This window comes from Chelonia mydas, chromosome 12 (assembly GCF_015237465.2).
Source record: "Chelonia mydas isolate rCheMyd1 chromosome 12, rCheMyd1.pri.v2, whole genome shotgun sequence".
NCBI lineage: Eukaryota > Metazoa > Chordata > Testudines > Cheloniidae > Chelonia > Chelonia mydas.
Genome location: NC_051252.2, coordinates 6,727,557 through 6,788,504, shown reverse-complemented (window position 1 = coordinate 6,788,504; position 60,948 = coordinate 6,727,557). Strand labels below are relative to the sequence as shown.

At 55.2% G+C, this 60,948-nt stretch overlaps 1 protein-coding gene across 1 annotated transcript; it reads right to left on the bottom strand.

The window, feature by feature from the left end:
• Window positions 1-5,016: 5,016 nt before the first annotated feature.
• On the bottom strand, window positions 5,017-56,194 carry CCDC102A (coiled-coil domain containing 102A). The gene is made up of 10 exons (XM_037878048.2): window positions 55,792-56,194; window positions 54,450-54,572; window positions 32,981-34,008; window positions 27,268-27,485; window positions 25,698-25,806; window positions 24,902-25,018; window positions 20,444-20,653; window positions 18,466-18,636; window positions 16,298-16,401; window positions 5,017-6,426 (listed from the first exon to the last, which is right to left on the bottom strand). The coding sequence occupies exons 3-10, from the start codon at window positions 33,578-33,580 to the stop codon at window positions 6,300-6,302; spliced, it is 1,656 nt and encodes a 551-aa protein (XP_037733976.1). The 5' UTR covers window positions 33,581-34,008; window positions 54,450-54,572; window positions 55,792-56,194; the 3' UTR covers window positions 5,017-6,299.
• Window positions 56,195-60,948: the final 4,754 nt, after the last annotated feature.

Genomic DNA, 60,948 nt, shown 5'->3' with positions numbered 1-60,948 from the left:
TACAGCACTTCTCATCTGTAGAGCTCAAAGCGCTTTACAAAGGAGGTCAGCAGCATTGTCCCCATTTCACAGATGGGGAAACTGAGGCACGTGGCGGTGACTTGACTTGCCCAAAGTCCCCCAATGGATGAGTTGGGAATAGAACCCCGGTCTCCCATGTCCCCGTCCAGTGCTCTATGCACTAAACGACACTGCTGTTACCGCAGCATAGCTGGATGATGACCTTGTTTTGGCCTGGAAAGTTTTTTTCAGGTTGCTTTTTGCCTGTACAGTTCAGGCTTTCGTGTTTTGGATCAAGGCCAGTGCTCAGCACCTGGCAGGACTGGGCCCTTAAAGTTACGTCAGCTCTTCTTGCACTGTCAAACCCATGCGTGTCCCTTCAGAAGTCAGGATGGATCACTAGGCAACCTAACTCAGGTGTCCTGCCATGCCAGCCTTCCAGGGAGAATCATTTCAGACCTCCTGCCTCTGCCATCCAATGACCTTGCCCCAGACGTCTGCAGCTAGCCCAGTTGTTTAGGGCTGCCGAAATTGCTGGGTGCATACCTCTGCCACTACAGTCGGATTTGTTTGGCCATAAAAAAATTAATGTTCCCCACAAATAAAAAAAAAAGGGAGAGGTAATGCTTCTTACACAATCAATTAAAAGCCAGAGAGAAAGGGATTAGCTCATTGAAATATCAATTTTTAATAACATTGCGTCTCTGAGTCCTTCTAAACTTTTCTGCTCTGTCGTGCTCTCTCTAAATATGCGCCCTGCGACACAGACAGGACAGCAACTCTGATGCCAGGTGAAGTCGGGTTTCAGCCAGGACTGGCATTTTCACTAGCACCCCACAGTGAGGGTGATTAACCAAGGGAACAGGTACACTCTCTCTCTCGCTCTCTCTCGAGATGTGCTCAAATCCAGACGGGCTGCCTTTCTGGAAGATATGGGTCAGCCAGACACAAAATATCGGGCTCAGTGCCTCGGTAACGGTGAGATTCTCTGGCCTATGATATACATGGCTCAGCACAACTCCTGCTTTTCAACAGTTGCAAAATTTTCGCCCCAAAAATGAGCTTTTTTTTCAGAATTTTGTGATAAATGTTCCGTATACAGTTCAAAACTTCCCCTTCAACTCGGACGCCCTCTGGATAAATAACTTCTCGGCATCCTCGCCACCCTAATTCTCACCCTCTGTGGCTTTAAAAAGAAAGAGAATGCTTGTGTTGTTTTTTAAAGATTGAGGCGGATTATTCCTAGTCCCCTGAAACCTGGTGTTTAACCAGATTGAGAGTATCTGGATGGAAAACAATCTGAGTGGCTTGGAGTTTACATGCAAGGAAACAACAAAGCAAGGAAGAACATAAGTAAATTCCTATGAGAGAGTGCAGTGTGCCCCTCCTGTGACAATGCTGCACTAGCTATGCCCACAAAATGGCAGCCTCCATCAGAGACCTTGAAATGTCAAGGTGCAGGGCACAGAAAACAAGGTCATAACAATACCTAGCTGTCTACAACACAGATGATAACTCGGGATGGGTAAGAGAGGAGTGTGTGCTTTAAGGGTTAAGACTAGTTGGGCCAATCCTAAAACATAAGTAGCTCAGATCCTAGTTCCCCTTGTACTCCCGTATGGCCAACCCATGCATTCAAAAACCACAAGTCAGCCCCTCAACATCATGAGAGTGACTTAAAATCCCGAATCCCTCCTGTTGGCGTAGGTAGCATCTACACTGAAGCTGGCGGGGTTCAGGCCCAGATGGGGAAGAAGGGAAGGCCACGGGGATGGGGCAGGAGACGTGAGGAGGAGCTGGTGGGGATGGAGGCAGTGTGGCAGCACCCCCCTCTCCCCCGATGGGATGACTGACCCCAGTGATGCTAGAAGAACCCCAGAATGTTTGCCCGTTGCTCTTTGCTTTGGAAGCATCTGAGAGTTCACACCCGTGTCCAAAACCACCTTGATGCCTGCTCTGTCCCCAGGCCCCATGACCAGGCCCTGCTCCTGCAGCAGCCTGCTACTTGCCAGCTCAGCTTCAGCCAGCTGCTCTGGCCGATCCCCACCCCAGAGCCACTCGGCTCCCTTCTAGTCGGGGGTGACCTGGTGGCCCAGTGACCCAGCCCTTTACAAGGGAAGCGGCCTTTGTGCATTCAAGGAAAGGGGAGGGCTGAGCTCTGGCTCCGGCGGAGGGGTGGGGCAAGGTTCACAGTGGTTGAGGGGGCGGATTCATATTTAAACCAAGCTGGGTCAACCTTAGTTAATCGCTACTGTTGTTCACCCAGGTGGTCTGAGAAATACACAGCGCCCCAGCCAGGCACGGTGCCCACCTGCTCGCCCAAGCCGGACTTTCCCTGCTCCACAGGATGGGGAGCAAAGAGATGAATTTGCCTGGACCCCTGGCTTTCTTCCTGTGGGATTTCACGCGCTAGGCCCCGGCTGCTGCTGCAATGAGTGGGGCTGCTCCTCACGCCTCTACCCTCAGCCTCTCCCAGAAGGAGGCGCTGTAGGGAGCCGGGGCTGAGTGCTGATGGGCTGTGGGGAGCTCACGGCTGCGCCAGTCCCAGCAGGTCCTGGGGGGTGAAGTACGATGTAGCCAAGGATTCTGTGGGTCCTCGGCTTGTTCATTCTGCAGCCGTCTCGTTGACCTGCAGCAAGACCCAGCCTCCAGCGTGCACAGACTCCTGACTAATCCAGGGGGCCCTCCCCAGAGTAGCACAAACACCCGCCCGCTCCGAAGCTGTGAGGGCGGAGGCTGGATCTGTCCTCACTCAGCCAAGGACCATGGTGCTGGAATACTTGGGGGGAAGAGGGGGTGGGGCGGATGCACCCGCTGAGGGTTCCCACCCTGGAGGGAAGGAGGACTAGGGAGGGGGCAGAGTTAAGGTTGATGCGGGAATCTGAGTTGTACATTCCTGCTAACAGGCTTCAGAGATGTTAGCGGGTTACAAAGAAGACAGGAACACACTGCTCTCCATGGCCACTGAAGGTAGGACAGCAGGTCAGTGGCCTAACTGGCAGCAAGGGAGATTTCGGCTAGGGATTAGAAAAAGCTTTCTAACTATCGGACAGTTAATAGGATTCCCAGAGCGGGTGGAAGGAATGCCCATCACCAGAGGTTTCTAAGAACAGGTTGGAAAAAACCCCTGTCAGGGATGGCCTCGGGGTGCATCGCTGGTTTTGGCTGGGTACAGGGGGCTGGACGAGCTGACCTCTCCAGTCCCTTCCAGCCTTCACTTTCTACGATTCTCCGAGATCGTGACATGTAGGGATTTCCCCTATTGTTTCAAAAGGGCGATGGAGTCTCAGACTGAACTCTGCCACCCCTTCCCTTAGGAGTAATTCGGCTTCCTCAGACCCACTCACACCCTTCTCCCTAAACAGCGTCTCTCTCCTCCCTTCCTCTGCTCTCCCATCTCCAGGTGACAAGCGGGATTCCTCAGCGCTGAGCTGGCCCTCTGCAAACAGGGGCCGCAGGAAGACCCAAGCGCTGTAATTACCCTGCTTGCACAGACGCTATCTTGTTTTCGGTGCCAATGAGTCTGGAGCAAAATACCCTTGCATTCTGACTATGTCTGCTGTGTGTCTGAGAAGGGCCCGGCTGGGGAGGGGAGTTGCCTGAATGCAGGATGGTGGTGCAGGGGCTTTGAAGATTATGGGCTAGATTAATCCTGGAGGGACTGGGATCAGATTCAGTGGGTTTAGCATGTCCTGGAGGGGAGGGAGAAAACCTGGGGCAACCCGCAAAAGGCAGCTGGAGTAGTCTTTTCTCCAGTTTCAACTTCCCCTTTGAAAACAATCTGGGGGAGAGTTTCAAGGAGCGCCCCCAAACCAGAGCTGCTGCCCCACTCCCAGAGCACCCCCTGCTGGGAGAAGCTGGGAGTTGCCCCGCTCTGGGTGCTCGTGCAGCATTCCCTCCCGGGATTCCTGGAAGCAGCCGACTCTGGAGGAAGTGAGCTCCTTGCCGTTACATCACACTCTGTTATGGGGGAAATAAACCCCAGGCTCCCTATAAAATTGTTATCACAGGCCATTACTGTTTAGGGTTTTTTTTACTAGCGTTTTAGGCCCCAAGCCAAGGCCCTTTTCAGCTGCCCTGCAGGCTCTGGGTGTCATGGGAATGGTGAGAGCAGAAGTTTATTCATGGGCTGATCCAAAGGGAAAACAACATGGTTCCACCAGGGCCTGTTAACAGCGATGTCACCCACCACAAGACACGGCGGGGGGGCCCTCAGCCCTCCAGTCATATCCCTCTAGCATCCCACCCGTACTAAGAGACAGAGGTAGCAAGCCAAGAAGTCTTCTGCCCCACCCAGCCTCTCACTTCAGGGCCAGGCTTTTCAGCAAGTAGCATCAAACAAAGCCACCACCTTGCTCCCCCTCCTACGACTCTGAGATACCAGTCTCTCCTCTCATTCCCCTTCTCTCTTCCCATTCCCCTCTGCCCTCCCGTCAGGACACCGACCCACAGGGCCATGCCCCTCAATTCCTCACCCCTCCCTGGGAGCCACCAGAGGAGTGAAACCTGGCTCCTGCAGCTTCATCTCTCTTCTGCTTATGGCTGGGTTGGTCTTCTGCCTGACCACCCTACTCCCCCGCCCCGACTTATGGAAACTGCCCCAGCTGGGCCTGCTCCTCAATTGAGCCTGACATGCCCATGGGCTCTCAGGCACCCATTAACCCCAGTGTGGGGTTTATACTTCCCACCTATGCAAGCCTCGCCTCTGGGCATCCCAGCATATAACACCTCTAGTCACACACTTGGGTTTCTCATATATTCAGGTGATTACAACCCTCCCCCCGCCAGCGGTCAGACGGTCTGTAAACGTTCCCTGCCCAAGAAGCCACCTGCTTCCTGATCTCCTGTCTCCACCAGCCTCCGTTTCCACACCACCGGCCGGCACAGCAACAGATTGACTGGCCAGGGACAGCCAGCCCAGCCCCAGCAGACGGGGCGCAGTACAGAATAGAGCAGAGCATTAACACCAAAGGGGTTAGGTGGGGGGGAAGGACTGCACCACACCAACCACAGGGATCGCCTGGGCCCATAGCTCTATATTTATAATATAAACCATATACAAATACATACATATATATAAAATCCGTATATAAAATAGAAGGATTTGCTCCTGCGTACTTGGCTCCTGCTGTCAGTGCTCCAGGGGCCGGGCTCATCTGGGTTAGCTAAGCCTTGGATGCTCTCCGGTGTAGTGTTGCAATGTCTGGTTATGCTGTGAGGTGCATGTGTTCATAGAATATCAAGGTTAGAAGGGACCTCAGGAGGTCATCTAGTGTACCCCCCTGCTCAAAGCAGGACCAATCCCCAATTTTTGCCCCAGATCCCTAAATGGCCCCCTCAAGGACTGAACTCTCAACCCTGGGTTTAGCAGGCCAATACTCAAACCACTGAGCTATCCCTCCCCCCAAACAGGGGTGAGGGAGAGGGGCTGTTGGTGGACAGAACACATGGGGAGGAGGCAAGGCCTAGTGCCCGAGGTGCAGGCCTTGGAGGTCCATGATCCTGGGTAAGTCACTGCCCTGCTCTGTGCCTCGGTTTCCCCGTCAGTAAAAGGGAGGTCATTGGTTGCGAGGCTCAGTTCATTCATTTGTGATGCTGAGATGCAAACTGTTCCCAGGTTAGGCTGGAACCGAGGAAGGCATCAGAGATGGGGCCTGTCAGGCGACTGCCATGTGCCAGGAGAGAGCTGGGGAGGGAGGGACTGGGCAGGCCACCTGCAGGGCATGTGCAGGAGGCTGGAATTGCAGAGGGCATTCCGGGCAGGCATGGCGAGACGGGGCGGAAGGGGCAGCGACTGCATTGCGTACCATCCAGTGCACTGGCCTTCACGCCCCCTCAGCTGTTGGCATCATTTATACAGAATTGGCCCCAGTGCCATTGTTCTGCCAGGGCGGCTAATTCAGGCTCCGCAGCCTGGCCCCTCCCCCCTCCTCTCATTATCGTCTGGTAACAGCCACCTGGGGATTTCTCTTCATCCCACTCTTTGGCGCTTTAGCTCCCTGTGTACGAAACCCACTGGGGTAGAACCAATCCTGCCCCCTGGGATGGGCCCTTGGCCACGGGGTTTCCCTCTAGCACCCCCCATGACTGGTGGTGACACAGGCCAGCAGGGCCAGAGGCTCTATCCGCACGCGTCCTTTGCCGGCTCTTGGCTTGTCTGACTGCCGATGCTGAGGCCTGGGACAGGGAGCGTGTGCGGCCCATGGAGCAGGCTCCTGCCGGTATTATCCTCCCCAAGCGTCCAGCCTGCCACTTCCTTCTCCTCCAGCCACAGTCTCATTGGCCCTGCGCGCCAGGCACTAAGGAACCTGGATCTGTAGATCTTCGTCTTCATCCAGGTCACTGGTCCCGTCGTCAGGGTCGTCGGGGCCAAACCGGGAGCTCCGGATCTTCCCAAAGAGCGGCGCGTTCTGCTGTCTGCGGAGCCTGGGCCGAGAAAAACCAGAGCAAAGGCAAACATAGCGGAGAGGGGGACCCAGAGACGCCCGCGAGCTCCCTGCCGCGCTGTGTCTATCTAGCCCCAGATGTACAGACCTCTCTATACACCTATCGCCGCACGTTCCCCTTTCCCTCTCTGTCTGGTTAGGCTCTTGTATGACATCCATCAACATGGCATTGGGGTCCACTCCCCCTGCCCCCAGACCTTTCTATTTTCCCCTCTCCACACCCCTCACGCCTGCCGGGGCCCCAGTGCGAGGCAGGGCCCCAGGGCAACAGCATGTGGCAATCTAAACGCTGCGGGCTCTGCCCTGCCGCTCTAGGGTGGGTGCTGCTGTGTGTAACCTCGTCTGCGCTTTGCTGTTTCTCCCACGCCAGGGTGAAAGCCAGGCACCACGCGGTTGGTGTGGGGCAGACACGGGGCTGACGGGAGAGGCACTGGACAGGCAGGTCCCTTTGGCCTCACCCTAATTATAGACCCAACCTCCCCCAGTCCCACAAAGACCTGCCAGAGCCACCCTTCTACAGACCCGCTCTTGGCCCCACCTTTCCTGGCCAGATTCCCCAGGCAGCCCCGGAATCTGGCAACGGAGTGAAACCTGGGAAGAATCACTGGCACTGGAGGTCAGTGCCCATCCAGAATGGATGCCAAGGCACAGCCCCTGGGGGAAGACCTGGCACTGGATTTCAGTGCCTGCAGTTTGATCCTGCGATCCAGCCCCGGGGGTCCAGGGTCTGCAGATAGCTATGTTACAAACAGCTGGAACCTGGCCATTCCCAGGGAGGGCTGGGCCTGGGAGAAGAACACAGAGCTGTCTTCTCTCTCCGCTAAGTGGGTGTTACCTGCTGATAAAGCCAAATCCGAACAGCCTTTCCCACAATGGCTCCAAGCAACACTTAATGGACTTTTGATTAAAGCAACCAAGTTCACTTAAAGCCTTTTTCAGATCCCGGGTACTTAACAGCAGCACATTATTGTCTGGAGCCATTTATCAGAGGGCAGAGGGGAGGGGAGTGAGGGCTCAAAGCTGTCATGACCTCCGCCTGCCTCCACCCGATTATCATCACCCAGCCTGGGCAGCACAGCGGTGTCACTAAGACCGAAATGGAGCCTGCATTGACACTGCTGGGAAGAAGGGTCTCCCAGCACTTCCCTGATCAACTGGGATGTCTCGTTACAGCTCCCGAGTTGGATCCCTGGACCCCAGCCCCTGCCAGTCCCAGGGGAAGCTCAGATCCAGCTCCCAATTCCACAAGCCCAGGGCCCATCTCTAGGCCACGATTCCGGCTCCTTGGGGGTGGCTTTGCATTTGGCTTTGCATTTGGTTCTGACATTGGTTCGGTAGCACTGCGTGTTAGTTAAAGTTGTACCCAGAGCAGTCAGAGTTTGGCTATTTTCTGAGATTTTTGTTTGTTTGGTAACAAACAAAACCAACCCCCGCAATCACAATGCGTCAACTTCTCAGAGCCTCCAGCTTCGGCTGATTCTAGGGCCAGTTCTCTGCAGGCTCCAGCCCCAGCATAGAGAGCAACTCATATCGCCCCCCACTGGCTGGGGATTGCAGCCGTCTTCTCTCCCTGGTCCTACGCTAGACGGGGAAGTGATATACATTGACTCTCCACCCCCTGTGCTCTCCTAGGCCTGGGGAATCCCTGGCTGGGGAGATCTGGGTGCTTTACACCCCTTTGAGCTGCCTGAGCAGAGCTGATCACAGCAGCATCACATGGCCCATTAATATTAAAAACAGAGACTTTCTGGAGGAGGGGAATCCTTGGATTCCCCCCCAGGCCAGGCGTCAGGGCGAGCCCTGGAACGCTGCTTCAAATCAGGCAGTGAGGCCAGGGGGTCCCTGCTGTTCCTCCCCAGATGCCCTCTCAGCCTCGGGAGCCAGCGACTGAGCCCCATCCCAAACTGGATCTCCCAGGACTGCCCCCTAGAAGTTTCCAATGTGCCCTGGGCAGCAGTACGTGGTCCCCCAAGAGGTTTCTAACCCCTTCCTGGGTGGCAATAAAATATCCCTGCGTGGGCAGCGCCACTTAGGGCGTGTCTTCCTGCGGAGTTAGCCCAGGGGATCGGTGCCTGGGTTAGGCTAGCCCAAGTGTCAGCAGCCACACTGCAGAACCCTGCCTGAGTTACTGGATCCTCACGGGTGCTGCACCCACCCGTGCGTGGCGCTGGGATTTCTGGGGGCACATCCCATGGGTCTTTATGCTGCAATGCGCTGAGCCACTCTGTGAGTCTTTCCCAGTGAACTGTGGGAGAACTTCTCTCCCTTTCAGGGCACACGGGGGGGAATGTAGGAGGGCACTAGAGAACTATCCGCGCTCGAGAGCTTTGCCCTGTGTCCTCACTGCAAAGCAAGTGGGTTACCAGCCCAAGGGACAGTTGAACCCGGGCTCCAGCCTCTATCCCCAGCTGGGCCAGTGAGTCTGGGTTGAAAGCACCATCAAACTCGGGTGAGAGGGTTTTGTGTGAGAATGGGAGAGTGGCTAGGGGCAACGCCAGGTAAGAGTCTGGGTTAACTCTGCAGTGAAGACAACCCTTCGTCACCGCCGTGATGGCACAGGGGATCGAAGGCGGGGAGGGGAGGGGTCGAATGTTCCCCACAAGGCGGCCCAAGGAAGCTAGAGGTTCAAAGGGCTGGAATTATTTCGACAAAGAACCGGTTTTCCCCCGACAAAAATAGGTTTTATCCAAAACTGGCTGTTTTTTGGCAGGGAAATAAATCAGCTCTACTGGGAGAGGCTTCAGAGAAGCATGTGGAGGGCGATGGTGCCTTCTGAACCACCTCAATGCATCCACAGGGGAGAGTAAAGCACACCCTTGACTGAGGGAGTGCGGCAGCTGGAGCGGGGAGGAGGGTAAGGGCCGAGGTCTGTTATTGGAGCGATAGGAGGGAGGCCCAGAGCTGACTGGACATGGAGAACACAGTCTCATTGGGTGGCCTCCCACAGTATGGCCTAGCAGATAGAGCACTGGACTGGGACGTTGGAGATCTGCATGATATCCCAGTTCTGCCAGCAGGATTATATTACTGCTCCGTGCCTCAGTTTCCCCATCTGTAAAATGGGGATAATGCTCCTGACCTCCTTTGTAAAGTGCCTTGAGATCTACTGATGAAAAGCCCTGGGTAAGAGCAAGGGACTGATAGTAGAACAGTGGGTGGGAAGCCCATGACTGCTCTCACTGGTGACTCTCTCCAGGAGACAGGAGCAAGGGGGCCTGTACCCAGCACTGCTCCTCAGAGATGGTTTCAATGCCCACTGAGGTCAAAGGGAGGCTGTCCATTGGCATCAGGGGGCTTTGGATTGGGCCCGTGTTCTCCTTGTCAATGGGAATCTCTTTGTATTCGTATCAACTCACTCTCCGGAGCATTCTCCTTCATCAGCTAAATTTATGAGTCAAATTCCAAGCCCAAGCCCCGAGAACGTGATGGAAGCAGCTCTCCCATCATCCTCCGGGCGAAAAGCACGACTTTGCTGCCTTTTACTGGAAAGCATGAATTATTTAAAGAGGGGGCTGGGGAGGCGGGAAGAGCTGAAGCCTCCATTATTCCTGTATGATTTAATGGAGATGTCCCAGGAAAATAAAATCAGATTAAAAAAAGGCCAAGCTGCCTCTCAGAGGCACTTTGGATGGCGCAGAATCGATTTGTCATGCGTCCATTTCAGTGTTTTATTGCTGGAGGAACGTACCCCCCCCCGCCAAAAAAAAAAAAAAAAACTTTTTAAGAGCAATAAAACCAGAGCATCTTTAAGAGGACAATGCATTTCTCTGGCCCTGTGTCGTCCCCCCACCCCCTTCAGCCCTATCACACACAGCCCTTCAGTCATATCACACACAGCACGCTCTCTCTCTCGCGAGATCCCCTGCTCATCCGGAGCTTGGTTTGTTTTCTGCTGCGTGCTCCTATGCCTTCGTGTGGAATCCTCTCTCCACAGCACAGTCTGGGGGGACTCCAAGGGTCTTTGCATGGAGGGAGGGTGAAGGGTCCAAGAACCTGGGAGCTGGTTGCCTGGCTGGGCACGGGATGAGATGGGTACTGCTAGATGGACCCTTTTAAGCCAGCCTAGTAAGAGTTGCTCTCTAGACCGGAACATCCTTCCGTGCTGCGAGCTAAAGTCGCGGGCTAGTGAAGGTTCTTCTAGCTGTCCCAGGCTTGGCAGATTATAATCAGGTTAAAATAATAATTCTGAGCACTTCCATTGCCTAGTGCAGCCATAGATCTCATCCTGATTTGCACAGCAGGGTCAGTATAATTATCCTCATTCTTCAGACGGGGAAAGATGAACAGAGACTCATGCCTCAAAGAGCAGAGTGGAGCCAATGCCACGATTTTCCACCAGGACCAGCGATTTTGGGGGCCTGACCCGCTATAACGGAGCCTGGCTTCCAGAGGGCAGGTGCTTGGCGCTTTCTGAAAATCATGCTCCTTTAACGTGTCTCACGTTGGGCACCGATAGCTGAAGCACCCAAAAGCACTAGCCACTTCTGTTGATGTTGGCTAAACGCCTTGACTCCTGGCTTCGTGCCCAGGCCCTCACATCACATGTGCTCTCTCCCCAGGTCTGCCTCTGCTGGTTGAACACGGCTCCAGAGCTTGAAAGCTTCACTCCCCACAGGCCCTAAGCAGGGACTTTCTAGGAGCCCCGCAGCCCTCTGGCCTCAGAGGGGTTTGAAATCTGAACCCAGCTCTGAACAACGCACAATCTTCCCCGTGGGCCAAGCCCGAACCCCGGAGCTGAACAGCCCAAAGCCGGGGACACGTTGGATCCATGGTTCTGATTTGGGCCAGTGTAAGGACAGGAGCCATTTGTGAAACCCTCCTCTGGGCCCGATCCTCATTTACATGGCTCGAGTTGCGTAAAGGGGCCTTAGAGTGGGTGCAAATAATAGTTTATTCCCCTTTGAAGGCCCCTTTATGGTGCAAGAATGGGTGAGAATCAGGCCCATCACTTCCACTGAATTACCATCCTCCTGTGCAATTCCCATCGTCCAGTGTCTCGCTCCTGTTACTAATCACAGGCCTTTCCATGCAGAAAGTTAGTGCAGTTTCATGGATCGCTCACCTGGTGGAGCTCATACTACAGGCTGGTCAACACACCTGCTGTGGTCTCCCATTCCCCTGCTCCCCATAAGAGCTAGCCTGACCCCAGCATGGCCTGCCCTCGGCCCTAAGCCTGGGCCAAGAGACAGGCGTAGATGAGTATCAGTGCTCGTCCCTGCCGTGTTCCATCCAGGCGTCAAACTGAGGAAGTACTCCAGGAAAACAGAGACAACCAAGTAAATAATGAATGACTCGCTCGACCCCTGGAAGTGACCCCATGCAGGTTATGGCAACGGGGAAGATTGCTTCTCAGGGAACATGGATCAGCCTCGCTCATTACACTTCCTCCTCGGGCACTGCAGGTCTATCCCAGGAATGCCGGATCAATGGAGGAAGTACCCATGTGCTTTATATCATAATCACTTGCATTTCCGTCAGGCCAAACCCTCTGTTGACTGGTGCCTTCCAAATGCCAGTGATGGGTTAGAGACAACATCCTCCAAAAACACTTCGCGGCCTAAAATCCAAGACCTGCCACTGCAACCCTGCCTCTCCTGGGTGCAAAGATGCAGCTGCTGAAAAGTGCACAGCACCCTACCCAATGGCTCAGGGCAGGAAACGAGGAGCAAACGGACCAACGGAAGCAGTAGGGGAAATTTAGGCTAAATCTAATTCCCCCAAGTGACTTTGGCCAGGACACTGGGGCTAGCAGCTCGGGAATCTCTCTCGAATACTCATTAGCAAGGCCTCATTTTGACATGTTGTCCATAAGACAGCATCTCCAGCAGCAGCCGGGTTCAGAGCATCCCCTTACTGAAGCCCCAGTGCTACTTCCTGTCACACCAGGGTGCTCCTTGGAAGTCTCCCAGCCCATTCGGACCCTGCTGAACTTGTGGGTGCTGATGGGATCACAACCCAGGTGGATACAGTTGTAGACCCCATGGGTAGTTCTAGGGGTTTATGCAAGAGACTCTTTTCTCTCCTTGGCTTGTGCTATTCAATGGAGCTTGCTCCCAAGAGCACAGTGGAGAGTCTGCTCCGGGTGTCCCAGGTGGCGGCTCTTGTGAAGCCAAGAGGAAAGCTAGATCTTGCCTAGAAAACCTGCCTGGTGGAGGGGAGAATTGGCTCCTGCTTCGGAAAACCCTTGTGACAGGATGGCCGTCCCCAGCACCTCCTCCAGCGACGAACAGAGACACCCTTTCCCTTCGGGAAGCTGGTACCAAACTCCAGGCACTGGTAGCTGAGGACTTATTAGTGCCTTTCAGAGAGAAGGGAATCCGGGGGCTGGGAACCAAAGCCAGACTGAATACAACGGGAGCCTCACCTACACTCAGGGGTCAGGCCTGGGGCAGCTGAATCAAGGCTATGCACACAAGGCCTGGTCCCGGACTAGGTGGTGTTGGCTAACACTTCCCTCGGCTGCTACCTGCATTCAGCCCACGGGCGGGGGCAGCAGAGAGAGGGTGCCGGTGTCTGGATTCCAGGACCCAGCCTGTGGGGTTAGACTCAACCTGCTACAGCACCCTGCGGGGCTTGGCAGAGGAACAGCCGCCAGAGACGAGTGGAAGTGTCACACCCATCTTGCTGGCCCCAACTACAGGTCAAATGCTGCTCCTGATGGTGCCGGACACATGCAGCCACGGGGGCAGTGGGGAGCCACAGGGGGATGTGCCTCCCCCCGACCTTTCACTGGCCTGGCCCTCCTCAATACAGCTGCAGGGTTCATGCCTTTTCACCTCGCCAACTCGTCTCATGTGTCTTCACCTCTGCAGCTACCGGAATCCTGAAGCAAGTGAGCAAGGACCCTCCCCTGCATGTGCTTCTCCCCCTCCCCAGCTCACAGCTATAACCTAGCAGCTACCAGGTTACATAAAGTGCAGACCCATCCACATTGTGACCAGGTGTCATCTGGCCTGTGTGAACTGTGCCAGAACCATCTAATGCAGAGGTGGGCAAACTGCGGCCCGCGGGACCCTCCTGCCTGGCCCCTGAGCTCCTTGGACACTCAGATGTGGGTAGGCAGAGGTGAAGCTCAGCCACATGGGACATCATTATTGGGGTCCTCCAGAGATTTGGGCCAAGGTCCCCCAGCAGAGGGAGAGTGGGGAGGGTCCTGTTCCTAGTATAAAAATAGGAAGTCAAATGATTTGTAAAACCCTGGGACAGTCTCTGCAGAGGACAGTGCCGCTGCAGACCCAGCCGCGTGGTCTGACACTGCCAGGGCAGCAGGAAGACGCCGGAAGGTGTGGGTGTTGCTGCCCTTGGCTTTCCAAGCTGCCAGGATTGAGGGAGGCTTCCTCTGGTTTTAGCTTCCAGGCCTTTCTTGAATGAACGTGACAGAGAGAGGGAGAGAGCACTGCCCTTGCAGATCCGTCACTACACACCGGCACTGGCCCCACATTCCCATCATGACCCTCCCCTCTCCTCCCATCAGGAGCTGACAGGCATCCCCTGGGGGGACACTAAATGGATTAGCCCACTTTGGAAAGCAATTTATCACTGGCAGGAGAATTCTCTCCTGCTCCACTTGATAAATAATTCAGGGCAGATTCCGCCCCCATCTACGCACCCTGCCCTTCTTCGGTAAAATCCTCCTCCTTGTCCCCCCACCATTTCCAGCAGACGGGCTCAGACCAGCATTAGTCCAGGGAGATTTGTCCAGAGTCCCAATTAACCCTCCCTTAGCAGCACTTAGTTATAGCGTCTGTGCCCATCTGTGGTCTAGACGCCACCTTAAGTGACTATGGGGAACGTGAAGTAGGTGGGATGAACGCTCCGGCCAAGCAACATGGAAAACAAAGAGGCAGAAGCCCTGGCTTGGCAGCTGTTCTCCTGAGCCTCCATCCCTCCTACATAACACAGTTCAGCTGGGCAAACCTGAGTGCCTCCCAGTTTGGGATTTCTGACAATGCAAATACGGTGACCAGTCGTCCTGCTATTTGGGGGTTTTCTTATATACGCAAATATAACCTGCCCCCCCACCCCACCCCGAAAAAAGTGTGTCCTGATTTTTCACGCTTGCTATCCCAGGTGCAGGATCACAGCCAGCGACTGTGGGGTGAAAGGAAACCCAAACCAACCCTGTTTCTCAGTGGCATCCCTTACGAAAGGGTAGCTGCCGTTCTACTACTGTTTAGCTGCAGTGTGGCACCAATTTAATGGGAGGGGTGATTTTATTCCAGTGTAGTTAAACTGGTGCAAAAGGCGGTGTGGATGCTCTTATTTTGGTTTGGTTTAAATCGATTAGGAACAGAGTTATGCTGAACCGAAATAAGCCCCTCTTAAACTGAAATAAGAGTGTCCACAGAGAGGTTTAACTAACCTGGGGCATATTTGTATGTAAACAGAGCCCTAACTAAACCGGTGCAAGTCTGTGAGTAGACCACCCCAGAGTCTGCCATTTAGACTAATCACTGGGAATCCCAACTCCTGCTCCCTCACCATAGGCCGGTACCCTGGCCTGTCCTCCCTTCCCGCTCATCCTCTCTTCTCCTTCCTTCCTTTCTGCTACTTCCCTTCGTCCACCCACTTCATACCTTTGTGATGCTGGCAAACCAGGTGCCAGCTCATGCCAAGGCCACTAGGTCTCAACTGAACACCGACAAATACACAGCGGGAACCAGTCTGGCTCCTCCGTGGATTAGTATCGTGAAAACAGGTATTAGAATTATAAAACTGTGTTTAGTGATTAGACTTTATGAAATGCTTGTAAACTGCCTCATGTATCAATCTCACTTATAACATCTGTAGCCCACGTGAGAAAGTAATATTTAAGTGTTTGCTCTGTAACTGTAAATCACCAGAGGAGAGAAGCATTACCAGGTGTGAAATACTAGCTTCCAACAGGAGATGTCTTCTGCCCAGCAAAGGAGGCCCATGAACATCAGACCAACTCTTGTGGAACATCAGAGGACAAAAGACTTTGTTGATTCCCCCCCACCCCCACCCCATGAAGATGAGATGAGCAAGTGAATTGCCCCCCACAGCTGAATTTGCAACTCGAAGCAGAAACCGGGGAAGGAACAAAAAGCCCTAACAAGGAAGAACTGTATCTTTCATGCTGCTTGGACTCTGAGGGCAGGGATTACTAAGAATAAGCAAAAGATTCCCTGTGTTTGGCCTGGGTTAGCCCTAAAGGACATATAGAGCTTGCTTATTATAGAAGCTTCTAGTCCTTTTGGAAACTTAAAATTGGAACTCATGTGTGTGTGTGTTTGTGTGTGTGTGTGTATGTTTACTTGCATTAACCTTGGAAATAACTCTCTTATTTCCTTCTCCTAGTTAATAAATCTTTAGATGGTTTATCATAGGATTGGCTACAAGTGTTGTCTTTGGTGTGAGATCTAAGGTGCAGTCAACTTGGGGTAAGTGACTGGCCCTTTGGGACGGGGATCAACCTGAATATTACTGTGATTTTTGGTGCAAGGGACCACCTATCACAAAGACAAGCTGAGCTGGGCAGCCAGACAGACCGGAGTGCCCACGAGGACGGTCGGACTCCATGTTACAGCTGTTACAGTGCTTGAGGAGTTTACACTTGAGAATTAGTTGGTGAACTCTAAGTATAAAATTCAGCCAATTCGGGGTTTGTGCCCTGCTTCCTAACAGTCTGCCGTGAGGTTAGTAACTTCGCTTTTGAGCCACTCCAGGTCAGCTTGACAGCTTCACCTTTCAGTCTTTCCACCCCAGCTTCCAACTTCATCTTGCCCATCTTTATTTCTGTCCTTCCTGTCCTCCCACGTTCCAATCTCTGTCCCTCCTCAGGTCTTATCAACAGGGACTCCGTCCTCCCCAGCCCTGCTTCTCCTCACCTGGACTGCAGGTGCTCCAGCTGCACTTGGAGATTCTCGCTTTGTTCTGTCTGCTCATCCAGGGACCTCTGCAGTTTCCGTGCCTGGTTATGGGCTTCATCAAGCTGCAAGGCGAACAGAAACACAGCTGTCTTCGCCGTGTGCAGTACCCATGGTCCCCAGTCACTGCCACCCACAGGGTTTGTAGGACAGCCCAGTGATCTGAGACGAGAGGATCAGATGTAGGGCATAACTGAACAGGATGGAGGCAGCTCTGCATTTCCTGGATTCTGTGGCTTGGTGTCTGAACGTATATTTCTTTTCTGCCATTCTCTCGTTACTGTTATGGCAGTGCTGACACGAGACGGGCCGTGAGCACAGAGCATCTCTAGGTCACTATACCACGTCAGCAGCAAAGCCAAGCTACCCTCTCACCCCTAGAAGTGGCCGCACCAGGCCAGCACGGCGGTGCGCTGGCTGTTCATTCACAGAACAGGTGCAGTATGGCCAGGGGTACTGGATACTTGCCCCACAATGCCCCACGCCTGGCCTGGAGGGGACTGCTCTGGGGGTGAGCAGGGAATTCATTCTTTATACCAACCCTTGCTAGCAGGAGAGGCAGGTAGCGACATGGACACTGAGTTACTCACTAGGAATTGGGCTGAGCCCCATCAAACTCGTTTCACATAAGGCCATCATCCATCAGATAGTAACTTGCAGTCACTTCCGACCTAGGCAGGAGATGAGCTGGCACCAGAGGTGGGAAAGGCTCTTTACCTCGTTAGCCTATCTCCTGAGCCACTCAGTCCATCACATTAATACTTAATCGCCTTTTCTGGTTCCATCTTAGCACCTTTGAAACGTTGCCAGGGACATGACTAAGTGCTTGGCCTGCCCTTTCAGTAGGCCAGGACCTCCCTGCGGTGTGTTTAGATGTCCCTGATCTTACTTGCAGGGGAGCTGCTGTGACAGTGCTATGGGAATGGGTTCCTCTCACTGGGAAAATGAAATGCTGATAGTTTGAGAGGTTCTGATTGTTGGGCATCTATATCTCTCTCTGTGGGAGGCAGTGTGGCCTAGTGGATAAAGCGCTAGACTGGGATTCAGGAGACCTGGGATTCTATCCCCAGGTCTGCCCCGGGCCTGCTGGGTGATGTTGGGCAAGTCTCTGTGCCTCAGTTTCCCCATCTGTAAAATGGAGATAATGATCCTGACCTTCCTTGTAAAGCGCTTTGAGCACGACTCGTGAAAAGCGCTTGATAACAGCTAGGTGTTAGGCTGCCTACCTGTGGTTTCATAAAACCCTCTCACTGCGGCATCCCAGACATTATGAATTTATGAAGATGACAGGACAAGGAGTAATGGTCTCAAGTTGCAGTGGGGGAGGTTTAGGTTGGATATTAGGAAAAACTTTTTCACTAGGAGGGTGGTGAAACACTGGAATGCGTTACCTAGGGAGGTGGTAGAATCTCCTTCCTTATAAGTTTTTAAGGTCAGGCTTGACAAAGCCCTGGCTGGGATGATTTAATTGGGGATTGGTCCTGCTTTGAGCAGGGGGTTGGACGAGATGACCCGCTGATGTCCCTTCCAACCCTGATATTCTATGATTCTATGATTCTATGAATTTTACCCTCCCAGCCCCTCTGGGCTGTGACCGACTATCAATATCCCCATCACTGGTCGGGGGATGCAAGAAATTAAGTGCCGTGCTCAAGGTGACCCAGGAACCCAGCTCTCCCCCAGGGAAGCGGCGATTCTGCATCTCCAGACTGGCTGCCTTTCTGGAAGAGATGCTTTAGCCATGCACAAGTTGCTGGGCTCCACACAGGGGTAAGCTAAGTGAAACTGAATGGCTTGTGATACACAGGTCTGACGAGACGGTCTTATAGTCCTTCCTTAACCTCTCTGAAACGATGTCTCTCCTGAGTCCCAGCTCAGTGCCTTTGTGCCGTTGCCACGACAGAGTCGCCGCGTGTCAGCAACGGCCTCGCCATATTACCTGGGCTACCGCTCCATTTCCCTCTGCTCAGAGCAAGGAGCCCCCTGCAGCATCTGCTGGTCGATGGTGACATTTCAACGGCTGCCCTCCTCCGATTTTGGGCTGGGTGCTAAAAACCCTCCCCTTGTCCCCGAGGCCAGGGAGTGGACGGGGGTGTGTGTGTGTGTGTGTGTGTGTGTCTCAGACTTGCCTCATCCTCAGCCTGGCCCAACTCCTTCTTCAGCTCCTCCACCCGCAGACGCAGCTTCTTCACCTCCCCCTCGTGCTGCTCCACCCGGCGGTTGGCGTGCGCCAGCTCGGCCGCCTTCTCCTGGCACTGCTTCTTCAGCTTGCTGTGAATGTGCTTCAGGTCGGCCAGCTCCTGGAAGGGCCGTGGGAGGGAGTTAGGGTACGGGCAGGCTGGGGCACAGGTCATCCAGGGTGGGCTAGCCAGCCAGTGTATTAATAATCCGCCCTGCTCTGGCCTCTTTAGCCAAAGAGCTGAAAACACGGAACCAACACTGGTGCCTTAAGGCTCCTATCAGCCCTGCTAGAGGGCCAAGTATCGTCTCCCCTCTTTTACAGATGGGGGGAGAGAGGGGAAGTGACTTACTCAGGGTCACACAGCAGGGAATAGAACCCAGGAGTCCTGAGTCTCAGTCCCCTACCTGAACCACTGCCCCTCCTCCATACTTCCTCTGAAAAACTTATTACCCCAGGGCTCTCCAAGTTGGGGGGCGTGAACAGGTTTCAGCGGGTCGCAAGCACTAGGGAGAGAGGTTATTAGAGAGGGGCAGAGAATCATTAATATAAGGGCTTTCTTTATGGCTAGAGGAGAGGGGCACCCCAAAACTCTGTCTGGAAGAGGCCCAAACCCAACGTTCTCTAGTAAAGGGTACAGATAGGAGTGAGCAGAGCTCCCAACGGTGCTACTGCGGGTGATCGACCTACTACTGCTTTACACTGCCAGAGTTGTCACTGAGGGGTTAGACTGAACCTTCACCTGCATCTCAAACCAAACTCAAACACTGATTTTTGAGATTCCTAAGTTCAGGAGACTTCCCCTCCCACAAGCCCTCGTGTCTCTGCATTTCCCAATTGCTCTCCAGATACCAACATAGCACAAACTCCAGGATTTCCACCCAGCTGAAGCCAGGAAATGCTGATGTCCAGTCCCTTATCTCCACCAGAAAGGTTTGGGAGAATGGTCGTTCCAGGGGAATTGCTAGTGGGGGTCACAGCTACACCTGGACAAAGCCACCTTCGTTCCTTTCCCATCTGCCCACCCACAGGGCTGGAAATATGACTGACTCTCCAGGTGAGGAGGCACCCGATGATGGGTGAACCTCAAACAACAGGGGATTTTGCTTCAGACATGCACCCCGAAAGGTGCATCCAGAGCTTATCTGAGCTGCTGCTTATAAACCTCTCTGGCTGGAAACCTCAGGACTGGATCGTCTTGTATTTCAGCAGCTCCTCTCCAGAGGCAGCCAGGACCAGGCCATGCAGAAACACATGGACCTTGACCACTAATGGGGGAAAGGTTAATGGAGCTGTCTCACACCTCACAGCAGCAAAAGCCAGGGTGGGTTTTTATTTACTTGGATCTAGTTCTTCCATCCCTAAAACCATGTAGGTTTTACATCCAAGGTAGCAGCCTCCTTTCCTCCCTCCCCCAGCAATGACACTGGGTGCCCGAGCCCAAGACGCACGTAAAGCAACGCCCAGAAACCCCCCATGATCACTGTGTCTACACCTAGCCTGACTCTGGGCAGCAACCGGAGGTGTCACGACGTCTCTCACTGGATGCAGGTGACTAGGTTCCTCTGATCCCCTTCCCACCTCTCCCTGTTGTCCTCTTGGTGAGATCCCAAAGAAGCGGAGAAGCCCACAAACACCGTCTGGCCTCCTGAGCTTGACCTAGAACCTGGGCACCCTGCCCTGAGGTCTCTAAGGAGGACACGGAGGTTGGGATGGAGCATGGAGATGGGTTTTAATGGCCAGGAGCCTAGAACCAACTGGGGTGTGACTGGGAGCATTCCTGGCCCCAGATGCTCTTGAATATCAAAGAGCCCAATTCATCCCTGATCAATGGGGTTTCCTGAGGCAGGAATTTCCCCCCAAGGCTTTCCCACCGCGGTCGCTTGCTGGGCCCCCACTGTTACTGACGCTCTGCCCATCAGCCTCACCTTGTTCTTCTCAAAGAGCTCGGCCTGGATGGTTTTGAGGTCAGTGTCCAGCGCGCTGGCCGTCTGCCGGCGCTTCCGGGCCAGCACCTCCTCCAGGTCCTCAATCTGCGCCCGCAGCTTCTTGTTCTCCCGCTCCAGGTTCAGCTTCTCTGTCTCCAGGCGCTCGCGCTTCCCCCACTCCGCCGCGTTCTCCGCTTGCAGCCGCTCCATCTGGGTGAAGGGGTGGGGACACACACGCCATGTCAAACCAGGCGGTCGCCGTGTGTCAGGTACCAAAGGGCATCGTGGGGAGCCCACAGCTATCCCCTGTCTGAGGGTGGTGCCCCCCATGCCACCACGGCTCATCAGCAAGGCTAGAATCCAGGGCCTGCAATGCACTCCTTAGCTGAAGTGGAAGAGGCCTGACTCCCTTGGCTGGTGGCAGTAGTAGACTCTTTTCTCTGTGGGCCAGCCAGTAGAGGGAGATATGCCCACACCTCTTAGTCAGTGGTTAACGTAACATCCCGCATGGAGTAGCGCAACTCCAGCCAGAGCTGGCCTCGGGGAAACTCACCAGGGGTTCCTCATTGAACTGGGTGTATGGGCGAGAGCGAGTAGACCCGGCCGGCTGCTGGTCCCCTGGGTACTGGTGTCAGTACCCAAAGGGTGGGCGGGACTCAAGACATCTCAGTTTGGACACTGACACGGATGAAGGTCCTCGTCTCCACCCTGCTACGCCGCAGCATACAGGGCAGTACCAATCAGAACCAACACCAAAGCAAAGCCCCCTTTCTCCCAGTGCTGGGCCCCTCCATACAGCTCCGCCAGGGGTCCTCACTCCTGACTTGCCTCAATCACTGCGGGTCTAAGCCTCTGCACCCAGCTCTACCAAAGCCCCTCCATGCTGACCCACAGCCCTCTCTGCTAGCCCAGCCCGGTGGCTCCAACGCAGCTCTGCTGATGGATCCAGTCCTGACCTGCAGCTCCCCCTGCTGTTCCAGCCTTGGGCCCGCACATTACTCTGCCAGCACCTGAGTCCTGGCTACACCAACCCCCATGGGGCTGCCAATGCATCTCAGTCTTGACCTGCAGCGCCCCCTGCTGGCCCAGTGCTCTGCCTCTTTCAGGAAGATACGGCCAACTAATCTATTCAGTGGTGGCTTTGTGATGTGCAGACTAGGGTGGGGATCAGCCCCTTTTGTTCCCTAAATTCAGCCAAGCTTCGCACCTCACTGCGCTATGTGTCTCCCTCCCTCAGCTCTGTGCCTTTCTCCACACTCCTCAAATGCCTGGAATCCTTTCTGCCATACGCCAAGCACGCCCTGTCTCTTCCAAGAAACCATCAAAGCATTCAAACCCCACTGGAGAGATCCTGCTCTGAGCAGCTTGCCCTTGTCTCGTCCTGTTGGTGTTCACTGGTGCCTTTACATCATGCAGCCGTTGGGGTGGGGACCTGGGGGGAGGGAGAGCTCAGGGGTTTGAGCATTGGCCTGCTAAACCCAGGGTTGTGAGTTCAATCCTTGAGGGGGCCATTTAGGGATCCGGGGCAAAAATTGGGGATTGGTCCTGCTTTGAGCAGGGGGTTGGACTAGATGACCTTGTGACGTCCCTTCCAACCCTGAGATTCTAATAACGGGCACTGATCTGCTACTGCCCGACACATATAGGAGGCTCTCAAAATGATTGGTAGGAAGAGACCCAAAGCAGAAAGAAAGGATGTCCGAGTGGCTGGGCACCAAGCGGGCACTCAGGTGACCCGAGTTCAAGACCCTGCTCTGCCATAGATTTCTTGCGTCTCTTAGTCTGTCTGTACAATGGGGTAACAGCCCTGCCCTATATTAAATGCCTTGGGGTGCTCAGACAGTGGAGGGCTGTATAAGTATTTGGGCATTTGACTGGTCCCAAAATAATTGATCAATTGAGCAGCCAAACAATGTAAAAAATGGCAGAACGATGATGTATTTTATGCGAGATAAGGCACGTGAAAGGTCATTGAAAAGGTTATGATTTGCTGAATAGGGTTATCCAGTTTGTATGCATGTATCGTTCTGGCATCTGAAGTTAGGAATATTGTCTCTGCATCTATTACAAATGTGTTTACACCTGGGGAACACCCACTAGGCAGAATGCAATCAGTCTAGATGGCTGGCTGGGAAGGGCCATTAGGGACATAGGCGCCGACTTCTACTGGGGCCGGTGGGTGCTCGACCACTGTCTGCCCCCGGCCCCGCCCTGACTCCACTCCTGCCCCGCCCCCTCCCGCCCCCATTCCAACCCCTTCCTCAAAGTCCCCGCTCCAACTCCACCCCCTCCCTGCCCCTATTCCGACTCCTTCCCCAAATCCCCGCCCCCGCCTCTTCCCCGCCTCCTCCCCTGAGCGCGCCACGTTCCCACTCCTCCCCCCTCCCTCCTAGAGCTTGCTACAGCTGTTTGGCAGCGGCAAGCTCCGGCAGGAGCGGGGACGCGGCGCGCTCAGGGGAGGAGGCGGAGGAGGAGGTGATGTGAGGTGGGGCGGAGCGGGGCGAGGAGCTTGGCTGCCGGTGGGTGCAGAGCTCCCACTAATATTTCCCTGTGGGTGCTCCAGCCCCGGAGCACCCAAGGAGTTGGCGCCTATGATTAGGGAGAACAATAGGTCTTAGAAGATGCTAATCTCCCACCAGGAAACCTTCCTGGGGAGCCTTCCCGAGGATGCTCCAAACAGCCTCTGATTCATGGCTGCTATGGCCCTACAGAGACATGTGACCTGGTACTGGACTCCATCATAGAATTTCCACTGAAAGGCATGGGAACTAAAGTAGAGACAAAGGATTCCCGCCATATGCAAAAGCTATTTTAGGCAGGGGAGTAACATCATTGTGGTTCTCCTTCACTGACCCCCTGTCCAAGATGACTGCTGGAAAAACCTGAGAAACAAGGACTGAACTGGAGGAGAAGTGTTGAACCCAGGCTAGAGGGAATTCTAGACTGTGAAAGGAATACCCGGGGTTTTAAGCGCAAGCAAGTGAAGCTTGCCCTCAAGAATCTCTGCAAACTGCCTAAATGAACAATTAGGGTGGGAATTTGCTACTCATATTCAATTTCTTGAGTATGTTAATCTTAGATTGCGTTTTTGTTTTATTTGCTAGGTAATCTGCTTTGATCTGTTTGCTATCCCTTATAATCACTTAACACTGATCTTTTATAGTTAATAAACTTGTTTTTATTTTGTCTAAAACCAGTGTGTGGAAATCATAACTTGGGGCAGAAAGCTGTGTATATCCCTCTCCACACTGAGGGGGTGAATTTCATGAGCTTGTGCTGTCCAGTTCTCTCTGCAGCACAAGACAGTATAATTTTGGGTTTACCTTTCAAAGGGGGGTGTGCACTTGAGTAACTGGGCAGTTCTTTAGCTGAGCCTTCCCATGCAGAGCGGATCTCAGCATCTGTGTGTGTGGCTGCAACTGGTATGTTCCTACCTGCATGTGTGCTGGTAAAGTGCAGTCTGAAGCCTGGAAAAGGGCTTGGCAGGTTTGCCGCCACAGTACAGTGTATAGGGAGCCCAGGCTGGTGGGTCGGGGGGCTCAGTGGTACCCCACTTCCAGGTGGCACCCCGGGGGGAACCCGTCACAGCCGCCTAAGGGATGTGGCTGCCTGTGACAAAGTGCTGGGAATGAGCAACTGAACCAGCACTCTGGCCACTGTTTAACCAATGAGGACCTCGGGAGGGAAAGATTAAGGAGAGGAGTTCCTGATTACCAGATCAAATTGCGGCTAGGTAGCTAGTGAGCTAATTAGCCCCTTAACAAGGAGACTGGATAAAAAGAGCACAGGAAGAAAGTGCAAGTGGGGAGAAGCACAAGAGAGGGAATGGCTAGGAGGGCCTGAAAAAAGGGAGTTCTCTGGGAAGAGACACCTTTTCATCCCCCCCCTTTGGAGAAGGGGTAATAAAGCCAGATAACACTGTGACAGCACTAGTGTGTACAAGGTGGTGGAGTGTGACCCTGTAAATCAGGGGTGGCCAACTGGAGCCTGAGAAGGAGCCAGAATTTACCAATGTACATTGCCAAAGAGCCACAGTAATACATCAGCAGCCCCCCAGCAGCTACCCCCACCCCCACCCCCAGTGTCTCCCACCTGCCAGCAGCGCCGCTGATCAGCACCTAACCCTCCTGCCCACTGCGATCAGCTGTTTTGTGGTGTGGAGGAGGCTTGCGGGGGTGGGGATCTTAACCACTGAGGAGCCGCACGTGGCTTCGGAACCACAGATTGGCCACCCCTGGTGTACACAGACGACACAGTGGTATCTGCATGAGGAAAGATCTCAGAGCGCTCTGTGCAGAGCCAAGAAGACGGGAGCCACGGGTACCCCGTCACAATGCCCAATTCTCATTCATCTTCCTGCAAACTGGGCTTCCAGAGATCTTCCGGCCGGAAGCTTTGAAAATCTCAGCCATATCTGGGAGAGGCTGCATTCCTCCCGCACACCCCGCTCGCTCTCACCTCCGTGCGCAGCTCCGCCAGCTTCTTGTCCATGCTTGAGCGAGCCCCCAGCTCGTCCTCCAGGTCCTCCGAAATCCGCCCTAGTTCATCCTGGTGGAGCTCCTTCAGGATGTTTAGCTGTGGGGAGACAGACACAGAGCGGTCACCACAGCCCCCGGGCTGTGAACCAAGCTGGCACCAAGTCGTGGGCTCACACAGAGCAGGAAACAGGAAGCAGCTTGGGACTGATTTAGACCCTGAAGGGGGCAAGGGGTTAGTTGTACCCAAGGGCATTCAAATCCACTTCTCAACGGGACCCACCTGTGATGCGACAACCCGTGCTGGCAACCCTCCCTCTCCCGCACGTCTGCCATGGCCTTGCGCAAATAGCGTATGCTGGTCATTGGCACCTCAGACTGGGCTCAGAGTCACTGCACATGGCAGCAAGGAACGTCCACTGCACTAACCCCGTCTGTCCTGCCCCGTGCCTTGCAGCTCAGACACGATGGGCATGGCTGGCTACATGCCTGGCCAGATTGATGGTGAGAATTCACTAGAGTAGAGCATCCGTGCAGCACGAGGAGGTTTTCCTGGAGCAGGGGCTCCCCCTAGTGGATATCAAGTACTAACGGTCGCAGGGCACGCAAGACGGAATGAAGGGTGTGATGGAAACAGCCCCCCCCCACCTCGCAGCCCACGCTGAGTTTTCGGCCACGTCGACTGGGCAGGCCTGTGTGCGATCGCTACACACGAGCGCCCTTCGGGGCGTAAGGGGCCCCCCGCTCCTCTCCAGGGTCACAGAGCCGAGCTCGCCCACCTGCTTCAGCACTTCCTGCTTGTTTTTGTTCAGCTCCTCGTACTTGATCTTCCACTGGCTGAGCTCGCCCTCCAGCTTCTCGATGTTCTTGCTGAGCGACAGCTTGTCCCTGGAAGAGACAACAGGGAGCGGGCTCTAGCAGGGCTGAGGCAAGGACAGGCTCCAGCCGCGGGAGTGTCCAGTCCATTCCTGGAGGGGAGGGGAGGCATCTTTTGGAGGACACCTTAAAACCACGGCTCTGGCCTCTGGTGGCCACGAAAGGCTGCGCTTGCCACCACGGGGTGATTCCACTGCTGCTCAGTGACTTGGGGGGGAGAGACTATTTTCTCCCACAGGCCCCAGAAAGCTTCCAGCTACATGGGCTGAGTGCTGGAGAAATCCTTTGGCCCTTAAAGCGTTCAGGTAAGATCCTCAGCTGGCATAAATCAGCCAAACTCCATTGACTTCAGTGGAGCTAGGTGGCTTGAGAGCAGCTGAGGACTTGTGTTCTGAAATGAGCTGGGGCATCGGACAGGTGGGAGGGCCATGAGGACGAGTGACCGGGTGGGGGGAGGGGCCGGGGGGGTTAAGCAGAGAGGAGTGAGCAGGGGGCGGGGTCTTGGAAGGAAGAGGTGGGGCGGGAGCAAGGCTTCGGGGGAAGAGATGACATGGGGCGGGGCCTCGTGGGGAAGGGAAAGCGTGGGGGCGTGGCCTCATGGGGAAGGGAAGGGACAGGTGCATGGGTGGGACCTCGTGGGGAAGGGAAGGGGCAGTGCGGTGGTGGGGCCTCGTGGGGAAGGGAAGGGGCAGTGTGGTGGTGGGGCCTCGTGGAGAAGGGAAGGGACGGTGCGTGGGCGGGACCTCGGGGAGAAGGGAAGGGACGGTGCGTGGGTGGGACCTCGGGGAGAAGGGAAGGGGCAGTGCGGTGGTGGGGCCTCGTGGGGAAGGGAAGGGGCAGTGCGGTGGTGGGGCCTCGTGGGGAAGGGAAGGGGCAGTGCCGTGGTGGGGCCTCGTGGAGAAGGGAAGGGACGGTGCGTGGGCGGGACCTCGGGGAGAAGGGAAGGGACGGCGCGGTGGTGGGACTTCGGGTGAAGGGAAGGGGTGGCGCGGGGGCAGGACCTTGGGGAGAAAGGGTGGCAGGCAGGGCCACGGTTCTGGCGCTGGTGACCACCCCACTTTTAGGGAGCTTCCACCGCTCTCATACTGAATGCACTGCAGTCCAGGTGACGGGGTTAATATTTTTCCCAGACGCCTGCTTCGATGCTGGGTTTGGTTTGCACAAACCTGCCCTTTGGGTTGACCCATGTGGATTCACACCCTTTGCGTTTTGGGTGCAAATGGCTGCCCCAGTTCAAAGCAAGACTCTGGAAAGCACCAAGCGTCCCCTGATCTCAGGCTGAGACCATGGACTGGGCAGCCGGGCCACGTGGGGATGGTTTGAAGCTGGACTCAGATCCTCTCAAGAGGTTCACAAACTGTAGGGAACCTGAGGCAGGTTCCAAGTCCAGCGCTTAGCTGCCAAGGCTAAATATGAGCCCCCCCGGCCTGCCCTGGGTGAGCGGGCAGGAAGTGATGTAAGAGGAGCACTCACTCCCGCTCCTTGAGCAACACTTTCTGGGACTCATCCAGCCTCAGCTTCAGTGCAGTCACTTTGGTGGCATCTTCCTCGATGACGCTCATGTCCTCCCAGAGCAGCCGGTTCCTCTCCGGGCGGGTGAAGGACGTCCGGATGCTGACTGAGCTCCGCTGGTCCCAGCACTCGGGCCCGTCCTGTTTGCTCTTCAGGAGGTTTTCCATCAGCTCGAACTCCTGGAACGACGCGGAGGGAGAAGGAGGATCGTCAACAGCACGACCACGCTCCCGAGCCATTCGGGTTTTCAAACATCCAGGATAGATCCTGCGATAGACGCAGCCACCCAGGCACTTCCTTCCCACCTCCCCAATAGTCTGTCTCCTCGGGCCACCTTAGCCCAGCTCCTACCGGTCTGGCCCTGGCAAGCCCCTTTTCTGAAAGAATTGGCCTACCAAGGTCCTTGCTCAACTGGGTCAATGCCTCCTGCAGTGTAGGAAACCCAAGGCCAAAGGAATATGGCCACCAGGCTGCAGGGGGACATGTGGGCTGTGCTAATACCAGGGGTATAAATAGTGCTTTGGGGGCCAGATCCTCAGCAGGTGGAAATGGGGGCAGCTCCACTGAAGTCAGCTGAGCGACATCAGTTTACACCAGCTGAGGATCTGGCTCCATTTCTTCAAAGCACCAGTGATAGCATGAATCCTCCCAACCACCCCGGCCAGGTAAGTCCCATCCCTGGTTTACAGCTGGGGCCCAGAGATGTCACCTCTGGGACTTACCCAAGGCCAATGAGGGAGTCAAGTGTCCAAGGAGGGGGTCAGCACTCAGGAGTTCCAGCTCCTACTCCTACACTCCAGCAACTGGGCCACACCACGGGTAGGTGAGGATACACTTTCATCCTTGCCTGCTATACGTAGTGGCCTATAACCCTTTCCCCCCCACCTCCCCCCAATGTCTTTTGGGCTGACATTTTGTCATGCTTCCCCTGCCCCGAGATGGACTTCTTTTCTTCTTAGAAAGATTAAAAAAATAGTTTTTTAAGTATCTGACCATGAAACATGAGAGTTCTTCAGCAATCAAGAAACATCTCAGAAGCATTTTCTGTGCTCGGGTAACCCACAAGGTTTGGAACGAATACTTCAGACGTGGCATGCATATAGCCTTCAGCTAAGGGGCAAAGGCCTGGTCTACGCACAAAGCTGTCCCGAGATACCCAAGGGGTGATTTTATATGTTGTTAAAACGGGGCAGCTGTGTGTGTGGACACGCCGATGTCAGCTTGAACCTTCTGGCTTCTATTGGTTTATCACGGGAACAAACTCCACAGGGTGCGTTTAAGAGAGCAGGCTGGGTCGGATGTGGAGCTGCTCAGTAATAAATTACGAATATCTCGTACGATACGATACGTACGATACGAATACGATAGTTGCCAATCTCAAGGGAACAAAACCCAGGAGTCAGATCCCCCCGAATCCTGAGATTGGCCCCACAAATCATTAGACTTTTATATTATCATCAAACCATGTTTCTTCAGGCTGTCTTTTGACTGTTTAATTCCCCTCTACTCCGCCGGCTACGTGTGTCAGCTAATATCAGACTGAGAAGTCAACGCACAATTCACACCTCTCCCTGCCTGCTCACTTACCCTCTCCTCACCCGAGCTAGGGGAACTGCCATCCGTTTCCTATTACTGTCCTGACTCCCCCATGGCTTGTCCCCTTCCCCAGACCCAGCAGCACCAACTCCCTGTCTCCCCCTCTCTCCTGCCCCCCATGTTTCTCCTCTGCCCAGATCCCAAGTTGAGACATCCCAAGGCAGCGGGAGCCAGGGACGTGCTATGATGGGGACCAGGCCCCTGGGTCCAACAGCAGCTTTTCCCCCCATGCCCTCCTCGACTGCCTCCTGCTGCCCCAGGACCCTCTCTCTGCTTTGGGGTCATGCACGAAGACTGGGCTCAGCTGCAGGGCAGGTCTGTGTCCTCAGCCCCGAGCCCTGAAAATCAGAGGAGCTTCTTGTGCCTTCACAACAGCTCCCGCTGCAGGGCACCAAACTCTCAACATTTATTTTTTGAGCACTTGTAATCCTGGAACACTGTCTTCCCCTGGCTGCTCGAAGGGACGCCCCTTCCCCACTGCTCCCCCCAGCCTGGGGGAGTGGCCATCTTATCTCCTCCGTCTCCCACCCCAATCCTCCGCAACCCCCCCAACCTCCCTTCTGCCCCCCACATCCTTCTCAGCCTTCCTCCTTGCCTTCCCACCCCACCCCCTGCCTCCCCCGCTTCCCTGCACCCCGAGCCTCCCTCCTGGCCCTACATTCCCCTGTCCCCAGCCTCAGAAGGGACAGTTTATGATCATCTAGTCTGAGGTCTTGTACCAGCTTCTCCTCGCAAGCCGCCCCTATTCTAAAGTCCCCCTTGAATCTCGCCTCAACCCATCTTAATAATGGCATCGGAAGGGCCCCAGGCTGCAGGCACCATCCATTCCTTTCCTGGGGGCATGATAGACACCCAAGCAGCTCTGGCAGCCACTCCGCTGGCCTCCAGCCCTGCACACTCTATGGAGCACCCCTGCTCTTTGAGCTCACAGCCCCAGCGCCTGGGAAACCCGAATGGAACGTGCCCAAACACGGGCATTTCTTTAACGACGCCAGCCCCGCCTAAGCCCGTCTGCAGTGCTTTTTGTCAGTAGAGCTCCAAGTGCTTTACAAAGGAGGTTAGTTTCATTATCCCCATTTTACAGCTGGGAAAACTGGGGCACAGGAAGGGGAAATGACTTGCCCGAAGTGGCCAAGCAGAGAGTAGAACCCTGGTCTCCTGAGTCCCAGCCCAGTGCTCTAACCCCTAGGGCTAGTAGTTTTCAAAAAAAATTTCTGGCGACCCAGTTGAAGAAAATTGTTGATGCCCGCGACCCAATGGAGCTGGGGCAGGGGGTCAGGGTGCGGAAGGGGTCAGGGCTCTGGGCTGGGCGTGCAGGCTCTGGGGTGGGGCTGGGGATGAGGGGTTTCGGGTGCAGGAAAGGGCTCTGGATTTGAGGGGAGAGTCTCAGGTCTGGGGCAGGGGATTGGGGCACAGGGTTGGGGGCACGGGGTTACCTCTGGCGGCTCCCAGTCAGTGGCGCAGCTGGGGAGCAGAGGCAGGCTTCCCACCTGTCCTGGCACCGCGGACTGCTCTGTGCCCTGGAAGCGGCCAGCAGCAGGTCCGGCTCCTAGGCGGAGGCACGCAAGCAGCTCTGTGCGGCTCTCGCCCGCAGGCACTGCATCCGCCCACCTCCCAGCTCCTAGGAGTGCAGAGCCGGTGCTCAGGGCGGGGGCAGCGCGCGGAGCCCTCTGGCCCCACCACCTAGGAGCCAGATCTGCTGCTGGCCACTTCCAGGGCGCAGCGCGGTGTCAGAACAGGCAGGGACTAGCCTGCCTTCGCCGGGCAGCACCCCCGCCGGGACTTTTAACGGCCCGGTCGGTGTTGCTGCCCAGAGCCGCCGTGACCCAGTGCCTTCCATTCTGTGACCCAGTTCTGGGTCACGACCCGCAATTTGAAAACCACTGCACTAGGCCACGTTGCCTAAAATGCATTTTTTTGGATCCTGCACTGTTTGACTGTACAGAGTCCAATCAACGTATTGGCTTCACACTGTTTGAACATAAGGAAATTAAATGCAAAAACCTACGTTAACCACACGTCACGCTTGCGATTTTACATACCCAGGTGTCGGGCGATTCTAAGTTACGGTCGCCACACCCTTTGCATTTCTTGTCACATCACTCAGATCCAGAAAGGCATTCAAATGAACACCTCACCCCATACAGAATTGGAGGGGGAACGCCGGGGCAAGTTACAGTTGCTGTGGGAACTGTATCGTTGAATGTTGATTTTTGCGGCTGTGCAATCATCAGCTCAACGATCCATTCAAACAGGCCTTTGCGTCTAATTCACAGCACCCTGCAAGTGCATCTCTTTTGATCCAGGCCATCTGGCCCTTTGAAGAGGGACAATCCCTATTAATTTTCTTGAGCAAAATATCTATTATTTTTCACTCTGCTCCTGCAGGAAACAATCCCAACTGAGTGCATTTCAGGGGAGTGGTAATGACTTTGTTTTTTACCCCGGATACCACTATGAATAGCTTCCAAACGTTGGCAGATGAAACCCGGCAACCCACGCATTCATGGCAGGGGACAGCAACTGGAGATTTGCCATCCGGTATCAGTATCACACCCCGAGGCTCCAGCACAAAAGAGGAGACAGCAATCTGACAAGCAGGACACACAGCTGGACAGCTGACCTGATCCATTTTTGTAGATCCCTCCCTGGTCTCTGGAGGAGGAAGGAACCGGGGTGGGCGGGGAGGCGGGGGGGGGGTGGTGTCTGGTAGACTAAGCAGGATGGTGGGATTAATCTAAACTCAAAGCAAGGGAGCATGCTGAGCTGTCCTGCCCCTAACTGGCCACGTGCTCTCTGTCTGCCCAAGGGTGGAAGAGAAGAACAGCCAGGATCTGTTTTGCAGAGGCACAAAACTCCAGCCTGGGGTTTCTCCTCTGGCTGCCCTTCCAGATCTCAAGACACTGTGGCCGTTTGTGTCAGCCTCCAGCTTGGAGTGGCCTCCCTTATGGGCCAGTGGGTTATGTGGATGAAGGGGGATAGTTTGGATCAGATGTCTGCCCCCCCCCACCCCTGGGGACTGGCTCAGCGATACAGCCCCTGGCAGAAGGAAAACCCGGACTGGAGTTCTTGCTCATTTCGGAAGGGACTCGGGGCACAGCATTGCCTCTGGGAGAACTTCATTTCTACCCCCACCTGGAATGGGGTTTATGTTTCAGGGCTGAGACAGCATGGTGCCAGGTGCTATGGAAAATGCTAGGTACACCTGCCGTGGTGCAGACGAACCTGGAGCAGGCTCTGGGTAAAACCACTAGGAGACCTAGCCCAACACAGATTTCCTCGCCACGTGTGAGTGGACTCAGGTTAATCCCCAGCCAGCGAGGATCCTGAATTTGGTCTCTCTGGCCAGCTGGATAGAGAGGAGAATCTCAGGTGGGTCTTCTTAGCATAGATGTGGGGCACAGACACCAAACCACCGGCTCCTCTAGCAGGGACAGGGCTGGTCCCTGATGACCACAATGCAAATACATTTGCTCCTCAACTGGAAATGTTACAGCTTGTAAAATCCCTGCTGGTCCCACCCCAGAGCCCCCCAGCTAGCCAGGGAGGAGAGGGTCCTAGCACAGGGCTGAGCAAGGGGGAGACTGGGAGGGGAAACAGGGGACAGAACCACCAGGGCGCGCATGAGTCTAGCCTGCTTTGAAAACAAACATGCCCGGTTCTGAGAGCGAACGTCACTCTGAAGGCCTGTGGAAGCTGTTTTGGGGGCGGGGGGTTAGTAGCCAAGGAGAAGGGGCTGGTTAACTAACTGGTGATGCTGTGTTCCACACCCCCATCGCTGGCAAGGCAAAGCTTGTACACGGCTCTGTCCACAGATCTCAGGGTGCTTTACCCACAGGCTGATCATACAGACCCTCCTAGTCACAGATGGGGAAACTGAGGCACAGAGTATGGCACGGACTTGTCCAAGACCACCCAGCTGGCCAGGGCCTGAGCCCACAACAGAGCTCTGGTTCCCAGTCCAGTGCCTTGTCCACTGGATCATGCCGGGTCAACCTGCGAGCACATCCATTTGCACATGAAGGTGCCCTGCATGCGTTGGGGGGTGATGGAAACCTGTTCCCTTCTCCCCCCTCACCTTGTTTTTACTCAGCTTATCGGAGCCCACATCCCGCACGGGTTCCTGTTCCTGGGAGCCCTCGTTCTCCTTCTCTGAGGCCACCCTGTTGTCCAGCTCCTTCTCCCGCTCCTCCTCGCCCTCCCCTTTCAGCCGCGCCACCTCCTTGCCGAGCTGCTCGTTCTCGTTCAGCACCTCCTGCCGCTCCCGCTTGAGGCTGGTCAGCTCCTTGGTCAGGGTCTCCAGCTTCTGCCGCAGCTGGCGCACCTCCTCCCGGGCCTTGTTGCGCTCCGCCCGCACCTTGCTCCACTTCTCCCGCCAGTTGGCGGTGCAGTCCGACCACCAGCGCATGGTCTTCTCCATCTGGGCCGCCCGGGCCCGCGCCTCCTCCAGCTCCCGCAGCCGGAGCTCCTCCCGGCTCTCCCAGTCCCCATCCAGACACACGGCGCCCAGCAGGGGGAGCTGGGGCGGCCCCGGCGAGGGCGTGCCACTCTTCGGGGTGGGGGGCATGGAGTCCTGCAGGCTCATCGTCTCGGGCTGGGGGCTGCCGAGGATGTTGAGGAGGCTGGCTCTGGAGAGCTGAGGGGAGTCTGCCAGGCGCGAGCTGGTGCTTTGACTCATGGCGGCCTAGGGGCAAGCCCACCTCTCAGATTTTGGGTTACAGCAAATTCTCTCTCATCTACTGCCGCTGGGCAAGCGGTGGGGAATGCTGGACCCAGACTCGCTGTGCACAGACATGCAATGGGGAGCAGTTACAGCGTTGGATCAAGGGGAGCCCTATCTATCCCAGGTCAGAAACAGGCCAGGCATGATGGGCTGAGCAGCCAGACCCCCTCCAAAAGGTGCCTCAGACGAAGAAGGGCAGACATGATCCAGCCTCTGCTGCCTAGCCCCTGAGAGGCACAGCAGACGGCACCCCAGCGGAAGGGAAACGGCCTGCTATCTCCTCACTGAGAGGCAGCTGAGGCCCGTCATGCTCTTGCTTTCTTGCGTGGGAGACACTTTTCTTGCTGAGCTAGTTTCTCAGGCGACGAGATGATCCTGGAGCCCTGAAAGGAGGAGGAGAAAGATGAGACGTACAAACAGCTGCTTGTTCCTCAACCCAACCCAGGACTCTGCACTTCTCATCTCACACCTCAAGCTCCGGAAGCAACATCCCCGATGCCTAGCTTTGGATTGACTGAAGTGGGGGCCTATTGAGGGGAAGGGCAAGACGCCACCTAGCACCAAACTGGGCATCATGGAAGAGAGGACAACTGGGAAGGGACACACTGGTGCTTTGCTGCTTCTGTATTATTAGGGTTGGAAGGGACCTCAGGAGGCATCTAGTCCAACCCCCGACTCAGAGCAGGACCAGTCCCCAACTAAATCAGCAACTAGTCACTGCTTCAGTTCTGATCCCGGCTAGCTGTTCACTAAGACCCCAGGCCAGAAGTAACTGGTGATTCTGGTTGCCTCAGGTTTTTGGAGGCCCAACTTGAGACATCTTGAAGGAGGCTGATTTCCAGAGAGTGGGTGCTCGGCCCTTTCTGAAATTATGCCCCTTTTGGGAATCTCAAACAGGGCATCCCTGATTGCTGGTCATATTTGAAAACCACATTTTCAAGCGGCTACTAAATTTGGATATCCAAAATGAGATAACTAGGGCATCGTTGCCAGGAGGTTCTGAGCAACCACAACTCTGGTGGAAGCCAGTGGGAGTTGTGGGGACTCAGCTCCGCTGAACACCAGCCCCCAGGGGTCTCCAGCTGGATACCGAAGAGAGGCCCCCCAAATTGGGAGCCCCCTGGTGAACGCGTTGATCTAAACTCTCCTGGGGTTCTAATAGTATGGAATGGAATTTGGTTTTGTCTCACACTCTTCACCCCAAAGGTCTCCTGCAGGGATTTCCACAGGGATGATACCATGGTCTAGGTAAACTTTATGCTGCTTCAGCCCTGGGGGCTGGCCTAGATGACCTCTTGAAGGCTCTTCACCCTATGTTTCTATGATTCTATACAGGACAACGTGACAGTATTAACATTTGCTCTCTCAGTAATTTCCAGTGTACATGTTAAAATGTGCCAACCCTGCCCACTCTGCCTGGAATCTGGTCACCCAGCTATCTCCTTTCTACCCCTTCCACCATCAACAGTAAAGATTCTCCAGTCAGAACTGAGCCTGCAATTCTACTGATGTGCAAACCAGAATAGAACCTTACTCACCTTCCCAGGCTAAGAAGAGTAAAAGTTTATGTCAATAGAGTAGACACAAAGGGAGATGATCAAGGCGGGAAGGGATCATTTTGATGATCTATTCTAGTCTGACCTCCTGCATTACACAGGCCAGAGAATTTCCCCCAGCGATTCCTGCAATGGAGGGAATTATTCTTCTCTCCAGCAACTTGTGGTTAAGCTAGAACATGTCTTGTCGAAAAGCATCCCACCTTGATTTAAAGACTCAAGTGATGGAGCATCTGCCCCATCCCTTGGCAAGCTCTCCCACTACATTGCAAAAGATTTCCAATTTGAATTTGTCTCTCTTCCAGCCGCGGGATCGTGTTTTGCCTTTATCTGCTCCCTAATACCATAGATTTTTATAGATCATCATCAAGTCGCCTCTTGGCCTCCTTCTTGTTAAGCTGCTGCGTAAAGAGGTGTCTTTTCTGCACAGTCCCTTTTCTGACCCTAGCTGGAATCTCACAGTTTGCACCCATCTGCCAGAGCTTGGCCACCGAGCTGCAAATGTTTCTTAGAAACGCCTTCGCAGAGCTTCCAGCGGCACGTGTGTTCCAGTGGAGTCGTACTGCATTCCACTGTGCAGCCAGGCCTGGGGGCCCAGGCCGGGAGCTGGATCGAGCTCCAGGGGGCGCAGGGAAAGGAGCACTTCGGCGAAGAATTCTCAGCGCACGCGCCCACACACACGCACACACACACACACACACACACAGCGGGTTGGGCGAGCGAAGGCAGACGGATATAAATAGAGCAAGCGAGAGAAGCACACATATACAGGATGAATTGGCAACGCCAAGGTGCAATTTGGGTCTAGCAAGCCTGTCATTAGAGGCAGCCGTATAGCATCTCTGCTGGCAGGGCTGAGGCAGGGACAGAGACCTTGCTCTTTAAGGCAAGGTGGGCTGCAGCTGGCTGGCCGTGACGTGTCTCTGGAGGGTTGGGTAGCCTAGCCCATCTGGGGGTGAAAGCCTAGCTAACATGCTGGAAAGTGGATTGCTACAGGGGGCCCTAGCCAAGCAGAGATCTGTGCTTCTCTCTCTCTCTGTGGCTGGGCTCCAGGACCGGTGCGTGTATGCACGTGTGATGGGGAAGGGGGAGAGGCTAACCACAGCGAACGGAGGGGCCTTTGGAAATGGGAGTGGGGGAGGGAGGCTGGATTCACGGCCAGTTTGGAAGCATCACTCCAGCCAAATGCCGGAATCTCCCCTGACCTGGTGTGGGGGGACGCAGTTCAAATTGCATGAGTGAGGCAGGGCAGGGGACGGTGGGGCTCAGCCAGGGCGCTGATCATGAACTCTCTCGCCTTCCCTCCCTCTTCACCTCTCCCAGCTGACCCCAGCCGACATCTGGCATTGCTCTGTTTCACTGTAACCAGGCCACGGATGAAAGCAGCCCCCTTTTCCCTGGGGGTGGCATTGTACCGTGCCCCGGAGTAGTGCTGGCACCGCAGGGACAGGAGCTCTTCGCGCCAGCCCCCGTCCCACAGCAGGACTTGGGCTCGCTCCCAAAACTGATGCTGCACCGCAGTCGCTCTGGCGTAGGCCTGCACCCCTTTACCAAGATGTCATATCGCGGCTCCTGCTCCCCATCTCTGGTGGCTGCCCAGGTGTAAGTTGAAAAGCTCATGGCTTCAAAGGGCCCAGAGGCCATAAACCGTCCCACCCCAGGGCCATCCAGCGACAGCGCAGGGCGCCACGATCCCTTTGCAATGCGCCGGTGCAGCAGGAAGGTCACCGGAGCGTGATCACAAGTTTGTGCCCACCGGAGAGTTGTGGAAGGGTGTCTCCTTAGGGGGTGTCCTGCTGCGATGGGGAGGCTGGGGTCTGCCTGTGGAGAAGCCACCTGTGTGCTGAGCGACTGCTCTCGTGCAGGGCATCCTCACCCGCCCGAGGGGGCCATTTCTGCACTGCAAACCTAGGGGTAAGTGATGGGGATCGTGGTGGCTTTGTGAGCCCGCTATGAAGGGAAACAAGGATACTAATTCCCACTACAACAGTCAATGGGCCTCACCCCTGCTCGGCCTGCTCATCCCCAGCCAATAAGTGCCCTTCACCCGGACCGCTCCACCCAGCTCACCCACTGAAAAGCTGGGGCCGCCATGGGAAAACCCAGCAGCCTGCTCCAGAGAACTTGGGTCTCTCCTCATGGCTCCATCACAGTGCGCTGCCCCCACCCAGATTCCTCATGGGGGGCACAGCTGTTGCGCAAACCTGCCCTTCCTGCAACGAGTGCACCCTCATGCTGCTCCTCACGCCCAGTTCTCCACTCTGTGCGACTCCCCAGCAAACCCCAAGAAGTGTGGTCCATGTGGGATGGCCACCCATCCCGCTGAGCCCTTGGCCAAGCCCTGAGGATGCCACCCATTAGCCATATTTGATCCCTTTACTATGTCCCCCGCCCCAATGTGCCAGCCGAACAGCACAGGATGGGACCCCAAGAAAGTCACTGTTCAGCAATGCCAAGCGCTGCCCCCCACCACAGTGCCCTTAGGCCGGAGAGCTCCGTCTCCACAGCACCCCAGCTCTGGCCCACCCTTTAGAGGGAGCAGAGTCCTCAGAGCCCCCGGGGCCACACGCTCTCTGCTCTTCCCGTAACCCCCACCGCTGCCCCTCTAGGCCCCAGTCCAGCACAACCATCCCCCTGGCTGAGAAGAGATGGCCAGGAGCAAGCTTCTGTGCCATTCAGGTGAGGGGAGGGATCCAGGCTCACCCGCCCTGGGCACTAAGAGAGATGTAGTATTTATGTAGCTCTCTCAAACCCCCAGGGCAGCCTCCCTTATATTCCAGGCCCCCCCCCCAGCCTCCAGTTACACATGCCATTGAGGAAATCCAGCAGCAACCCCACACACCGTAAGGGCAGCTGAAGGGAGCAGAGGAAGCTCCTTGCCCTCCCTGGACAGCACTTTGTGACCCAAAGACCCTCCAGGCCACCAGGACCGGGCTCTTCCAGACCGGAAGCAGGGGAGGGGAGAGCGTTCCAAAGGGAAGGGGTCTTCATGGAGAATCCTAGTGTCGGCACCCCAGCTGATCTCAGCGTGCTGGGGTAACGGGCAGCCTCTCAAGCAGGGAGACCTAAGCCTCTCAGCGCTCTACAGGTCGGAGCCAACATCTTGAAGCCACCCAGAAGCCAACAGCCAGAGCAGGTCACAGAGCACTGGTCTACGTGCTTGCAGCAGGACAGTGCTTCCCACGTGGGCAGCGGCGCTCTGCGCTAGCTCGAGTGGCTTCGAGGCACATCCCCAGGCAGAGCACATGACCGGGGCCTAGTCTCCAGGTGCCAGACAGAAGCAAGGAGCAGTTCCAGACTCCTAGCCAGCCAGAGACAATCGCCATTGAACTTGGCTGCAGCTCCGGGCACATGACCCCTCTCTGATCCTTGAAGCCACTTCCACTGGCTCCTCACCCCTACTTCCCCGGGCTGAGAAAACCACAGTTGCTTCCCGCTGCCCTCAGGAATCTTGCTTCGCGTTTACAGCCAGGCCCGGAGACCAACACGCTGGAGTTTGCTGCAGAGTCCCTGGCTCCTCACCCTTCCCCGTAGCTCGCGGCACAGGCCACCGGGCCATTGCTGCAGCAACACGAGGACAGGCAGAGTCAGAGCATCGCAGCCCGGCTCCATCCGCCAGGGTCCCTCTGGTCACAGGAGGCTGGCTGTGCACATGCCCTCAGCTTGTCCTACAGCATCTTCTGGGCCAAATCCTGGCCCCAAGGGAGTCGGTGGGAATCTTGCCATTGACTGCAATGGGCGTCCATGGCATTTCCCTCGACACTAACTCACTCCTTTGCTAGCCCCACCTCCACAACTTGTCTCCATGCCCTGGCAGCACCTCACCTCCAGCACAACCGCTTCTTCCTCTCCACCCGCCCTGGCTCCCGGCGATCTGTCCAAACCACGGCTGACCAGATCCGCTTTCCCCAGGTCAGCCTGGGGAATCTCTGCACTGGCTTCCCTTCCTCTTCCTGCGCCTTGGAAAGGCTTCAGGGCTCTTGTCTCAGGTCCCCCTTTGTCACCTCCCACGCCCTAGGCCCCAGCCGCGCCCCTCTCCTCGCTGCTCCCAGAGTCTCCTTCTCCCATGCTCGACTTCGTGCCTCCATCCCAAGGCCAGCAGGAACAGGCCAGATCCTCAGCCAGTGTAAATTGGATTGGCCCCAGTGAAGTCTACAGAGGGAAGCGAAGTCAACAGGTTCACACCACCTGAGGGTTGATGCGGATGGTCTGTGTTGTACGTCTGTGCTCCCTTACCTGCAGCATCCAGTTCCGGCGCCAGATGACTAACGACCATCGGCTTTCCCCAGCATCTTCTTTCCTTTACCTCCCTCCCTTTCTCCCCAGTTTGCTCTTCCCCTCTATTCCCCTCTCTCGCCCCCTTCTATTCTGCATACTGCCCCATCACCATGGCATCTGAGCCCCCTTCCCCGCCCCCTTCTACTTTCACCATCTCTTTGCTCACACCTTGGCCATAAAGTTCTTTTACAGATTTCAGCTGAACCAGGCTCTTCTATGTGGCTTTCACCCTGCCCCCCACACCCTCTCTCCCCCTCCCTGTCTTCCACCGCCCCCAGGATGCCATGGGAGGGGCTGCTAGGGAAGGGTGCACTTGTTAAGTCTGAGGGCATAAATCACTACAGGTAATACAGCAAGGAAGGGGCAGCCGGAGGGTGAATAGGCCTCATTCAGAGAGTGGAGGGCTGCGGAGGGAATTGCAGTAAAAAATGAAGCCATATTCTCCCTAACAGGAATGTGCCCGAGGAACATCAAAGCCAGGGATCTCCCCAGAGCAGGGAACGCGGCTCGCCAGGGCACTCACGCAGGGAATGCCGAGGGGAGCCAATCTGGGCTTACTAGCCTGTGGGTTCAGAGGCTGGGAGAGCGACTTCTGGCATGAGTGGATCTTCTACGCTCAGATGTTGGGCACACGGATCCAGACGCTAGATCCAGACTCGGGGGCTGAGTGCGAATCCTGCCACTAGCGGCCCAGGGGATGGATACGCCTGCTCGCAGCAGCTGGATACTGGTGCTCCAGTGTGGATCCCTCACCAAGCGTTTACACACCAGGCTATTGCTGACATGCCTCAAGCTGCTCTAGCTGGCGGTTACAGTGATGCTCAGAACAACCAAAGGTTCATCCGTCTCCACCTCCCTCCCGCGCTGCCCCTGGCAGGCCCTCCGATCTCTGTGATCCCTAGGCAGAGTGGGCCACACTCCCCTGCCAGCCCAGCGGCCAGACGCACCGAGCACCTGGCTGTGCCCACACCACAGAGCCGGTCCCAGTCCCGGGCCAGAGGCTGGCGAGCTGTTTGAGGGGTGAGACACCACCCGCAGGACACCCCAAATGCTGGCCGCAGTGCCTCGCCCAGGGAGAGGAACCCGCAACTTACCTGCAGGAGCTCTGCTCCAGCCTACCCCCTCTCCCCTTCTCACCCACTTCAAACGCTTCAGTAAGTTACTAATTAATTCATTAACTCCTCCCTCTCCCCAGCTCTCCGGAACAGCTGTCACAGCACTGTCTGCCTTTATCCAAAGAACAAACCCAGATAAACTCTCCCAACCTCTGACCCCCGCTCTCCCCACCCCATTAAAGCTGGGCATCTGGCCACTCCCACAGCAACCGTCCCCAAACTAACTCTATGCCCTCACGTATGACTCGTGCAATGAGCTTGGGGGGTCTCTGCTCAGCTTCTCCCCCAAGGTCCTGTCCTGCTCCCCCTGAGATCAATGGGGCTTTTGCCTTCAGTGGGAGAACGGGATGAAAGCCCAAAGGCAGGGGCACAAGGATAAGGCTTTTCCTTATTTATAACAGGTACACTGCCTGGCTCTCGCCTTTTCATTCAAGGATCTCAAAGCGCTTTGCACATCCCCTGCGGGACAGCTAAGGTCACCAAGCCCCACAAGGTCTAGGGAGATTATCTGCCTAGCGCTTCCTAATTATCGGATCTCTGGATTGCCCCATCATCCTTGGTGTTGCCCAGGTAGCTCACACAAGCTGATGCTGCAACTTTATCCCTATTCTACAGCTGGGGAAGCAGAGGGTGAGGATGATTTGCCCTGGACAACACAGCAGGTGAGTGGCAGAGCCAGGAGCTATGATCACATATGGCACCTGTCACTGCAGCGTCTGTGTGCATCTCACAGAATGTAGGCCAAGAGCCTCACACATCCCCCAAACTAGGAAGAGAACCCAGGAGTTCGGTCTCCTGGGGCCTGCTCTGTGATTGATGACGGAGCGGGAAATAATGATCTCGGAAACATGTACAGCCCTATCCCACCCTGAGGAGCGCAAAGCCCATTACAGACGATAAGGAACCAAGTTTCCCCACCCGCTGATGCATTGGGCATTATGATCCCTATCGTAATGGGGAGGAAATAGAGGCACAGAAGGGGGGAAATGACAGCCGAGGGTGACGTGAAGATACCGTGCAGCTTGTGCAGGGAGAGGACACGGGGTTTAAATCAAACATCCCGTTTCCTGCCCTGCGTCAGCGCAAACATTCAGCTCGCTAACTAAATCCAACATGCCAGCAGCAGATGGGAGTTTGCGGTAATGCACTATGAAGGGATGAGCATCTGCTGTAGATTAATGCTTAGGACTGTAGTCAAACAATGGAGGGCGCAGGAGGAACATGCGTGTGTCTATGGCATATTATCCTAATTGTACAGTGGGGGAAACTGAGGCACAGAAAGGCCAAAAAAACAGGCCCAGGGTGAGGCAGGGAGTCAGTGGCAGGGTCAGGGAAAGAACCCAGGTCTCGTGAATCCCCCCGAGACAACGCAACCCGTCTCATGAGGGCATGTAAGTGAGCATGCGTTGCATGGCGGAGGGGAGCAGACGAGCACTCCAGGAGGAAGCCAGGCGGGAGAGAGAGCTGGAGAAGGTTCGAGGTAGAAGCTCTGCGCTGAAACCGAGACTGGGAGACAGTGGAGTTTTAAGGATAATGGGAAAGATTTCCAAAGGTAGTTAGGCACCTTATTCCTATTGAAAGTCAATGGGCATTAGGCACCTACATTCCATTGGGGCCACTGAATATCTCCCCAACACAATTTTCCTGATTCTAACAGAGCTCCTTGTTCCGTGCTGGAAGAAAGCGCCTCTCTCTGGGAAATCTGCTGGTGCCGTACAGTAGGTGGTGAACCACTTTTTGGCTTGGTGGACAAGAAAAAGAGATGGGCATGTTGGAACAAGCTGAAGCTACTAGAGAGGTTACAGCAAAGATTAGCAGGACCATCAGAGGAGCTGGGATTCCCACAACAGAGAGCAAGCCAGATGTTCTAACACCTGCAAGCTTCACTTCACAGCTGGAAATTAACACCGACGGTGCACTTACTGTATAGTCAGGGCCTATTTAGATTGGAAGCTCTTTGGGGCAGGGACTGTCGCTTCATTATATGTTGGGAAAGGGCCTAGTTCCACAGGGCCTGGATCCCTGCTTGAAGCCTACAGGCACGACCATAATAAATAGCAATAATTCACAACATCCCCTGGCAGGACACATTGTTGTTGCCAACTCTTGGGGAGCTAATTTTGAAAGCCCCAGCTTCTGGAGTCCTTGGGAATCTCAGTTTCTATTTATAAAAGAGAGAAAGGTTCTAGCTCTCATGGTTGTGGAAAAAAACACAAAGGGATGAGATGGAAAGCCCTGGAATGGGGCAGCTTCTCTGTTGCACTGCAGTGCCAATGTACAAGCCTGGGGAGAGAAGGGAGGGGAGAGAGGCAGAAGATGTGTGTGTGTGGGGCACGCATGTGTGTATACAAGGGGATGAATTGGGGGGGGGGGGGGGAGGAAGCCCATTGGAAGCCTCTCTTGGAATGGTTCTGCAATGGATCAAAGCCCAAAACCACAACATAGTTTCCTCCTTGATACTCGACTTGGGGCAGAGGCAAGGGCGCTCTCCCAATGTTTCCACTAGAGCCGTTAATCCCATCACTAAAGCCGGAGTGGGGCTGAGGGGAGGAGGGCGGGCAGTCTGGCTGGCTCTGGCTCTTCCTCCTGGCTCTGGGCTCCATCCCTGCGCGGAGGGGGAAGCGAGCTACCCGCAATTCGCACTAATTAGTTGCAGATCTGCCCATTTCCAAGTAGTTTTGCCCACATGAAAGGACATTGCCACGAGCAGCCAGACAGCATGCAGACATGGAGGAGGGGGGCGCCTGGCCTGGGAGGGAAAGGGGGTTGTGCCAATTTTCCACTGGGCTCTTCTGACATTTCCACATTGCTTCAGCCAAGTGCCACAACACAACACAAGCCCCCCACCGCTCCCTCCCAGAGGGAAGGGAAGAGGAAAGAACAGAGGTCTGCTGTTGCTCTCTCCTTCCTCCCCGCTATAAAGCCCTCTTTACACTCTTTCCCCAACCCAGCACAGCTTGTGGGGAGGGATAGCTCAGTGGTTTGAGCATTAGCCTGCTAACCCCAGGGGTGTGAGTTCAATCCTTGCGGGGGCCATTTAGGGATCTGGGGCAAAAATTGGGGATTGGCCCTGCTTTGAGCAGAGGGTTGGACTAGATGACCTCCTGAGGTCCCTTCCAACCCTGAGATTCTGTGATTCCCCAGCGCGCACACAGGTGCTGCCCGTCACTCCCAAAGGCTGATCGCCAAAGACAACTTCCGAGCTACAGAGCAGGAAGCTTGTCCCATCCTCTGCACTTAGATCACAGAGCAAAGTGCTCAGCTGGCATAGGAGCTGTGTAGCTTCACAGACTCAAAAAGCTTTAAACTAGCTGAGAATCTGGCTCCCTGGTGGACTGGGGAGATGGAGGAAGCTCAAGGCCCAATGGACATGAAGAACGAATCCTTTGGTCTGGTTTGTCTTCCTGAAGCGTGGCCTCCTGTAGCCAGCCAGCATCCCCCATGCAGAAGAGAAGTGATGGGTTAGATACAGAGACAGTACAAGAGTGGGATGGCATCCCCTGGCCTGATCCTCCTCTTTCCCCTGTGAACGCAAACCGCAGGAAGAGGGAGATCCCATTCCTTTTCCTCTCGCCCTGCAGGCATGCGAGAGCCCTCTTCTGAACGGAGCGGAAGCAGAGTGGAGACAGAGCTGGCACGCAGTGCTTACTCCCACCAGCACGGCCCTGTGGGCCCCACCACTTTCTGCAGAACTGGCGTGTTCGTTCTTTAAAAAGCATTATCACATTCCTAGCTTTTATGGACACAGAGGAAAGCTTCCAACTGTGGCCTGACCGAGCACCGTTTGCCTGAGTCTGCAGACAGGCAGCGTGAAACAACAGCTCTGAGAGGTGCGATTGGCCCATTGAGGTGTATCCCTGAAACCGTCCCAGCACAACCTAACCATCAGTTCTCTAACCCAGTGGTTCTCAAAGCCGGTCCGGCACTTGTTCAGGAAAAGCCTCTGGCAGGCCGGGCCGGTTTGTTTACCTGCCGCGTCCGCGGGTTCGGCCGATCGCGGCTCCCCCTGGCCGCGGTTCGCCGCTCCAGGCCAATGGGGGCTGCGGGAAGTGGCACGGGCTGAGGGATGTGCTGGCCGCCCTTCCCGCAGCCCCCACTGGCCTGGAGTGGTGAACCGCAGCCAGTGGAAGCCATGATCAGCCGAACCCACGAACGCGGCAGGTAAACAAACCGGCCTGGCCCGCCATGGGCTTTCCCTGCACAAGCGGAAGCCCTAGTTTGAGAACCACTGTTCTAACCGATCTCCCTGCCAATGCTGCAGAAACATCCAGCTACGCTGGTATCACGGGCAGAGCTTGCCACTGTGGGTAGAGTGCCTGACCCAAAAGCACAAGGGCAAAGTAAAGAAAGCACTTTAACACCGTATTTTTGTCCCCATTTTGAGGGACTACTTTTGCAGCATAGGGGGAAGAATACCAAAATAGAAAAAGCCGTGCACACTGGCTCTGCCATCCCAGAGCTGAGCCAGAAGACAGGTCACCTGCCATGGGCAGCGACCCCTGCAAGAACGCTCCGACAGCGCCGACCCCTTCGATGCCTCCACCCCCCGCTGTCTTTGCCCGTTCTGCACAGTCTGCCCTGGTGCGCCAAAGCCTTGCTTCAGAGCCTGACAGTGCCGCTTCAGGGCGGATGCCTGCTGCCCCAGGAGCTGAACGGATTTCTCAGTCCAAGAACCTGTGACCACAGCACTGTGGCCGGTGGCTCTGCTAAGCTGGTAAACCGCTTCAGGAAACCTCAATGGGAGGGTGCTGGAGAGTCTTAATTGGTTAAGTACAGGGTCCCGAGGACAGTCAGCCCACAGCTGTCACAGTCCCTAATCACTTAAAGCTGCTTAACTGCACGGGGCAGCCCAGAAGCAGATGGACACAGCAGCCAGCTACAGGTCTCAGTCCTCCATACGAATGCCAGACGAGGGGATAGGGCATTGAGATCTAGCTATGCTCATCCCCCAATATACACCAGCCTGCACCTGCTAGAGGGCCCTGCTCCACCCTGCAGAAGGAGACCAGGGCTGCCGATGGGGTGGGCAAAAGGGGCAAGTGCCCAGGGGCCTAGGCGATTTAAAAGGGCCCAGAGCAGCCGGGAGCTCCGGGCCCTTTTAAATCACCTGGGCAGGGCGCAGGGCTCCTAGGCGCGTGCGACCGTTCTGGGCCCCACGCTTTGGGGGGACCCTGGGCCGGTGCGATTGGCCAGCGGGGTTGGTCCCGGAAGTGATGGGTCTGTCCCAGAAGTAACTGATTCGTCACTTCCGCCCTGGACCCCACCCCACCCCCAAAGAACAGCCCTGGTCCCAGGGCCCGGAACGGCTGGCGACGGGCCTGAAGGACACACAGCGTTGCATAGAGTTTAAGGCCAGAAGGAATCACCTAGTCTGACCTGCACATCACAGGCCATTGAGTTTCACCCAGACACCCCCACACTGAGCCCAAGGACTTTGGTTAGACGAAAGCATTTCAGACCTCAGGAGACTAAACTGCAGTGGGCCACAAGCAGAGAGCAGGCGGGACCAAGGTGCCAGCAATACCCAAGGCCCCTGCGTCAGCAGGGGATTGATTAAGTCGGCTATGCCCGGATGATCCCAGCAGGAGAATCGTGCCCCATGCCGCAGAGGAAGGTGACTCCATCCCCCACGGTCCCTGCCAATCTGAGCTGGGAAAAAATTCCTTCCCAACCCCCCCTTGGATGGCTGGTTTACCCTGAGCAAGACACACTAGGTAGGCGTGTGAGAAAGGATTCTCTGCAACCCCGCAGAACGCTGGTCCACCCTGCCCAGTGCCCCAGCCGGTCTCTCCAATACGGGTTCTGCCACTCAGCCCAAGGAGGGGAGAATTCCCGTCTGGCTGCATAGCCGGGGCCAGTCTGTGGAGCCCTTGCTCACATTGGCGAGCACTTACTCATGTAAGGGGTCCCATTGGTTTCAATGGGGCAACCTGTGGCGTAAGGGGCTATTCAGTATGTCTAGTCCCCGCTGATCAGTTTAGTTCTGTGCACGTGAGCAAGAATCATCCGCATCCAGCTCCATTTACAGCCTCAGATTCTGTCGGTGTCCAAGGTCATTAACCCTTTGTTTCCTGAATCCTTGTGTCTGCAGGGGCAGAGAATGAAGAAGAGCAGGATCCTAGTCGGGTTACTGAAAGGAAACAGGCACACCCCGTTAGGACAACAACCCCACCCCCACAGGAGAGAAATCAGGACTGGTACCGGGTCTCCAGGCATATGGCTCATGAGGGGTCAGAGGATCCTCACTGAGGAGTTGGGAGACTGCTCCCAGACATCTCAGCCACTGTTCTGTGCGAATGAAGGGCTGGTACCGTAGGACTGGGGGTACCAAGTCAGACCACTGGTCCACACAGTCTGGTACCCTGCCTCCAGCAGGGGCTGGGAGAAGGGCTAGAGTTAGGAAGAGGAAGCTGAGAAAACATCCTACATCATAACGCACCCAACCAATTGTGCAATGCTGAACCCAGGAGGAAATTTTCCTTCAGGACTCTCTGGCCCAGGGCATTAGTTTACTTCCTGCAGCATGAAATTAGATGATTTGGTATATTGGGTTGGTGCATTAGCCTGCCACCTCTGGACAGCTGTACGGAGATCCTACGTTGGATCTTGGTTCTAGTCCTAACACCCCTAAATGTCATGGAAGCTCAGGGACATCCATAAGAGATGCAAGTGGATGGAGTTTGTTAGGGCTCAGTCCAGCCCAGCCCCCATCTGTTCACATCACAAACTCTCCTTCACTCAGAGCAGGGTTGGCCGTAAGAGGCTGATAGCGTTTAGTGGTTGCAGCATGGAACCATGAGATAATTCCATGTACCCGAGAGCTCCAAATCCAGCTCTGGCATCACTCCCTATGTCACCTTTGGCAAGTCACTTTACCTCCAGGCCCCTCAGTTTGCCCATCTGTAAAATGGGGGGATAATACTTCCCAGATCTACTGTGGCAATTAACTGGTTACTCTCTGCATAGTGCTTTGAAGAAGTACGTTCTCTATAAGGGCAAAATACAACCCTATGTGAGGCCAGTCCCAGACTGGAACAGGAGGAGGTGGTGTGGGTCAGAGCTGAGGTTAATTGGCAGAACTGTGATTGGCCTGGAAAACGGTGCTTTAGGTCAGGACCGAGTGCACTGACAGAGCTATGTGAGAGCTGCCACAGCAGGGGCAATGCAGGCCAGAGCAAAGGTGCATCAGAAGAGCTGTATGGGGCTCTAGGACTGGAATAGTGGGGGAGAGAAGTGCTGCAAGTCACAGTTGAGGTGCACTGGCAGAGCGGTACGGGAATCAAAGACTGGTAATGCAGATCAGAGCGGCGGTGCATTGGCAGAGCGGTGTGAGGATCGAGACCTTGAATAGCCGAGGTTGACTGTGCCTTGTGTGAAGAAATACTTCCTTTTGTTTTAAGCCTGCTGCCTATTCATTTCATTTAGTGACCCCTAGTTCTGGTGTTATGAGAAGGAGTAAATAACACTTCCTTATTTACCTTCTCCACACCAGTCACGATTTTATAGACCTCTATCATCTCCCCTTAGTCGTCTCTTTTCCAAGCTGAAAAGTCCCAGTCTTATTAAACCCTCCTCATATGGCAGCTGTTCCATACCCCTCAACGTTTTTGTTGCCCTTTTCTGAACCTTTTCCAATTCCAGTGTATCTTTTTTGAGATGGGGCAACCACATCTGCACGCAGTATTCAAAATCTGGCCGTACCATAGAGAAAACAGGATATTTTCTGTCTTATTATCTGTCCCTTTCTTAATGATTCCCAACATTCTGTTGGCTTTTTTGACGGCCGCTGCACATTGAAAACATCCACTCAGAGAACGCTCCACAATGACTCCAAGCTCTTTCTTGAGTGGTAACAGCTAATGTATATACATATTCCAAGCCGAGTAATGCAGAGCATGCCGCAGGTCAGAGCTGAGGTGCACTGGCAGAGCAGTAAGGGGATCAAGGCCTCGAATAGCTGGGGGTGCTGTGGGTCTGGATTCAGGTTCATTGGCAAAACCGGCTAGGATTCAAAGCCTAGTAACATAGAGAGCGCTGCAGTCAGATCTGAGGAGCGCTGGCAGCGGTGCCTAGAGGAAGCTCACGGTCAGCCTTCCTACGTCTCGTTCTGGCCAGCGTTATGCCCAAGCACCAAATTCTACTAGCAACCCCCCGCTAGACAAACCGGGGCTGGAAAATACAAACTCAATAACGAGCCTTTTCCACTACCTGCAGCAAATCGATAAAGACCAACCACTGTAGCTTGCAAACAGAAAAGAGCTGGCAGAGCCACCTGGCTCTCAAGTTTAATGCCATTCCCCCCGCTTAGGAGCGGACATGTCTAGGGCTGGCTCCCAGGTCGCCCAGAGAGTGCATTTCACAGGCCTACTCCGCGTGTTTCCGCACACAGAGATTTGCATGGAGTGCAGAGCATGACACACACCTGGCAACCCCAAGACTAGTTTGGAGCCGTTCTGAGCAACCTCCCTGGCTCCAAAACACCGCTGCATACCTTGCAACTCACTGCCAAATGGAGCCCATTCTTGGCTCTGACTTCCGGCCTCTGTGCCCACTCAGGATGCTATAAACACGACATGTTTCCAGATGTTTCCCTTTCCTTCTTTCGTTCTTCTTTTCTAATTAAATAAGGAGCTTATGAGAGGTTTTTCCACACTGTACTAGATGTTGCAAGCAGGAGCATTTATCATTCGTATTGCAGTAAAACGCACAATTTGCTGGGTGCTTTCCAAGACAAGAGGAAGATGCGGCACGAGACCCAAAGAGGGAATTATCTAGGGGCTCATTTTCAGTGTTAAGATCCAAATTTTCCTAATCTTCAGGGGGTGCTGTGTTGGTTTGAGCTCATCTCTAAAAATAGATTAGATGAATTTAACATGGTGATAGAAATATGCAGACAGAAAGCGCGGCAGAGATGGGACAGACATAGAGCAAAATCCTCAGCCCTGCTCCAAACTCTGTATGCCACATGTAAGGGCTGAAGTGGGCTAAAAGGCTGCTGAATACACAGGGGGAGGATTCTCCCACTGTGGAAGTTACCTGTCAAGTGGTCTTCCAAGGACCCCCTGCAAGCCCCTTGTTACTCCTGGGGGAATTCTGCACCAAAAAGTTTAAAATTCTGCACACCATATTTTAAAATTCTGTATTTTTTGTCAAAATAATGCAATATCATCAAGTTGGTTTCAATTATTTTAGTAATTTATTTAAACTACAATACAATGGATGGAGAATGGGAGTGGGGGGCACTGGAGGAAATCACCGACCCCCTTTGTCTAATAGTAATGAAGCTAGTATTGACCCTTTACTTCTAGTTAATAGTCAAATATATGCAGCCATCTGCTGTGTTGCATCATAGGCAACTGAGGGGCAAGTGAGGGCTGGGGACTCAAACTCACAATTTATATTGGCTACAGACCAGCTCCGGAAAGGTCAGTTGCAAACAGTTCACGGAGCAATTTTGACAGGAATTTTTTTCAGTCCAAAAATGTAAACCAGTTCTAATCACTAAAGCACCATAACTTTTATAAGGCCATACTTTCCTTTACACCAATCTGGCAATGTAAGGAGACTTAAAATGTTTTACACCTGTTTTATACTCCTGGGGGAATTCACCAAGAACAATGGGAACAATTCACTCAGGCAGGCTGTTACATATTCTCCTCTGCCTGAGGGAACAGAGCCAGCCCCACACCTGCTTCCTCAGAAACACCCCAAAGTCCTGCCCCTCCACGCCAAGCGGGCCACAATAGCAAGCGAGAGGGACAGACGCTCTCTCCTCTGTCACATGCATGACTCGCCAGCCCTCCACCCCCACCCTCAGGTGGTCTCTACTGGTTGCTCTGGGTGCCCAAACCAACCTGCCTGCACTGCTGGGGAGGGGGTGCATGACCGCTCTTGCAGCTTCCCTTTGCTTCCCCATCAGAAGTCATTTTTCTGCAGGGAAGCAAAGAAATCTGCAAGGGCCTTGAATTCTGCAGAACCGCAGTGATGCAGAATTCCCCCAGGAGTACTTTGTGAAAGACATGCAGAAGAGATTCCAGGGGAAGTTCAACCGGGGCCCTTTTCAAGCCCTGAAGTAGCCCAGAATTGGGATGGTGCAAAGGTGGGTTAATGATACCTTAGCCCCCTCTCTCACTGGGCTGTCGTTCTTTGCTGTGCTTCTTGGCGGGGCAGCACAGAATCTCACTCTTATGAGAAATTCTTTACACACGTTCTCTCATGCTCAACTTCCCATTTAATCCCAGTATGTCTAGTACCTACCAAACCCAATACAAAAAGAACATTCATGTCGCAAAGTCAAGCACTCAAAAGTTAGGAAATGACAGAATTACGGCTGCCTAGAGCCTTGTGTGCATGCATCAGGCTACAGCTTTGAATTACGGGATCTCATGCTACTCTTCCACAGTACCTCTGCCTCATTTAGTGCCCAGAATGGACGATGCTCACTGCAGAAGTAGCTATTCAATATTCCTTTTTATCATCCTTCTAAGAGTGGCCGCAGGACCTGTTTAGTGCACACCATCCATACCCTGCACTAAAGACAGAATTCTTAATTTCTTAATTAATTATTAATTAGCTGGACGTTGCAACCTTAACGTTCTGTTAATGTAGTTTTGTGCATGTAATTTCCTAGGTTTAAAAAAAAAAAAAAAAAAAGCAAACTGAAAAAACAAATTCCCTCACGTGGAACTATCAGCAGGAGTCACACCTTGAGAGCCACAGCACAACCTGCTACCACTTGAACCAGTAGCAGTAGTAGGCTGTTATTCTCTAAGTGGACCAGCCGCTCGGGGCGGGGGGGGGGGGGGGGCAGGGGCGGTGAGAAAAATCACAGCTTTTGCCACCGGGTGTCACAGCTATTTGCTGATAGAAGAGGAATGGTGAGCCTCGGAATCCAGGGTTCAATTCCAGGTTCTGGAGGGAAATGTTCTCTAGTGGTTATAGACCTTTCTTTCCTAGTCCCACGTTCTTGCGCCATCCCATAGCATATACCCCACCCACCCATCTCTGCCCCCTTACTCTACCCACCCCCACAACCTCTCTGCTTGCTCCCTCCCCACCACAGCATGCCTCTTCCCCCCACCCCCTCACCCCCCTTCGTCTCTCTTTGTGTCTCTGCATTCCAGCCAGGCAGCTTCCTCTTTCTCCTCCCCACTGTCTGGGAGCTAGCAATGGGAGCTTTGAAAGAACACACAAGTATGGTGGCACGATTGCCACTGATGGCTCACCCCCAGTGGCCCTGGGCTAGAGCCTGCTCAGTGCAGATGGAATTCACAGAGAATTTAGCTGCCAAACTACCAAGTCTCCATTGGGTGTACATGAACTGAGATTTTTCAGAGGCTTATAACGTGGCCAAATTTGGGCCAGTTTTCACAGGGAAAGCAACAGGCACATCCCTGGCATGAGGGTGACCTCGCCCTGCCAAATTTCAAGTTCTTGGCATAAAACATGGGGGGTGGGGGATGGAAGAAGCTAGGGCTTCTCAAGGAAAGCAATAATTGTTTAGCCATTAGTTAATCATGTATTTTTCTCTAACCTCACTCTCAGAAACAGCTGAATTTTTTTTGCTGAAACGTTCCAAAAAAATTCAGTTCGAAGCAGGCAACTGGTATGGAAAATTTCAGCCTGAATGGTTAAAGTTGAGGAAAAATTTGTGCGACTGAAAACAGGGTCTTATAATGGAATGTGTCAGGCAACCTTAACTATAGGCAGTGCTACCTGTTCCACCTACAATTTACTTTTTTCATCTATCATAATAATGCCTAGCTCTTATACCAGTGGTTTTCATCCCTAGATCTCAAAGTGCTTTACCGAGGAGGTCAGTATCATTATCCCCACTTTACCAGAAGGGGAAATGGAGGCACTCTCTCCCCCCACCATCTAGACAGCGTGACACTGCGTGGATGGAACAGACAGAGGTGGGTATTCCCCCAACATTAAAGTATAAATTACAAGTATAAACACAATCGCGCATTCTTTCTTCGGGAGTTGAAAAGATCTATATTCAGGGGTTTAGCTGAATTTTAACTTTTTCCTTCAACAGTGACCAACACTTTGTTCATTTTGAGGAGGCGGGGAGGGGAAAACGGCCGGTTTGTGTTCTTCAAAAATCTTTTTCGGGTTAAGGCCACAAGAGTCCACCTAGGGTTGCCAACATCCTAATTGCACAAAACGGAACATCCCTGCCCCGAGGCCCCACCCCTTCTCTGAGGTCCCGCCCCCACTCACTCCATCCCCCCTCCCTCAGTCGCTCACTCTCCCCCACCTCACTCACTTTCACTGGGCTGGAGCAGGGGGTTGGGGCACAGGCGAGGGCTCCGGTGGGGGTGAGGGCTCCAGGGTGGGGCCGGGGATGAGGGGTTTGGGGAGTAGGAGAGGCCTCCTGGCTGGGGCAGGGGTGCAGGGTCCCAGCAGCCCCTAGGTGGCTGGGGAGGCGCCGGGTGCTGCCCTTGCGCCCCCAGACGCCACCCCCCACAGCTCCCATTGGTCGCGGTTCCCGGCCAATGGGAGCTGCGGAGCCAGCCCTCGGGGCGGGGGCAACGCACAGAGCCTCCCTGGCCGCCCATGCACCGAGGGGCCACAGGGACCTGGTAGCCACTTCCAGGAGCCGCGGGGAGCTAGGGCGGGCAGGGAGCAGACTTTTAATGGCCCGGGGGGCGGTGCCCACCGGAGCCGCCAGGGTCCCTTTTCGAGGGGGCGTTCGGGTGGAAAACCGGCCGCCTGGCAACCCTAGGTCCCCCAGATCTAGTCCGGTGGCCGGCATAGCACAAGCCAGCGGCGCCACCCAGAACCCACATGCTAAACCCAACCACCCAAAGGAGACCACATCCCCCCCGCCGCCCCCCCAGCTGGTGAACACGTAGCCAAGGGCCCCAAGCAGCAGGGGGCGGTGGACACACACAGCCCCCCCCCCCCCAGCTCCCCGCTGCGCCGGGCGAGTGCGAGATCGAGCCCGGGCGCCCCCTCTCCGAGCCCGGGGCTGCCCGAGCCCGGAGCTCGCCGCCGCCGGGGTGAATGAGACTCGCGCCGCCGCCGTCAATGGGAGCCGGAGCCGGAGCCCCCCCGGTCCCATCGCGCCGCCCGCCCCCGCGCTGCGCCCATTGGCCCGGGCCCCTTCTCCGCGCAGTTCGCTCACAGCCCCTTCCCCATTGGCCCGCCGGGCTCGCCAATCCTCAAATCACCATGGTGACTCCCCCTGGGAGAGCTTCAAATTCCTCTGCACCCCCCCCCCCCCCCCGCTTCCCCAGCCCCCGCTGGCGAGTGTAACCACAGCCCCCCCACCGAACTGGGTCGTCCCGAACTGGCAGGAGCAGCCCCCCGGCCCCACCCCTCGGGAAAGCCTCCCTCCAGGCTGCCTGCAACCAGGTCCCTTCCTCCCCCCCCCCCCCCCCCCCCCGCTGCTGCCCGCCCCCGGGAAAGTTCTGCTTAACTCTGCAGCGGGGACGAGTTCCCAGTTTGCCCTTCACCCTCCCTTCCCCGCCCCTGCACCGCATGGAGCTCCTGCAACAGGCTGCAGGCCAGTCCAGGGGCTGCCCGGGAAACTTTTCCGGGGGTGGGGGGGCCGAACGGCTGATCCGCTGGGGCAGCCCCGCCGACCCGCCTTTGGGGCTGCGGCAGCCCTGGCTGGAAGGGGTTCCCATCATAGCCAGGGGTTACAGTTTGGTTCAATGGCTCTCAGCACCCGCACTGTACAAACAGTTCCAGCACCCCCCTGCTTTAGTGCGGGTGTCACCCAGAGGCCCCAGCCGGGATCAGAAGCTATTGTCCTCAGTATTGTGCCCACAGATAGGAAGCAGCCGTCCCTGTCCCAAAGAGGCATGGGGGGGGGGGGACCCAATAAGCCCTGAAAGGCTCCCACTGAGCCCAAGCGTCACTCACCTCCTTTCAGAGTGTCGCGCCCCCCTTTGCAGCGGGACCGAGCTGGCCGGGAAGCCGAGTTGTGGAGGAACCAGGGTCTGCACAGTCAGCCCAAACAGATCCGATTGCTGTGGTGGTGGTGACCTAGGAGAGAGGCATAAGAGAACTTAGTCTCCTCCTCCTCCTCCTCCTCCCAGCTGGTTACAGAGCTGGGGGAAGGGAAGTGGGAAAAGACTGGCACAGCCCAGGCAGAGAGGGGAGGTGGAATGGCCCAAGTTACAAACCCCTTTCCCCGCGCGGTGTTGGGGCCATGAGAAGTCCCCCAGGGTGAGTGGGGGGTCGGAGAGCAGGGAGCGTCGGAAAGGGGGGGATCTTAACTTGGAAAACAGTCCTGGAGGAGAATGGAAACAGGCGCACAAAGCTTGGATCCGCTTCTCAGCCTCTGCTTGCTGGAGCGGGGAAAGGGGGCTCTGCGCTGGGCTTGGCACTGCATCCTGTTCACACTGGCAGCAGGGAGTGCGAGACACTAGTGAGCATCAAAGCACAGGAGTGGGAGCCCCAAACAAAGACCCATCCAAGGCCCCCAGGTTTGCTCTGTGTGACTTTGGCCAGTCTCCTCTTTTCTCTTCAAGCCTCCTGGTGTGCGGACGAGCCCTGAACATCAGCAAAGGGCTCTGCACTGAGCCAGATACTACAGAAAACAGGCTGAGGGCAGCAGCAATTCCCCTGCTACAGCAGAACTGAACCAGGCCAATAAATCACAAAAACCCACACAAGTAAGGCTGCAAACCCCAGAGAGGTTTGTTGCAAATGTTCAGATTCTGACCACTCCCAAGTTTTTCTGTGCAGGCGTATTTGCGTGTGCACATCTCAAATCTCAAGTGTGGGTTTGATCCCTTATAAATAATAATAGTACCTAGCTCTTACTTTCATCAGTAGATCTCAAAGCACTTGATAAAGGAAGTTGCTATTGTGATCCCCATTATAAAGATAAGGGCCATTTGCTAAATTCAGATCTGGACCTTTTTTCAGATTTCAGGCACCCCTAAAGCTCATCGGTGTTTGCATGAGTGGAAATTTGGCCCCAACATCAGAGCAAACACTCCATGATCTAGAAAAACACCATAGGATCATCAGTGGCCACGAGTGGTTAGGACCCTGGTTTTCCATCTCATCAGAAAGGTGTCACCCCTAGAGCCCTCTTACACCACATGGGACTACTGGTTCAGGGCTACTAGGGGAATATGCTACCTACTCACTCAAGAAACCAAGACAACTTCCTACTTCACTATAGGTTCTACTGAAGGCCGACACCATTCAACACTGACCAAGCGTAGCCTCTGTGATGGGGCGTGGCACCCACCTCTCGCAAACACCCCCTTCTGGTCAGGTGTGTCTGCAGTCTCAGTTTATGGTGACCCATCAGTGGTTTCTCAGGAGGTTTTTCAGTGACTCAGCCCTCCAGCCGAGTCACATGCAGTGTCTGAATGTGAAACAGAGCAAACCCCTTCTGGGGTATACAGTCTTTAACTCATCCCAGCCCTGATATGGGGCCATACCCCCAAGGGCTTCCTCCCTGTCTTCTTGCAGCCCTCCCTGAGCTCAGTCCTTACTCACTCCCAGCAGCCAGCCATGAGCTCCTGCTTTGCTCCCTGCTGGCAACCATCTTGGGCTCAGTCCCAGCGGCCAGCCAGGAGCGCCTTCTTAGTTCTCGCAGTCCTTGCCCACACTGAGTTAGCAATGGTCCTGCTGCTCTTTCAGCCAGCCAGGAACATGATCCTCTCTCCTCCAGCTCCAGGCAGCAACTGACTGGTGCTTTAGTCTGCAGCTCTCTTTATATGGCCCTGATTGGCTGCTCCCTGCAGCCTCTGGCATTGCCTGCTACCCCACAACCGCGCTAGGCCGCTTGGAGGACGTCTCTTCTACTCCTCTGTGGAATGAGTGTGGCAGGGCCCTGAGGCCTCCAGGAGGGGACCTTTGGGCCTAGTCCACCCCACCACTGCTCCTGAGGGATTTGGTGAAATGACAGCCCCAGGGAGCAGGGCCGGTTTCAGTACTGGACCCTGGGGAGCTCCAACCCCCGCCCCGCCCAAAGGCTGCCGGGGAAACTCGACCCCAGCTCCTGCACCATGTGTGTTTAATATTACCAGCCTCACGCATCAGCGCCTGGAGGGCTACGAGGCGCAGTGCTACCAAGGGGTCCCAAGTGCAGCGTTTGCTGCTGCAATCGGATCACTGACGTCATCTCACTCACACGTACCCCTCTGGCTCTGACTCTGCGCCCAGGGGATTTGCTGGATTGTCTTCACCTCACCACTGCTCTGGCACTGCCAGCACCGACTGCTTATGCAGGATGGACTGCGGGCAGGCTAGAGGCAGCTTGATGCAGGTTCTTGGGCATCATCTGCCATCAAGATGTAGTAACGGTTGGATTAAGAAGGTGACTAGTGATGGGCTAAGGAACCTTTAATCTCTACTTTGCTGGCTGGACCCTTGGCCTGATCCAAGAATGACAGGAAGGGCTGGAAATCAGACACTGTAGAGCAGTGGCTCTCAACCTATTTACCATTGTGGGCCCCAGCTGCAGCTCTCTCCGTGTTATGTGGGCTGCCCCCACACAATATACATACTACCGGTACGGCTCTGAGGATGCCACCTGGGCCGCAGCTGTGTGCTGACTGCACCGGCACCAACTTCCTCTCCACCCAGGGGGTGCCCCGCCCCAGGCCTCGCCCCCCACCCCACCTCTTCCCACCCTCGCTCTTCCCCTGGCCCCGCCCCCCCTTTCTCCCCTTCCCCCAAGGCCGCACTCCACCCCACCTCTTCCCGACCCGTCTCTTTCCTCCCCAGAGCGTGCCCTGTCCCCGCTCCTCCCCCTCCCTCCTGGCACCTGAGGCGTGAGGTCCTGGGCGGGTGGGGGAGAAGTGATCAGTGGGGCTGCCGGCGGAGGGGAGCTGGCTACCGGTGGGTGCTAAGCACCCACTAATTTTTTTCCATGGGTGCTCCAGCCCTTGAGCACCCGCGGAGTCGGAACCTACGGCTGATGGGGTCGCAAGCGGCCCCGCGGGTTGAGAACCACTGCTGTAGAGGAACAGGAAAGGCCAGGGGGACATCCTGAATGGAAGCCTCCATGAGCAGCCTTTGTGGAAGCCCTAGTGAAGAGCAGACACCAGCTTTACTAAGCAGGGAGCGCCGGGGCTGGAAGCTGGGGGTGTGCAGGGGCAAAGAGAGGCTCTGTGGCATGATGGTAAGGTCATAAAGTGACTTGCTCCCACTGAAAACAAATTCCACCCTGGCAAACCAGAAGCTTTGACTATATCAACCCCCACAAGAGCAGCCTACCACCTGGCCCCAAGTGACTTGGGTATGAAAGCAAAGGAGACGGAGTCCTACAGTGGAAGCAGAGACCACTGAAGCAATCTGCTCTTCCGAGGGTCAGGATGCTCCGAGCTAGTGCTGCGGAGAGCCTGGACTGGTCAGTGCTGGACCTGGTGTCAGTCACTCAGCATGAGGTGTCCTTCCGCGGGAGTCAGAGGTGCCAACTTCTCCTGGTGCCGGTGGGTGCTCGACCCCTCCCGCAGCCCCACCCCGACTCCATCCTGCCCTGCCCCCATTCCAACCCCCTCCCCAAAGTCCCCACCCCAACTCCGCCTCCTCCCTGACCCTATTGGACTCCTTCCCCAAATCCCCGCCCCTGCCCCGCTTCTTCCCCTGAGTGCACCGTGTTCCCGCCCCTCCCCCCCCCCCCCCAGCTTGCTACACCGCAAAACAGCTGTTTTGCTGCGGCAAGCTCTGGGAGGAGGCGGAGGTGAGGTGAGCTGGGGCGGGGGCAGGGAACTTGGCTGCCGAAGGGTGCAGAGCACCCACCAATTTTTCCCTGTGGGTGCTCCAGCCCCAGAGCACCCATGGTGTCGGCACCTATGACTGAAGTCAGTATCATGCCGGATCCCCAGCACTGTGGGAGGGGCCACTTGGCCACTGGATGAAACCCTAAGGTCAATAAAAATCCCCTGGCCCTGGCTGAAAGAGCCAGAGTATCAGCCTAGCCAAAATCCCACCCCCGCCTCCCCCAATTACGTTACCTCCCTAAATGTCCCTGTTGGTTCAAAAGGGTTAATGTATTGTTCATCTCCTTTCCAGCTGCGGTCACGCTCCTGAGCTGGACTGGTGCGTGGGTAAACACACCAGTGTGCTCATGTCAGAATTCCCACTGCCAGTCCCTAGGTGCGTGCACCAAGATTCACCCTCAAGATTTACACACTCCAAGATTCACACTCCAAGCACAGAAGGATACACAGCAATGCACTTGGGCCATGAGGCAAAACCGCCGTCTTCGTGCACACAGACCAGCCCGAGCCTGATGCGCCCAGGCAGGGGATTGCGAGCTCAAAGGACGCCCACTGACTTCTGTGCCAGGATTCCAAACCCCTGTCTCCAAGTGCAAGTGGATCTTCCCACTGAGGCTGCTTTTACGGAGCTCAGGAGGAGGGAGCTGAGGTTTTCGGGAACTGTCAGCAACTTCCGACAGTGTGGGCAGAGACTATAGCAAAACAGCTTTGAAATGCAGTGCAGCGTGGGGCCCACCCCACTGGCAACCCAGGGGCATTGTCTCGGCATCAGACTAAAGGAGACCCACGTGCTCAGCACCAGCCAGCCCTTTATTTATGGAACGCGCGAGCCAGAGACGGAGGGAATGCAGAAACCAGAAGCCGCTTCAAATCTCTAATTTAACGTCTTGTGTTTCAGAACGTTCACCCTCCCGCTGCAGACGTGGGAACGCAAGGCCCGACTGAAAGCGCGTTTGCTGCCCTGGTTTTATGGGTTTCTTTTTTCCATTTTTGATTTTTGGGGACCCCTTCAGTGTCGGACACACAGGGATCCCAGAACTGCAATTCCCCTGAACAGGGAGGGGTCCGTCTAGGCTCTGCAACACAAACATTGCCTAGTTCAACCCCACGGCACTCCCGGTAGTTTGGGATGGAGGGCTTGTCCAGGAAAGAGAATTAAGGGCTAGTTTTTTGGCAGCCCTCCTTTCCCCAGGGTGCATGATTTGGGAGGGACTCAGTTATGCACACACACAAAACTTATATTCACATGTGCAAAGGCTGGAAGTACATGTGCAAAACACCAGTTTGTGCACACACAATGACCCATTCTGTGAATGCAAGCCAGTTGCACTGGGAAATCCCTGCAGGTGCAGGTACAGAGGCTACAGAGAACGTGGCTCTGAAAATGTGACTTCTGGCTCTGCAAAGCTCCACAGAACTTCAATTCACGCAGCATGCCTGGGACAGCAAGAGGTCCCCAGCAGTAGCATTGTCAGAGAAGACCTGCACCTAGGAAGGTTCCCAGGTGGGGAACTGGGGAGCTGGGCTCTTCTTCTTAGTCCATTAAAGGAGCAATGTCTGACCAAACCTAAGATTGACTGGATATGGACTGTCTCACCTTCTCTCTCAGGCGATAATTCTTCCAGGGTAGAATAAGGGCATGCTGCTCCGGGGTTCCCTGCTCCAGGGCGGAATCAGGACACGCTGCTCTGGGGTTCCCTGCTCCAGGGCAGAATCGGGGCATGCTGGAGGAGGGGGGACTGACAGCTCAGTGGTTTGAGCCTTGGCCTGCTAAACCCAGGATTGTGAGTTCAATCCTTGAGGGGGCCACTTAGGGATCCGGGGCAAAAATTGGGGATTGGCCCTGCTTTGAGCAGGGGGTTGGACTAGATGACCTCCTGAGGTTCCTTCCAACCCTGATATTCTATGATTCTATGCTCCAGGGCAGAATCGGGGCACGCTGCTCTGGGGTTCCCTGCTCCAGGGCGGAATCGGGGCACGCTGCTCTGGGGTTCCCTGCTCCAGGGCGGAATCGCGGCACGCTGCTCGGGGTTCCCTGCTCCAGGGCGGAATCGGGGCACGCTGCTCGGGGTTCCCTGCTCCAGGGCAAACTCGGGGCACGCCGTTCCAGGGCAGCATTGGGTCACTCCTCAGCTCTCTCTCTCTCCACTTGCCTTTCCCAAAGACAGAACAGAGGGGCCATATCTAAACCCTGCCGGTTCCTGACTCTTTCAGAAGGAAAACTGATTTATTGCAGGAAAAGTTTAAGTCAAACATTTGTGCCTCATTTAGCAGGTCTCCCTTGAACATGCAGGATGAGATCACTCTTGGAGTGTGAATTTAGAACAGTATCTCCTCCTAAACCCAGCCTTCCCTTTTGGGGGGGCCAGCTTTTCACGTGCTGTCTCTTCTCATTCACCCAGGACCACCAATGATGCCTTTGGGCAGGGCGCCAGGGTGATAATCCACCCCCACCCCCACTTCACCCACCACCTCACTGCGTTCAATCAGGATGTATATGTAGAGACATACAGAGAGCAATTCATGCAGCGCTGGAGTCCACCCAGAAGGATGCCAAGCGGGGAAGGAGATGGGGAATGTCTGATACTGGATTTCCCTGCTCTGGGCTGGGCTACCCCCTCCCTTTCGGACACGGACTGAAGCTTCGTGTGGCCCAGGTTTACTAATGCAGG

Excerpts from the sequence above, each read along its gene's own strand:
- CCDC102A (XM_037878048.2), bottom strand. The coding sequence starts at position 33,580 with ATGAGTCAAAGCACCAGCTCGCGCCTGGCAGACTCCCCTCAGCTCTCC. Across the intron at positions 27,486-32,980 it reads ATAAGCTGAGTAAAAACAAG|GAGTTCGAGCTGATGGAAAA; the intron begins GTGAGGGGGGAG and ends GCGTCGTTCCAG. Across the intron at positions 25,807-27,267 it reads GTGTTGCTCAAGGAGCGGGA|GGACAAGCTGTCGCTCAGCA; the intron begins GTGAGTGCTCCT and ends TGTCTCTTCCAG.